Here is a 72,089-nt window from a genome sequence, read left to right on the forward strand (position 1 = left end):
GTGTTCACACACATCACTACCACATGTATATGGTAACACAAGTGATCATTAGATTTACAATAATGGCAACACATCTTCTTTTTGCCCTTATCACCAGAATTTCCAGACGAAGTGCTGCCAGCAGAAGCATTGGGAACAGAAGTTTTTCCACTCGCAGCAGAACCATAAGAAGTGGCTACATTGTTGTTACCACCCTTTCTTTGAGAAGCAATAAAAGCCTGTTCAACTGCACGCTATCTAGTCCTGTTTTTCCTGGAAAGTGACTCTTGCAATAGCAATGTGCATAATGCATCAAACTTGACAACTTCTGGATTTCCTTGGGTCATAAGTCTCCAAGTACTAGCAAAAGTCTGGTAAGGCATCAAGAATAGTGCACAAGGGAACTGTTTGAAATGATTTCACCTGCAGAAATAAGTTGCTCATTGATATCCTTGACACCAGCAAGGAAAGAGTCCATATCACCTTCCTCATGCATAATCTTCGACTCCAGCTCATTACGCAGCAAAGCAATTTTAGCCTCATTGCGACTTGCATAAAGACATGCTAGAATATCCCAAGACTGTTTTGCAGATTTTGCTGAACGGATGTGAGGAACAATGGTGCGCTTCACAGACAACGCAATCAATGCATGTGCCTGCGCATCCTTTACATCCCAACGATCTTGTTCTGCTGTAGGCAAAACAACTCTAATAGCTGCAATCCTTGCAGCAAGACCTGCAACATCCTCAGAACCAGGACGACATCAATGCCCTGCACAATATTCTAGATGCCCTTTGACACAAGAACGTGTTGCATCATATAAGCCCACATAGGTAATTGTCCTCAGCAGCAAACATCTTGAACACATCTGTGTTGTTGTTATCAGCCATGGTAAATGATGCACTTGATGTGAAAACTGTCCGAAAGTAGGAGAAAAGGAGCGGGAACAACATGTGCTATATAGCACGAACTGTAGAAGACTATAAGGCACCTATTATGTGAGATTTGATAGTGGCAGTCCATCACCGTTCTCAACCCAACCTACAAAATCTTAGTAAAGGCTCTAAGTTTGAGAATTCAGCCGCTACTTGAGAGAATTTTACATGAGACCCAAACATGTTTTGTCAAGGATCACACTATCCTTGACAACATCTTCACCTTTTGGGAGGTGTCTACCCTCTCACTTCTCCAAGGAGAGGATCTTGTGATACTCCTTCTTGATTTTGAGAAGGCAACATGTGCAACCTATGCCCACCCATTGGAGACTCAGCGTCACTCTCTGTGGGATTGCCCCATGTCCGAGCAGGTTTGGCTTTAGATTCTTTTGTTGACGCTAGCAATTTCCATAGCCTATCAGTACACTTGGGGTGTTGCACCTGGTCCACACTCAAGGGCCCAACTGTCCAATTTCAGATGGCTTCCATCAACAGGATGATAGTGATTCAAGGGGGTTGGCCTACACTTCAGCCTACCACAGAGCTCACCTGCTAGGAGTGATGCAGTGATAGAGAGAGCTGTTGGGAGCTCATTTGTGGACTAACACTTTGGTTCATCTGGCGGACCCACTTCTTTCTCATATTCAAGGCTCGTCCTTTGAGGCTCATCTTGTCCCATCGAGATAGAGACTATTTGTGATATTTGGCTGAAGCTGATCCATACACTCAGGGGCTAGGTTGAGGGACTTTAGCTCAACTTTGATAGCACACAGAAGCACCACGAAGCTTTCTTGCCTGCAGAAAACGGCATTGACAGAAATTCTACACAAAATGACGAAATTGCATGTGCAAACCTGCCTATAGTGGAAACGGAGGCCGAAATGAGCCCGAATCAGAAATCGGAGAAAGCGAGCAGGCGTGTGTTGGAGCAGCTCAGTGCCAAAGCTCACTGAAATCAGAGAAAGTGAGCAGGCGTGTGCTGGAGCGGCTAGCGACTAAGCTCGGGAGGACGTAACCTGCTCTGATATCGATTGTTGGAATTAGGGTTGCAGAGAAACGCACACAGCTTGGAGAAGACGAAGGAAGCTCAAGACACACAATAGAGAGTGTGTTACTTAGTGTGCGATGGAAAGATAGATAGCCCTAGAGTGATGGGCATATATACAATGCTCGGGGGAAAAAACCTCCTAAAGAGGAAAAAAATGCCCCGGTGGTCCTAGTGTGTTCACACACATCACTACCACATGTATATGGTAACAAAGTCAGCCGTAGTTTCTACCCAGAGAGCAAAGTGCGTGAATTTTTGGATGAGGCACAACCCTTGCATGCGCAAGGCACCCGTACACACTTTGGAATTATAGCTTTTGTTGTTATACAGGGCCATGCTAGCACTTCAAAAGCTTATCTTTCCCAAGGTGATCTTGTTGTTGCAGATGGCCCAGCAACTGAGGATCGTGCCACTGTACAGCTTACTTACCTTCGCCCTTCTATAGTTGAGGATCGTGCCACTATACAGCTTACTTACCTTCTATAGATTTGCAGCTTTCTAATATTTTTCCTCTCTTGCCATCACAGCTTAGCTTCGTCAATGCACGCAAAGACGATTACCACGCTATATTTCGTGCTCTTGAGACCGATGTGCATCCTATGTTTGTTGCATGAAACATAGGTTCCTTCACAGGTCGGAGCAATACACTCTCAGTCGTCTTGGATATTACTATCTTAGCACATGTCAAAAGTTCTCGTCTCAAGTATCGTTTGGAGGAAGCATATAAGGCCCATATTCTTGATGTTGGTCACAATCAAGAAGTATTGATCTTGCTTTTCCTTTTTTCCCATAATAACTCAAGAAAGCTCTAACTCGTCAAGTACCTATACATAGGTGACTGGCACACTGCACTTTGTGAATGTGAACTCAATTTTGGTGGAACATTTTTGCAGTCAATGCAAATCTACTAAGATTCATCACCAACAAGAGGCAGACTTTTGCTCTATTTGTTCAAAATCTACAACTATTGTTTTGGTGCCTAAGCTTGAAGGAAAGATTTTGGCCAACAAAGCTTCCTCAATTGATGTTTCCTTAGCGGGTGACATAGTCGACAAAGTATTGCACCTTGACAAAAACTTTGTTGACTTATATGCTTATGATGTGTTGGATGCACGTGAGCTACTAGCCTCCCTTATCCGAACTGGCAAATTCACCGTCAACAAGTTAGGCCTCATCACATCTTTTGTCGAAGAGACAAAGTAGCGCTCCTCTACAACATTGAAGCTCCATCACCTCCACGCAGAAAAACACTCTTTGTATTATATTGCTTTCATCCATTTCTCATCTTGTAAATTCCCATCTGTGTGTGTGTGTGTGTGTGTGTGTGTGTGAGTGTTCCATTTACTTGTCTTCCTTCCACCCCATAACCCAAGGGGGGGGGGGGGGGGGGGGGGGAACTGCACGTACATGGGTTCCTCAACCAAAAATAATGCATCTTTTGAACAACTCATTCAAAATGATATTGATAGTGCTTTTCTTGCTAATCACCCACGGAATAATAATATTTTTCTTGTGCTCAATAAAATAATAAAGTCGCGCTCGTCATTACAAAAAATCACTAACATCATGATAGACGCAGTGAGAGTATCATTGGAGAAAACGCCAATGATCACACCTTCTCTAGCGCATTTGGCTTCCAGTAGACATGATTCCTCCATTTTGAACCAAGTATTAAATAGCCATACATCATCTATTGGTATTGCGCTTGATATTATCCATGTGTTCTCCTTTAGATTTAGTATTTCATGTGATGTCCATATTTACGGCGTGCCAATAACTTCACCCAAAAACACAACATTCAATAGTGGAGCCGATCCAATGACATTGCACAAAATCATCATTGTCGATAGAAGTGGTTACCTATTTTTTTACTTGGGGGAGAACCGATGCTCACATAAACGCAAGCCTCATACCTGGGATAAAAATGAGACGGAATCATTAAAAGCTTTGATTCTCGAGCAACCGAATGAACTCCCTGTCTCCATCGCGAGGCAATTTGCTTGCTTAGGTGATAGAACCATCCAAGAAATAGGTGCAATAATAGCAAAAATTAAAACTTTAAAGAAAAAAACAATCCACAGCTCCCTTCAACATAAACATTGAACAAGCCTCCCCACCAAAAAAAGCTATACAACAGTACATAGAAACAGTGAACGATGTTCCTATATATCGATGTTATAAATGTGGACGTTTAAGGTTTTTTTTGCAGTTAGCTCGAAAAGGGCGTAGGTCGGCACTTGGGAGGTCTAGAAACAATGAGATACACGAAAACTATGTTTGCACTTCATGCGGACGGAAAAGGCAAGAACATGGTGCACTGCTCACCCAATTGAATTCCACAGGATTTAACCTCCTCTTGGCTACAGTAGAGAAGCTAAATCATTTAGAAAGCCACCTTGTAAGTCCTAGGCTACCTTTCGCCAAAATTAGGGAGCTTACATACGATGGTCAATTTGGGTTGCTAGGTAGCATTGTTAATGTTTTGGCATCCTTGGGGAAAACACAACAAATATTGCCAAGGTTTATTCATGATGAACCCTCAATACTAGTGGGTATCAAGCGTCGTCTATAGTACAATCATTGCTACCTGTCCGGGGTTGTTCGGCCATTGCTTACAATGAAAGCTACTGCTCAACTATTGCAAACAACTTTATACAAGAACAAACAAATTACTCTAAACAACGAGTGGCTAAGCCATTTCCATAGTCTTCATTGTCCTTTGCCTGATGATCTTGCCGACAATAATCAACCATCAAAAAAAGATGATCTAGCTACAGATGTCATGCTCCATGGAATTGAGTCATCACAACAAGTAGTGGATCACAACGACAAAATCTTCTTTGTAGCTCCTGCCGAGGGAAATAGTCCTTTGAGTATTTTCAAAGATGAATACTATGAAGAACTTAGTTTCCCTACTATTTTCTATGGTCAGCCCCGTAAATACCATACACTTGCTAAGCATAAATATCAACATGTGGCTCAATGGGAGTTTATGCACAGTGATAGAAGGTTCTCACTAAATTTAGAGAATCTTTTTTTCAAAACAGTCAAAGTAATGACTCAAAAAATCATGGGATCCATTTGGATCCGTATGTGCAAAGGCAAGCTAAACCACAATACATTAGTGGCCGCACAAGTTATTGGAGATACTAACATTGAGAAGGTCTTGTCTTTCCAACTTGGATATCGTGACTTTGAGGCATTGCGAACATCTCTTGACTACAAGGAAACAATTTAAAAAAACGCCTTCTCTATGATTAGACAACTTGAACCACCAACATTATTCATCACATTTTCTACGGTTGAGAAACGTTGGAATCCTTTGATTAGAGCACTTGCTAAGCTCAACCCCATCATGCGTGCAAGCACACAAACAGAAGATATGAGATTTGGTCCGAGCCGACCCTGTAACAACAGCCCGTTTTTACTTGAACCGGTTTAACGGGATGAAAAAATTGCTAATCAAGGATATAACCATATTAGGAAAACTCAAAGATTACTTTTTTGTAACCGAGTTTCAGAGCCGAGATAGCCAGCATGATCATGGGCTACTATGGATAGAAAATGCTCTTATCTATGGAAAAGATCCCGACGAAGATGTTGTGGATTTCATTGATAAGACATAACAACTGACTCCATGCTTCTTCCTATAGATTTACAAGAAGTTCAAACACACAAGCATAGGAAGCCTTGCTTCAGAAAACACAAGGGATGCCGCTTCGACTTTCCTCGCTACCTGATGCCTTTCACTATGATTTTAGAACCCTGCCGTTCTCCACATAACAATATCCATTACAAAAGAAAGAAACACAAACAAATCAAAGATAATCTACTACTGCTAGATTATAAAGCAAATATTACATTCGAACAGTGGCTCCTATCTATGGACCTTCGATTTGAGGATTACATCAAAGCTATATCATCCACAATCTCATGCCCAACACTTTTGTTGAAAAGAAATATCAAAGATATTTATACAAATAATTTCAATCCAACCATTCAAAGCTATGGGATGCGAATTCAGATATACAATGCATTTTAAATGCACACGGAGCAGCTACCTATTGCACCTCATACATAACAAAATTTGATAACACACTCATCAAAGCAATCAAAGAACAATTTGACTCTTGCATTGAAATCAATGCAACTACATTTGATAGACTTTGAAAAATAGGAAACACAATACTAAACACACAACAAATAAGCTGACAACAAGCAGTATATATTGCACTTTCCCTACCTCTCTACAGCACAACTCGAGAATTTATGTTCATAAACACAAACCCTCCCCACGAGAAAACAATGCTTCTCAAGCGAAACACCTACTGCAAAACATAGACCCGATTAGCACAGAAATCTTTTACGAGACAAGCATACATAAATACTGTAAACGTCCTGCCCAGCTCAATGCCATATCATTGGCAAAATTTGCCTCCACATACAATACAACAAGCAACACATACAAAAAACGTACCAAACCAAAAATTATACGATATGTCAAATATAATGCAGCAAAGAATCCAGATAATTATTATAGAGAACAATGTCTTCTATTTCTACCATGGATAAATAATAAAACTCAACATCTAACAGATGGACTCGCATGGAAAGATGTCTACAATCAAAATAAACCTATCATTGACACAAATGAATCTAAATATAACAAAACCATTGAAAGACAACCTTAACACCAACTCATTAAGCACCAGTTCACCTTCAACATCTACAACACTATCTAATATTTTCTCCCATATTCGTGTTGACATCACACAAGACCTAAATATCCAACACCACCAACTGCATACACACACTATACCAACCATAAAAATACTGCTACAGCCAAACGATATCTATTACAAGAGCATTCTACTGCTTAACACCCAACAAAGGCTAATATTCGATGATATTATGCTAAAAAAACGTATATTTTCCACAGAACCAATCCAGATTTTCATGACTGGAGGCGCAGGCACATGAAAAACTTTCACCCTCTTTTTGATTGTCCAAAAACTTCTACGTTTCTATAACCACAGATCACATTCCAGCCCAACAACAACAAAAGCTTTGCTAATGGCATACACAGGCAAGGCTGCTTTCAACATTGGTGGACCACTATTCACTCGGCCCTCCACTTGCCACTGCTCGCATCATCTAACACTTCCCTATCACCTGAGAGGCTAAATGAGCTACAGCTACTTTATCGAGACCTACAGCTAGCCGTTTTTTATGAAGTCTCCTTGATTGGAACCAACATCTTCACTATGGCAGACTCTTGCCTGCATGCAATAAAAAACAACTACGACCTTCCATTCGGTGATGTAGATGTTGTCTTATGCAGCGATCTTTGCCAGGCGAGTCCTGTACGCAACTCCTGGATTTTCTCTAGAAAAACTCAGTTGCTCGAAGCTATCTCACCCTCTTTCTGGTATGACCGCATAAAGTGCTATGAGTTAACAACCACCATGAGACAAACTAACAAGACATTCATCGACATACTCAACAAGATACGCGTTTCGAAACACACCAACGAAGACATTTAGTACCTCAATACACATTAAATGCGCACAGTACCTCATCCAGCCATGGTCTCCCACCTTTATTATGCGAACAAAGATAAAGACCTACACAACCAACATATTTTCAACACTACCATAGGCACACCACTATTTATTGAAGCACAAGACACAAAGGCAAAAAATTGCAGCAAAACTATTCAAATACCGATATATCCAAAATTGACAGCAGGTCTTCACAAAAAACTTCACTTAAAACCGGGCCTAATTGTAGAACTTTGTGCTGGAAACATCGACATTCTAGATGGACTAGTCAATGGAGCCGACGATATATTCAAAGCAGTGACACAAAACTCCACGACACAAACCATTTGGAATCACTTTCAAACCATAAAGTAGGCCAAAAAACTAGATATGAAAACCAACAACTATACATTACATCAATAGATAGACAATGGACACCAATCCATAAAATAACACTTGACTTTCAAATAGGAAAAAACTTCCTAAATTACTAGAACACAATTCCCTATTCAACATGCAGCTGCTAGGACCATACACCGTGCACAAGGCTTAACACTAGACACCTTGGCTTTTGGATCCAACCAGTATTCGAAGTCACGGTCTTGTGTACACTGCCCTCTCCCGCATAAGAGACCCCAACAACCTTTACCTCCTAAAAGAATTAACTCCCATCCATATTAAAGTAGACCAAATAGTTCTAGATGAGCTACACCGCCTCAAAAAACATGCCACTTGGCAACATTCACAACTTGACCTCCACTCTTTGCCCGACAATCACTTGATAATACAATCTCTTAACGTTGTCTCCCTTAACAAACACTACAACAACTTTATTCATGATAATAACTTAATGGCTTCCCACATTCTATGTCTCCAAGAAACAAAGCTACAACATGCTAACACAATGGCCATCCCCGATTACACACACACTCAAACAACTGGCCCCATGGGAGTATCCCTCTCCACATCAAACAAAAACATACATCTACAACACCACAATATCATTTTCACGGATCAAATAGAATGTATTAAAGCACTCCTCAGTACACCACATGGTCCACCAATAATCCTCATATTATTATACCGCAGACCCTCAACTCCACTTCCCTTGCTCCTGCAAACATTGACCACACTCCTCGCACCTCGCCTCCAACACACCCCTATTATTTTACTCGATGACTTCATCGACACTAAATACCAAACCCTTGAATACTTTGTTATTTCTAACCTTCTCTCCACACACAACATGACACAACATATAACCCACAACACAACAATCTACAATTCAACTCTGGACCACATTTGGACTACAAATTCCTTCACTAACATAACAACAGGCACTAGCTTCTCATTTTGGTTAGATCACTCCATTATTTACTTATTGCTTCCACTAAACTCCAAAAACACATTCCAATACCCCCATGTTGTGGGGCCCCAGACCACTCCACCCTTCAATGAGGATGCATTCAGGGGACATCCAAACTTTTCCCTAAAAACCTTAGAGTCATCTGTGTGTGCGAGTCTACTGCTGCAACTATGCTCGTCCACTCATTTTTTTATTTTTGCTACTAAATTTTTATAGATGCACCCACACACACACACACACACACACAAACATACGCAAGGTGAAGCTTCACTTTAGCATTCTAAAAGAATAGACCTCAAGAAAAGCCATTTGAGGATGCGGACTGAAACATGAAATAAAAAGATCTATTTGATATACTTCAGAACAAATAACATTTAAAATAAGTCTCGATCAGCACAACATTGATAGTATGACCGACTAAACTATCCTCTAAGAATTCTTCCAGAAAGCCAACAAGTAATCCTTCCATTGGCAGGCCCTCGTGATCCCTCACCTTGTTTTGTGTTGTACATGTAGCTTCTCACTAGTAGCCATTGTTACTTGCACATTGCCCATGCATTTTGTTAGGTAGGAAATGTCTCAAGTTCAACATAGGATGCTCCTTGAAGATCCAAATTTTTTGAGTGATCAAAAGCACATTAAGTGTGTTCTTAAGGACAAGTGGATTGGTAGGCCAATAGCATGTTCAAAGCAGCAAGCGGGTTAGCACAACTTGTAGTGACTCTAGACCATATTGCTCACTTTATTGGCGATTCTTGTGGCAATATCTATTAGGCATGGAGTAGCTTAAATGCTCTTTTTACCTTATAGTATGTAGCTCATGGATCTTTCAGGGTCTTCCTAACAAGTTGATTCTTTCATACATGCCTCATCTTTAAGAAGTATGGTATTCTTGATGGATGCCAACCTTCCTATCTAGATGTAGTTCCTCCATAAGAGTTAAAAGTCTTCTTACTTAACAATGCTTATTGCTAAAATGCAATCAGTATATGTGTCTGCTGGTTGCAAGTTGTAAAGTCATAACATTCAAAGTAAAAATTATTGATTCAATTGCTTAATGCATTCTACTTCTTTGTTTTTGCCACTTATGTGCATTGAGTCTTTATAAGGAGAAATAATCAAGCTTGAACCAATGAGTAAGTTTGGTCTACTTATAGATTTAGGGCTTACTACTTCATGCATTCTATTTTTTTGTTTTAAGCTTTGACCACTGCGTTAGTTAGGTTGGTTTGGTCTCCATAAATCATATATTCTTCTAAAGCCTAGGTTCCCCTCACCTCATGGAAAAAAGAAGAAGCATTTATCTCGAGTTTTAGCTTTATCTCATGGTTGTGTATATTTTGAGAGCTGTATGCATTTATCTGGAATATCAATGAGACTTATTTCCAGTCAAATTTGTCAAGGAGTAGTGAATTATCTTCTCTATTTTTTGAAATACCTCATTGACATTCATAATCACGATTTTAATAATCGATAGATTAGTAAATAACAACATTCAATGCGGATTTGGACCTATAGCTTTTGTAGCTTTTGTAAGCATTTATTTAAGAGATGAACAAGATAATGTTTTGTACTATGAAGGATATTGATTGCACATATCCATGAAGTATCTTGATGCTATGTTATTTTATGATTGTTTTGATTTTTAAATTCAAAAAGGCACTTTAAGATTTATATCTATTTCTACTTTAATATGTGAAGTATGGATGTGTTTTACAATGTCTTAAATCCCATGTGGAAACCTATTGGGTAGGTTGCTGGCATTTTTGGGTTGAAAATATGCTCTCTATTTAGGGGAGTATCAATTTTTTTTCCAAAGAACGTTTTTTATGTTAGTAGTGAAGGAGCAACAATTTATGGATATGCAATTTCAATACATTGAGGCTTATATATGTTTGCAATGGGATTTTAAATTGTGACTAGTAGGTGACGTATATTTGTTGGCAAAATTTAGTAAGGGATTACTTATTTTTTGTACAACAACATAATAAGGTTAGGATACAAGGGCTTTTGGAAATCCTCAAAAACCTCTATGCAGGGTTTTACATAAGTTATACAATCTTTGTAGATAGGGGTTAGGTCAGTATGAGTCGTTCTGTATATAGGGGAGTTTTGGCTTCAAGGTTGCTCACAATTGACATCCCCTCATAAGTAATAGTGAATCCCCTGAGATTGGGATCTACAACAACTCGAGGGCACAAACACTCCCATCAATCGGAAATGGTACTTTGCATCATCCTCGTGGTTGAGAGTAGCCCTTCCCCTCTTAGCAATGACCTCAATTTGGAGTCTTGCAAAACTAGGACTATAGAAAGGCCCCCCCCCCCCCCCCCCCCCCCCCCCGATGGCACGCCAAAAATTTAGGCCAATGCAAGATGGCCTTGTTAGTTTTGAATGTCTTGAGGATGCCAACAAGCCTACCGATTGTTATCCATGTCACTATGGTATCATCTAATATTTATTACTATCATAAGGGTTTCCATCGATTTTGCCTTTCTTTGTCCATTATGTTCATGAATATTATAGCTCGTATTGTCCAAGTATTGTCTTCCGTCATCTTAAATAAAATCTCTATTGTTATCAACTATCCTGGAGTGGCTAATCAATGCTCGAATAAAACCTAGGTTTAGTGCAATCCCATCTACAACATTTGAGATTTACCTCTAAATTTTAAATTTGAAGGGGTGAAAACATTCAAAATCTAGAGAAATTTAGCTTCAAATTTTATCAATTTACCTTTGGTATTTCTCATATGTAGGTTTGCCAAGTTTTTTTCAAGCATTGAGGCAATCCACAAACTAAGCTAAACCAACTCCTCTTGTTTTTAAGTATAGTTGTATACTCGTTCTTGCAAAGAAATGAAGATGTTTTGATTTAACATGGAGTCAAAGCACATAAGAGTAGCATTCTGACTTGGTATGTACCGCCCATATTATTAGTATATCCAAAACCAAAAAGCAACCACGGAACCACTCTGTTTTATAAACCCCTTTTGTATTGCAAAAGCTTTGCTAATTTTATACCACCCTCACCTCGAAGATTTTTCTAGTAGCACTTTTAACTTTTCATTTCTGCCTTGCTCACTTTCTTGTAGCACTCTCAACTTTTAATATGTACCTTGGTCACTTTCCTCAATAACCAGAGGGGACACTCATATGTCACATTAACAACTCCCTCTCTCTCTCTCTCTCTCTCTCTCCCGGATAAGAACACTATAGAAATGTACAATTGCAAGTTTTTTGTTGTAAAATGTCAGAAGGGGGGAACATTATCGAATGCAAAATCCTGAAGTTCATATTGACATGGCTGCACAGGGAGCGGGAGTTGAGAGTGCACGGGGCGTGCACAAAAGAATTAGGAAGTCCAGAATTGATACACAAAAGATGTACAGATCAAACATGGATCCAGCCTCATGGATCTGTCAAGATACATACATGATCTACAAACAGTAGCGGTTTTGCCCCGTGGATAAAATGGCAAGGGAGAAACAAATTAACTGGACCATCAAGTCCTTGAGGGCAAAATTCTATCTACTGACTCATGGAGGATGCGCAATCCGAAAACTTTTTGCTCGGAAGCGTCTCTTTCCAGCGTGTAGAGGTTAATGCCGCCGGAAGTTTCGAGTTAATGAACCTGGATTGTAGCTCCCTGTTTTTGATAGGGAAGCAATTATGTACAGCAATACTCTATTCTAACCTTCACCTTTATTCTATCACTGCCCCTCCCATCATTGCCTCGTCGGGTGGATGAATCTCACAGGTCTCTTGGGATCGTTCCTACGACATTAAAAGCTTCTCTTCTTCTTCTCTCTCTCTCTCTCTCTCTCTCTCTCTCTCTCTCTCTCTCTCTCTCTCTCAGTTCCATTTCCCTGCAGCAGCAGTCCCGCCTCTTTTGGTACTACAACTTAATTGCTGCTAACTAATGCCTTCATGCATGTGCTTCATCTTTGTGCTGTAGAAGTTCTTTCACACTCACAGCTACCAACTCCTTTAGATGTTTGGTGTACCTTTCGAAGATATTTTTGCTTATCTGATTTTGAAACAGAGTGCTCTTATGCCATGCCACACCTACGAAGACCTTGCATGAGCTTGCCGGAGGAGAGGTGGAGATATCTACCATCTCTTTCCGCACCTGGATCTGCAAGTCATGGAAGAATCATTTACAAGCAGTTTTGACGCGCACAGCTTTCTTAGAAGTTATTGCCCAAGCACCTTAAAGTAATTTCACACAAATCTAAGCTCTATATGGATACATACATATGCACATACATAACGTATATATGTATATATACACATGTACATATAGATATACATATACACGCATATATATATACATAGATAATAATATGGCGGAAGGGGTAGCCCTTCACATGTGTCGAAATCTGTGACATGAAGGCTAAACTCCAAAACTGAGAGAAGCCCCTGTGCACGCGATAAAGAGGGGGGGAGAGAGAGAGAGAGAGAGAGAGAGAGGCCACCAAAGGCGGCTGGCCATACTAGGATATACATATATACAAGTATACATACATATATATGTGAGAGAGAGAAAGGAAAAGGGGGGGGGGGGGGGGATTTTAACGTCGTAGGTAACAATCCCAAGAAACCCTAAAGATCTACCTGACGAATCTTGTCAAAAGGGAACAGGGATAACCCCTCTACCACACACGAACGAGCGCGCGCGAGAGAGAGAGAGAGAGAGAGAGAGAGAGAGAGAGAGAGAGAGAGAGAGACCTGGAAGTTGTCTCCAAAAGGCACATCATGTAAGGTCAGGACCTCATCTAGGAACACGGCATGTCCATCTGCTTGCTTTGTTTTCTGCTGTATGCATGTAACATTGGTTCCAAACAAAGAGATCTGATTACTCAGCTTAAATGTCGCTCGTCTCTGCTGCACATTGTCATCAGCCATAGATTCCCAAGGTGTTGGAAAGTAATTTAAATGTCCCGTCTTTTCCGCTATCTTTTCATCCAACTTCTCCCTTTCGTAAATCAAAACCAAGGAGCTTACCTGCAAAATATACTCTCTCTCTCTCTCTCTCTCTCTCTCTCTCTCTCTCTCTCTCAAACAGGACTTAGACCCTCTGATATTACAAAAGGCAGTACTGCCAATTACAAAATACGGACAAAGCCAAATAACAAGATACAACCACAGGCCCTCAAAACCTCCATGAAGTACACAGCTGAGGGGAAAAACCAACTCATCAGTACAGGAACAAATATACATGTAGATATGGCATAATAGGAAGCCAAGAGGTTGATGATTTGAAAGCAACACCACACAAATACTCTGGGACAATCAATGGCCATGAAACGGTGCAACACTGCAAAGAGATCATTCTTGGAAAACTACCATTACCACTGACGCACACCACCAAGACAACACAGAGGCTGGAGCACCATCCACACTAATAAAATGGCCCATGCAGACACCTTGAACCCATATAACTAACCAAAGGAAAGAGCCAAGACTGGAACTTGCATAAATATCTTCAACATAGCAAGACAAGTAGCTAAAGAACCTTTCTTGCATATACATCTTGAAGCTTGTATGACAAGTGTCACAAAGTGATGACGTGGCATGACCTAAAGGCAAGACTCCGGACAAAGAGGGGTCAGAGCCCTACTGAAAGATGCAGAAGAAGTGTTACCAACTTGCAGAGCCTAGCCGAGAGGCTCAAAATTAAAGACCAAAGACTTTATAAGTTGTTCCAACCTACCAACTTATGGGACCCTTTTTGACAGGGCCTAAGGGAACACAAGAGGATAAAAACAAAGCTAGGACCCGAAATCGCGCGGAGATGCTGACGTGGCATTCTTGTACGGATGTTCCACGATTTGTGCCGTCTGCTGACGTGGCACCTATACGGATTCCCACGATTTGCATTGGCTGCCCTAGCGCCAACTTTTGGGACCCAGATGCTTTTAGACTTGAAGCTTTTCATGTACAATGCTTTTGGAAGGCCCATGGATTATAAATAAAGTGCCTCGGCCTCAATTTCAGGCAGATACGCTTGGAAGCATTGCTGAGACGAGAATCCTCGGACATTGTACTTTGTGAAGCAATAATAATAAGAAATACCGAAAGGGGCGCCAGTATTTGGGGCCAATCTCTCAAGGGACCGAACTACGCCATGACGCATCGTCTCTCTCTCTCAGTTTTGTTCACTTCTTTTAGTTTGCTCTCGTATGTTGTGGTAGATTTTCGATTTGGAGTGTCCAAGTCTCTTACAACAAGACTGCAGGAAACAAAGACCCTCCTCACTCCAAGACCACCCCAACCACCCAACAATTTCCAAACCCACAAACAAGGGAAAGAAACACACAACCGAACAACCCACAATGTTGCATGCAACCAAGCACTTTGGCGGGAGATGGACTAGTGATAGCCAGACCAATAGCCTGACCTTGTGCCTACCTGGAATACCAACCACAATAGTCTATACAATTCACCTCATCCTCTAGGAGATATTTTGGTTCTTGTATATATTGTCCATCTTATAAGGAGATATATCAGTTTTATGTCTCAATTCTACAAGGCCCTCGCTTTCATTCAACAGTTTGATATTGCGTACTCCAGAGGGCGCTATTCAGAGCATTCCAAAGACCGGAGGGCGACGCACGAGGTCATGGATCTCGTGGGTTGGGGGGAGAGGCTGAGATTGTTTTTGTTTAAACTTGACTTTATTGTGTCCAACAGCAAGGCGGTCGTGCTTGGTTGGTTAGCGCGCAGAGCTAGTCCTTGGAAGGCTACGAGTTCGATTCTCAGACAGTTCAGCCTCCAGTTTTGATGGTGCACCGTTTTTTTCTATTTCATCACTCAACCATTGAAGGCAAAAACTTTGAGCACTCAACTTGTCCCTTCTACTGATGGCTATTACTACTAAGCTCTACTGGCTCGTTTCGCATTTTATTGGGTGAAATCTTTGGAGATTCCTCCTTTAGTAAGTTGTGCACCAGCAAAACTGGAGGCTGAACTGTCTGAGCAGTGAGAATCGAACTCATAGCCTTCCAAGGACTAGCTCTACGCGCTAACCAACCAAGCACAACCGCCTTGCTGTTGGACACAATGAAGTCAAGTTTAAACAAAAACAATCTCAACCTCTCCCCCCATCCTTTTTCTCTCCCGCCTGCGCGATACTGCTTTGACCCCATCTCCACCCTTAAAAAAGGGGTACTTTCCTTTGGGTGGTGCATACACTAACGTACTCAGGGGAAAGTAGCAAATAGCAATGTAAAGATATCTGTCTGTCTTTGCTCTCAATCTCACCCACATATACCTAGCTTGCTCATCCCTGCGAGCTATATGTATCAATGATTGCAACTACTCCCTGAATAACATTGCCACTCCACCTGAGCCCCGACCTCTGTGCTCTGATCGTGTCTCTAGTCTACATGCGGTCTCCCATTTGTATCCACTAATGTGAGGCATAGACTGCCCAAGTGCCTGATGTGTCTCAGAGTAGAAGATGATATCTCTCCCACTAAAACTTTCCTCAAAAGCACCCACATCTAGACGCGTAGATCCATTACAATTCCAGGTAGCAACTTTGAGTGTGGTCCCATAGGTCTCACACCGTCATGTGGAGCGTGGCTCCAATATCACCACTCTTCCATCTCGGTAAAAAGCAATCTTACCTTTTTCCCTTGCCGCTCTAATCTCTGGCATTACCTCCTGCATATGAGCTATCTGTGAGAGGGTAAGGTCATCCCCGAGGAAGATGCCCATTTTCTTTAAGAGTTGGTCTCTTCTTCAAAAAGTCCTTCTTCGCTTTCATGGAGGGAAAACGAAGGATGAGTGCCCTTTCTTTCGAGGTTTCCCCCTTGCTCCCATTTTTCTTGTTGCCCACTCTCTAAGCTCTTGAGCGCATCGGCTCATGCACCCCCATCAAAGCCATGAGTTCTTTTACCTCTTCTTCCACATTACCTTTAGAGAGAGAGAGAGTGTGTGTGTGTGTGTGTAGTGCGTACTGTGGGCACCAAAACAACAGACTGTCTTGAAACCAAGAGCAGGTCGAAACCCAAAAACAGCAACAACAAAAAAAATCGAAACCCTAAAACAGCAATTTGAAACCCCAAAAAACAGCAGTTTGAAACCCTAAATCAGAGGGGTAGATTCGGCATAGTTCGAAACATCCTGCACAGTATACTCAAAAGAAGGAATCTCTAGATTTACAACAACGAAGGAAGGCCGAGCCACCTATCAGGGAATCACAACAGCTAGGTCCAGGAAACCTGGCAAAGTGGCTTGTCTTCTCAACTCCGCAACCCCCACAATCTGTTCTTGCTAAAGATAACCAGAAAATCTACACAGCATGGTCTGGCAATCACACACCACCAAGCAAATTGCAATAGAGTGAAAATCAATGCTAGCATGGTCAAAGGACAATCTGAGATCCTGGGAAAACTAAAAATCAAATCTCGATGATGAGCCAGCAATGGCATATCTGGCAGCAATCATCTCCAAATAGGTGTACCCCAATCCAGAATCTAAAGAAGAATTGTCCATGTCTATATGAAAGGGTGTTTTACAGTACTAAAACTTGAAATCAGGTGCTAAAAAGATTGGTAAATTGAAGTTTTTTTTGGGATGTTCCTGGTATCCTTGCATGGATGAAGTCTTTTCATAACACTAAGTGTCCATGTCTCTATAATAGCACACTTCTATATAGATGACAAAAGATTAAACAAGGATATCAAACAGAGCTTAGTATTAAACTAAAGCAAAACTGTTTTATAAACAACTCAGCTCAAAAGTTAAAATTGGGTGCTAAGATGATTGGGAGGTTAAGGTTTCTTCTCGTGTTGCTAGCATCCTTGCATGAATAAATCCTCTTTAAAGTCTAACCATGACATGCACACTTGATACAATAAACTAGAATGGTAGTGAACACGCAGGCCGCCCATGTAAATTGCCCATGCATTCTTGCATACATGCACATGGACAATCAAATAAATTCTTACAGAAAGAGGAAGCTCCGTAGAATAAACTTCTGTCTGCTTAGCTTCATCAAACCCTAGAAAAGTTTCAGAGTCATCCATCTGTCTGTCTGCACCTACAGAACTATCATCTCCTTGCTCAATATCCGCTATCATGTCCATTCTTTGTTCTGGACTGAGCGTCCGCTCATTCCATAACACCATCATTGTCCTGCAAGGGCAGGTTAGACTTTCAAGATACAGATCTAGAGGTAAAAAGCAAGGACTGATGTTCCCACCATGAACAAATGAATATGTTGATCTGCACAAGCAGTGTAACAAACCTCTGTACTCCCCCCTCTTTGGAGTTCAAACACTAATTTGGCCAGATTGGTCTTCCGAAACAAGGAGCAAGAAACAAAAAACATTGATATTGGCAGTAATCCGCAACAACAATTTCGAGCAATCAACCAATCTCCTTTAAAGTGCATTGCTAAATAACAAACCACCCCACCAAAAAAATGGCAAAAAACCGTGAATTTTGCTTTGTCCAACAAGAACTCTGTTTGCGTTTCAGCCCAGTAATAAAGCTTCCCTTAGCCTCTAAACTAACCTAAAACAATTACAGACATAGGAGCTGATAGCTTCCTGGTTCAAAAATTCTAGAAGAACAAGTATGTCGCACTTAACACAGACCCTCCTGTATCTTTGGGATTTTCATAGATATGTAACACCTCCCCAAAAAAAACAGGAGGGGATTTTTTCTTTATAGAACAAGAACTCTATTTGCGTTCCAGCCAGTCATAAAGCTGCCCTTCGTCTCTAAACTAACCAAAAACAATTACAAGACATAGCAGCTGATAGATTCCTAGTTTTGACAAGCAGTCTGAAGGCGTTGCATATCTTTGAAACTCTCAAAGATACCTACATACTTGATCTTCTAGAATTTTTGAACCACCAGGTGTGTACACATAGTTCATTGAGAAGAGGCTGCATTTTCCACACATGCAAAGGCAAAAAGTACGACAAAAGCCTCAACCAGACATGGCATAACAAGCGAGTTAATATTCTCACTCAAACAAGGCATTGCAGTTTCCCCTGCAGCCTATGGTAATTGGCGGTGTACGAAGAGTGTTCCCATGAATTCAGGAAGCGATATACAATAGCAGGCCCTTTGGATTGTAACTCATTGTAGGATGTAAAGCAACAAAGACAAAGATAATTCCACATTCTCTGAGCTTAAGATAGGTCTAATGCCAATAACTGCAAAGATTTCTCCTACAAGCTTAGGGGCGTTGTATTCTTTTCAAAGAATGTTGCTACACTCATGGGAACCTCTGGAACCTCGGCGAAAAAAATTCTTACTAATGGGAACCTCTGAAACCAGCCAATGGGACTATGAAAGGGCGTAAAACACAAAACTGAACCAATAATTTCTGCCTTGATTTCCATGTAGCTTTTCGACATCAAGCACGTGTGACCTGTCATCTCTGAATGGAATCCAACACGTCACCTGCAGTGTGAAAGAGAAAGAGGGAAAGAGAAACTGACACCAGATTGGTGCCCCCTTCGGTGTTTCTTTATTGTTTTACCTTTGGCGAACTACTATGAGGGAAAGAGAAACTGACACCAGATTGGTGCCCCCTTCGGTGTTTCTTTATTGTTTTACCTTTGGCGAACTACTATGAGGGAAGGCTGCTAAATTAGACGATGATTTTAGAGTTGTGCTGTACAGGGAGGCCACCACGTGCCAACTGAAAAGAACAGAATCGAACAGACTTTTAGCACTTCAAAACAATTGAACAAAGAGAGAGAGAGAGAGAGAGAGAGAGAGAGAGAGAGAGAGAGAGAGAGAGAGAGAGATGAAATGAAATGCTATATTAAATGTCTTCAAAAGGCCAAAAATGACCTATGAGACCAAACTAATACAATCTTGGTGGATCTAATACAATGTCTGGGTACAAAATAAAAATGAAGTAAAGTGAAAAACTAAAATCATCATCATCATCATCATCGATTTCCGAGGATGCTCGGCATTAAGCGTTGTCCGAGAAAGTAATGCATCGGTCGCTAAAGAGCATCGTCAATGTCCACCTTTGTAAATAGTCATATTGGGCGTCTCCCATGTCGTGCTAGAATAGTCATGACCTCTGACGAATCCTCCATCGATGTCGTGGTCGCCCTCATAGAGGTGTGCATCTAGCTCTCCCAAGCTCAATGGCTCTGTCAACTAATATACCTCTGGTATAGATGGTGGGCTCTGAAATATGTTGTGAAGCTTGCTCATCTGATTGTTGAGTCCCTGCTCTAAAGAAGTCAGTGAACTCCCCCTGTGAATGTCTCCCACTGCCTGATTGCATTGCCCCAGAAGCATATGCTTGCACATTAGCTTTAAAACCTATGGGGATTGCAGCCATAGCTTGGAAAACTAACCCACCACCAAAATAACCAGGATGTGAAGAAGGTAGAGAAATGGTTGGTGAATGATAACCATGTTCATTACTTCCCAGACCATTCAAAGCATTTTGGGTAACTTGTCCTGTTTGCACATTTGAAAGAGGACGATTTAGAGATACACCAAAGAGTTTGGTGGCAATCCCCTGTCACGTGCACATCTAACCCTATGTGTACGTGGACACGCTACTTCGTGACAAGGGTTCAATTCAGTTCAGTCAGCCTAGCTTAGGAAGTGTTCTGGCACTTTTGTGAGTCTGTTCGCAGACCGTGCATGCCCAGGCACTTAGATTAGATGCATATCCTCTGGTTGCACACAGCATGATCATCCGTTTTCATCAGAACCCATCAGGAGCATTTTTACAATGCATAGACCTATTTTCCCTATTTTTGACATTTTTCACTTATTATTTTTAAGTGACTTTTGTTAGGAACTAGGTAGGGCAATTTTACCAACCAAGTATACAAGAAACCCTAGCGCTAGCGCTTTTTGGCAGGAGAGGCAGCAGGAACCAAGGTTCAACTGGCACCTTCTCAGCAAGATTTCCCCCAAGCAAACCCTAGCGTTTTGCAACGCAGCAGACCTAGCGTTTTCCCATCAAGAACTCAGCCCTAGCGTTTTTGCATTGCAGAACCACCTAGCAACAACAGGACCTAGCGTTAGCAAATTTCCACCGTAGGTCAGTTTTCAGCCCTAGAGTTTTTGCATCGGCATAACCATCCAACGTTTTGCAGATTCACCGCGACGGAACACCAAGAAGCATCAGTGTTTTCAGTTTTCAGCAGTCAGGCATCGCAGTACAAGTCCCGAACCTTGCAGATCTCACCTTCCCGCAGCAGATCCTCGCCGCACGGTTAGATCCATCAAAGTTTGCAGTTTCAACCCAGAAAACGCAGATTTCAGCATCTGCGTTTTCAGCGCGTCGTCGTTGCATCGTCGTCATCGACATAGAGTTCAGCAGATAAAGATTTGCAGATTTCAGCGAGTAGCGTTTTCAGATTTCAGCCCGTCTCGTCGTCGTCCTCATCGTCCTCGGCAAGTCCAAGCATCGTAGAGATTTGTGCAATCAATAGTAGACCGCTCTCGTCATAGAGAGTGGGGCCTTCGCAGGAGGGTTTGACAACATTCTGGTGTTGTATTCTTCTCTCTCTATCTCTCAGTCTCATACCTTCATTCACAGTGTTCACCACTTTGTTTGTGTCCATTGCACTCTCTCACTAAAGGAACGGAAGGCTCTCCCTTCCGTAAGTAAAAGGAACCCTTGAGCACAGTTCAGAGCACTCATCTTGAGCAAAGTTCAACATTCACTTCCGTTGCACCTTACGTTGGTATCAGAGCTTTGGCAGTGTTCTGTATCACTCAAGGAAAGAACCACAGAATTTTTTTTGCTTGTTGCGGTCGCACGTAACCCAAGTCTTCTTGGGCATGTCGATTCCTAATCGTGTTTTTGAAGAGTGATAGGAAACCCAAGAAAGAAGGGCTTGTCCGGCCTCCCCTTGTTTCTCTTTTCACTCATTGAGAGCGGACCGTGCACTTAGCGGCCGGCCAATCGACGTGAGGTGGGAAAAAGCAACTTTGGTGTGAGCACAAGGCCGCCAAGGGGTGCGCTCGTGGGAAAGAGAAGACCTTGGGTAAAGAGAAGATCCTTCTCTAACACAGATTGCAAGCGAAAGAAGAACCTCAAGAACTCAAGGACTCAAGAACCCAAGACCCTCAAGAACCCACAAGAACCCAAGACCCTCAAGAACCCAAAACTTCAGTGGATGGTCATCACCCAAAGCGGAATGGATACTTCGCATGGAGGTGGTGAGCATGGGAGTGGTGACGAAGAGTTTTCCCCACCAAGGGGATTTTCTGACCCTCCCCCTTCCCCATCTACGCCAAGGATTGCACTAACTCTGGAGGTTTTCGACAAGATGATGATGGACAAGAAGTTAGAACGCGAAGCAAGACAAGCAGAAAGAAAGGCAGAACACAAAGAAAGAATGGCAGCCATAGAGTGTGAGCGCGAGCAAGCACGCTTGGCGGCCGCAGAATACGAGCAAAAATGGATCGCGAGCACCAAGAAAGAACAGCAGAATTGGCTCGCGAGCGCGCAGAAAGCCGGTTAGCCTTTGAGCGTGAGGACGAGCAAGCGCGAGCAAGCGCACTCGGCGGCCGAAAATATAAGGGTAGCCTTGGAGCGTGAGCGTGAGCATGAGCAAGCGCACTTTGCAACCAAACAGAGAAACCGACACATGCAAGAGTTGTTGCGACTCTTTTCTAATGTGCAGGCACAGATTGAACAGAATCAGGAGAAGAGACTCTCTCCGTCTCTTCTTTTTCAAAGTACGACAGACAGTAATTGCATGGTAATAATTAGCATGATGATTTGCATGATCAAGATGTGATTATTCACAAGCATGATGATTTGCAGGATAATGATGTGATCACAAGGATGATGGTTTAGTTGATACTTTTTCTAGTGAAGCTAACCTCCTTGCAAATTTGATCAATCACGAAGAACCAATCTTGGCTCTCGAGTCGAGGTCCCAAGAACCCCAACACAAGGTATTATGTGTTTAAATGATTAGTCAGCACGCATTGTTCGAGTGTTTCATTTGTGACGGTTTCCTGTATTTTAGTCACCGTCTTTACGTGATCCCTTTTCATAGGCATGCTATATTGTACGTTGAACACAATTCACTCATGAATGAGCACGGATGTATGCGGATTACTCATGGAAGAATGAAATATTTGCATTCAAGGAATTCACATTCCATGTCTCTTCCTTGGCATGACACGGTATCTGAAAGAGCACAAGAAGGATTGAGTATCAAGCATCGGCATTTCCATTGTGATTTGCCACAGTTGATAGATTTAGATCAGAAAGACAAGTTTCGATTCCATTGTTTGCGTATGTTTGATGAACGGTATGTTTGATGAACGGTTTGGCACTCCGTCCATATGTTCATCTACATTGCATGCACAGTCTTTAAAGACAGTCTTTAAAGAAGACTAGAATTTTTCCAGGCACATTACAAGGAATGGGTATATTCATGTTTTTGTGTTGGAAGTGGTTTCAGGAATTTTCAGCCTCGAAGATTCTTGAAGAAGGTAGACGCATGACTATAGGCGAAGTTGAAGCATTAGAGGAGCCACAAAAGACTTTGTGTCGCTTTCGGCGCGGCCCAAAGAAGCAAGCATTGCAGACCTTCATGAAGTTCAAGTATCGCATGACCCACACATCGGAGTGGGCCGACAAAGAGTCCTTTCCAGGATTCCAGAAGTTGTTGGCAATCTCCCTCGACGCCATACAGTTTGATACCAATACCTCACTTTGAAAAGGAGGGGATGTCACGTGCACATCTAACAGATAAAGATTTGCACATTTCAACCAGTAGCGTTTTCAGATTTCAGCCCGTCTCATCGTCGTCGACATCATCGGCAAGTCCAAGCATTGTAGAGATTTGTGCAATCAATAGTAGACTCCTCTCGCCATAGAGAGTGGGGCCTTTGGAGGAGGGTTTGACAACATTCTGGTGTCGTATTCTTCTCTCTCTATCTCTCAGTCTCAATACCTTCATTCACAGTGTTCACCACTTTGTTTGTGACCATTGCACTCTCTCAATAAAGGAACGGAAGGCTCTCCCTTCCAAGTAAAAGGAACCCTTGAGCACAGTTCGGAGCACTCATCTTGAGCAAAGTTCAACATTCACTTCCGCTGCACCTTACATCCCCTCATAGATTTGGCGAGTTGGCTCTCACCAGGCAACTCCTCATCACCCCTACAGAAGATTTCGTGGCCGGTATACACCTCCTCCTATCTCATCTCGGTTCATATCACCATACCTTAAAAACGCAGTAAAAAATCAGCCCCTAACTCGACCAATTTTCAGCAAAGAAATTATATGGGGATGTGTAGAACTTCCTGTAGCATCCCCTACAGTCTCATAAACTTTTGCGCGAGTTATGTGCAAAACAGTGCAACAGCCTTCTATTTTGCTGGGTCCACAGTGATTCATTTACATAAGCATCACCCCATTACTTTACATCACAAATACAAAAACCCATATAGACGGATGGGTATTACAAGCATAGTTGAAGGAATGTAAACTCCCTGTAAAAACTGAGGATGTTCTCCCCTTAAGGGTTCCTAGTTTCCAGCTGCTACAATGAGTAGCTACTGCCTGCACTTAAGAAATCTTCTACACTGTTGAAGGCAAGTAACTACCTGTAAAACCTGAGGATATTCTCCCCTTTAGGGTCCCTAGTTTCCAGCAGCTTAGTGATTGTTAACTTCTGTAAGCATCAGAATGAGTGCTTGCAGCGTTGGCTACATGTGGTGAGGCGGATTTGCAGTCATTGTTACATTAACATCAAGGTGGATGCTTGCAGCATTGGTAAGCCAGCTGCAAAGACAGAAGTGGTGGAAAGGTAATCCATATTATGTGAACTACTCCAATGTGAAGCCCGTTTGTTGATGATATCCACACAAACAAATTGCTTGAGAGTACTATGCATAGATTGATGCATTGGAATACATTGGACATTGACCTTGATTTGCCAGAACCTTTTGACCCACATGTGAATATTGTACGCTCAGGTTAGCTTCATAGAGATGACCGACACTAGGACTACTCTGTCATATCACAGGAGATGAGATCTAATCTAGGTCCGGGGGGGTGCTGGTGTGAAGACTGCCAACGTGGCAAAAAGGTCATAGATTTCATTTATGAGGCCCTACGTCTTCTAAAGTGTGGAGACCCTGCAAGGGTAGGACAGAATGAGGTCCCTTCAGGGGTACCTTCTTCATGCCAATCCAATCAGTTACTATTCTGTTTCTTCCACCATTTTTGGCTGTTTAAGCTCTTGCTATGAGATCATTACAATGAATAACTAAGGTGTAAATATGAAGGTCGTTCTGTCTTTATCAAGTACAATTTATGCAGCAGTACTAGTCTGTACACGGATAACAATGAAAGATGATTCACCTATAAGCAGGTTTGTATCGGATGAATGACTGAAACTGGAATTTTAATCGCCCCCTTGTATCAACACTTTTAGCTCCATGGTAAGCATCCATTGCTCTACCTTTCTTGGTGAACACCAAAATTGTTGGATTGAGCAGCATGCCCATAGAGCCTAAGGCAGGAGAGGCCTCCTTTATCTCTTCTATATCATCCCACAGAATCATAAACCTGGTTTTATGCCCGAAGATATTTGAATAGAACGCCAATACTCGTGGAGAAAGAAAGATCCTCCCCTGCAAAATAAAGAAAACAAGAATATTGACTAAGAACTTTAACAAAGTCTTATATCTAAAGGAAATAAACTTCAAAGTCTTTTACTGTTAATATTCATTTGAAAATACCTGCGTCCTAAAAATTACAAAGGCAAAAGACAAGCAATTAGATGTTCCTAGATACAGGCTAGGAACATAGTGAGAGGGGAGACTATACATGAGATATATGCTGAGAGCATATCCTTTAGCGTAAGAGTCAAATCAATTTATTTGTTTATTTGTCCATCAAACCCTGCGTAGGGTAATCAGATAATCATATCCACAACTTTGCTTGGGAATGAGCAAATACATCTCACAAAAATCATGCAAGGAACTCAGTGAAGATATCCTCTCACAAACCATATAGCATAAAAAGCTGATTGATAAATAAAATTGCGACCTAATAGCCTATCCCAATCGGCTTTATGTGAGCTTTCCCATTATCGAGCCGTCTATAGTATGATTCCACTACTATAATTTGCCAACCCATCTATATAGTGCATACAAATACTCTTACCACATGGCATCATGAATTTCTGATAGATCTAGCAAGCAAGTGTAAGGTGCAGCGGAATGAATGTTTGCACTTTGCTCAAGATGAATCCTCCGAACTGTGCTCAAGGTTCCTTTTGTTCTTATGGAAGGGAGAGCCTTTCGTTCTTAATGAGAGAATGCTATGATCACAAACAAAGTGAATGGACACTGTGCGTGCAAGTGTATGAGACTGAGAGATAGAGAGAGAAGAGAGATACGACACCAGAGACGTTGTAAAACCCTCCTCCGAAAGCCCCACTCTCGTCGGCGAGAGTGGTCTACTTATGATTGCACAAACTGGTACACTGGGAATGCATGTGACTGATGCTAGTCTAGGCTATTTCGGTATGACGACGGGGATGACGAGGCCGATACTAGGGCTGAAATCTACAATCTTTTATCTGCTGTCCAAAAATGCTATGGGCTGAAATCTATGGCTAATCCAAAAACGCTGATTTTGGGGCTGTTTTCTGATGATCGTTGTCGCTGAAAATCTGCAGGTCTTAGGCTGAAAACTGAGGCTTCTTGGGGCTGAATCTGCTACTTTTTAGGGCTGAATCTGCTATGACCAAAAACGCTAGGCATGAGGGTTTTGTTGCCGATGACAAGGACTGAAAACACTGATGTTTGCAGTTTTGCCGGTGATGAAACTTTGCAAAAAACGCTAGGCTTGGTGTCACCAGCATGTGACTACTATCTATCCTTTTTGTTGATTTCTTTCTTATTATCTATTTACTTTCACTTTTTGGAAACACCCCTCGGGAAATCTAACTGCCCTGCATTGCATAGCTAGTGTGGAACTGTCTAGAGGGAGTCCAGGCCTGAGGGCAAGAGAGCACTAAGGTTGGACAAGGACTATGGTTAGCCAAGTGGGGTCATTGACTAGCCAAAGTGGAATCCTTTGCTACAGAGGCTACATTTCAGTTCTGGATGTGGCCACAGTGTACAAAGAGGGTCGGATGACCTAGAAAGATACAATGGCAGCATCTCCTAAAATTTAGGGAACTGCTATTTTGGGACCTGAAAATGTCTTCGCGTCATTACGTGCAGTTTGACATGGGGATCATTTTGTTACTCTGTGGCCAAGTCAACAGAGGCTGCAGGTGAGATATTTTTAGACCCGAGGGTCTAAAGCGGGAAAATGCACAAATGAGTGACACTTGGCACTCTGAGGCCAGTTTACTACTTATAGAGAAGGCAAAAACGTGATTTATAGCTGGGAGGCTCATTTTGCAAGTCTCTGTCACAAGTTAAGAGCTATGGAGTGCTTGCTTTCCCTCCTATGTACAGTGCGGTGCCAGGAGTGATGCCCTGCATGCTACGCACTGCCCTCTCTCTCCCCTTTGGCAGTATGTTATGCCCCTCTAGTGGGCTCTTCATTTGACCAATGTACATTGTGTGGGTTCATGCGCGATTGCCGAGGCAAGAGCCTCTTGCACAGGTACTGGATTAGCTAGCGGCTAATCCCCCCGCAAGTACAGGTGAATTCGGAGAGGTTTCACGCCAGAAATCTCGTCCGATTCAAAGGGCAAGTAGCCCTACAGGTGCGGGAGCTCGAGGACTTGCTAAGGATGCGACAGGCACGCGAAACGGAGCCCGAAACAGTAAATTACAGCTTGCTGTGTATTTTTACAGGTTTAGGGTTTTGGCCCTAAACGGACCCTAATACCCCCAGGAGGTTCGGGGATGCAAGGGGACCGTTGTAGAGGTGATCTGGCGCATTTTCAGGGCTGAAAACAGAGAATTCAGCGTGCTGCAGATTCTCGCCAGGTTTTGCAAAGTGCCCGTATGCGTCGGGAAAGTCGGTCAATGCGTGGGAATACTGACTGTGAAAGGTTCTAGTACAGTTATGCTGCCGAAATCGCGCTGGAACAGTGGAAATTCAGCCGAGTTTGTGCGGGGCAGCTTGTAGGAACCACAGCGTTTATTCCCTCTTTTGAACAATAAAGAAATACCGAAAGGGGCACCTAAGTTAGGGGCCAATCTGGTGTCCGTCTACTCATACAGGTGCAATCTAGCAACCTGTATCCCTCTCCCCTTTGTTGTGTCTTGAAAGTATAGGTAAAATAGACGACTAATAATGGGTGAAAGCTAAATCAAGGTTTAAAGTAAAGTCTACCGCCCTTTTTGGATTGAACAGGCCGGTTTCATGGTTCCATCGACGGGATTAAATCACTTTTTCCCATAGAAGTGAGCCTTGGTCAGTTTTGGGCTTGAAGACACAGGGGATCATAGAACAGACACAGGGAATTGCAATTATGGCTGACAGACCAGATGATGTGACTGAAGAGGTTTCCTCTTCACAGGGTCAACAGACACATGAAGTGGGTGAGTCCTCAAGACCACCACAGACAGATGATGATATATTCAGGACCCAGTTGGCTACTGCTGTGGCTATGTTCACACAAGTGATGCAGAATCCGAGGTTTTTAGCCTTTCTGCAACCTCCTGTTCAGCCTGTTAAGGCTCGAGCACAGGTGATTCATACTGCACAGTCAATGGAAACACCTGTACACTTGACGGAGAACATGCAGTCTCCACAACCTATGTCTAAGGTGCAAGAACAGGTGGCTGAGATGCCAGTCTTTCAAGTTGTACCAATTCAGCCCGCCACCTTTCAGCAGCCTATAGCTGGTCCTAATGGGCAGGGAAGCAACCTACAGGCTATGCAACAGGTCTTCCCACCACCTTCAGTACACCCTGGCTATTTTGGAGGTGGATCCGTATTCCAGAGCATGGCTGGTCATGCACCTGGAAATCAGTTTTATACGCCAGGAACAGTGTTTGGGGGTGCTCAAACAATGATGCCTAACCCCATGTATGGTGTCACGGGTATGCTACCAGGGTTTCAGAGCACTCAGGGCCAATTTGGGATGCCACAAGCAAATTTTGGTATGGCTGGAATTACAAATCAGCAGCCAAATATGGCATTTCCAGGTCAAGTTAATAGCGGCCAAGGAACACAGATGAACCCTAATAGTGTTCCCATGTTTCAGTCACTTCCATATGACAATCTAACTCCGCTGGAGAGGCCAACTCCGTACAAAGAAGGTGGCAAAGGTGTGTCATTCACGACCTTTACAGGGTTTGATGACAGGAAGAAGGCTCTCTTATTCCTCCAGCAGTTTGACAAGGCCTATGCAGGGGGAAACTTTACAGAGGCTTCAAAGGTCCGCAAGGCAGCCACTTTCTTGACAGGGAATGCGGGACAATGGTGGACAACTTTATTGCTTCAAGGGCAAGCTCCGTTCACATGGATTTACTTCAAGCAGATTTTTGCAGCAGCATGGTTATCTGATGACTTTGAAGCAGATGTCATGACAGAATGGCACCAGCTTAATGCTGCCACCTGCAGAAATCTGGATGATTACAATCGAAAGTTTTGGAAAGCTCTACTTCCAGTAACTTCCTATAGGTTTGTGCCATTGACAGAACAGATTGAAAAATACTGTTGTGGCCTACCCAAAGGATTGAGAAAATACTGCACGAAGACAAAAGTCACTACTTTGACGCAGCTCATCGAGGTAGCAAACACTGGCAATGGTTTGCTTAAGGGAGAAGATTGTGAATTTAACACTGGCGTCAAGGCAGGATCAGGCAAGAAAAATTCAGCCAAGAAGCACGTTCCCAATGAGGCTCCTAAAGGGACCCAGGAGTCAGCCAACGCAGGGAAAGACAAAGCTACGGCTGAATCAAAAAAAGGACCAGCAAAGAAATGGAAAAGACGTTTTCCTCGCAAGTCAGAAGAGCAAAAGAAGGTCCTGAGGACAGAGAACAAATGCTTTATATGTGAGCAGCCTGGCCACATTGCTTACAACTGTCCTACAAAGAAAAGGCCAGCTGATTCTGAAGACAAGGAGGACAGGAAAGGAAAGAAGCCCATGGCTGGTCTAGTGCCAGATATGGTGGGCGATAAGCCAAATTCAGATGCAAGTGAGCTTTGCAGAGCATGGGGAAAGGTCAGGGATCAAACAGTGCTTATCTTCTTTGATCCAGGTGCCAAAGCCAACTTCATTTCCCCAGAATTGGCTTCAAAGTTGGGAATCAGACCTGAAGAGATGGGGTATACAGCAGAGGCAGGTTTGGCATGTCCTGGCCATACAGAGGCTGTGACACCCATCATTGGAAAGTTGCGTCTACATATCCAGTCCTATGTAGATGCTGAAGAATTTTACATCATGCCACTGGACCGATGTGATGTGTTGTTAGGTATTCCTTGGTTGTTTCGTGTACAGGGAATTATGGATGCCTACAACAAAAAGATCACTGTACAGAGCAAGGGAAAGACTCATATTCTCGATGTAAAGCTTAAAGGGGAGTCTATTCCTACTGTATCAGCTTCTGCTATTACTTCTGTAATGAAAAAGCATCTTTCTGCGTACTTGGTTTTTGCACGTGAAGTGTCAGATTGTGATGAATCAAATTTATCTGTGCTAGATAAAGAAAGGTCAGTGTTTTTACAACAGTACAGTGACTGTTTTTCCGATTCATTACCGTCTCAATTACCGCCAGAGAGACCCGAGGACCATGCGATAGATTTGGTGCCTGGCAGTAGCCCACCAAATAAGCCTCCGTACAGGGTTAGTGCGGCTCAGCAGAAAGAGATAATGGGCCAAGTACAGGAGCTGTTAGGAAAGGGGCTGATTCAGCCCAGTTCATCTCCATTCTGTTCTCCAGTGTTGTTGGTGCAGAAAAAGGATGGCTCATGGCGTATGTGCATCGACTACCGTGCACTGAACAAGAATACCATCAAGAATAGGTTTCCTATACCTAGAATTGATGATATTATGGACAAATTAGAAGGAGCAGCTATGTTTAGCAGGATAGATCTAAAGAGTGGGTACCATCAGATCCGCATTAGATCAGAGGATGTGCACAAGACTGCTTTTAGAACAACGTTTGGCCTTTACGAATTTTTAGTGATGCCCTTTGGTCTCACAAATGCTCCTACTACGTTCAATAGGATGATGGACAGAATTTTCCGTCCACACCAGCAGTTTGTTGGTACATTCTTTGATGACATGATAGTCTACTCAAAGAATGAAGAGGAGCATAGGCATCACTTGGCCATTGTGTTCAAAGAGCTACGCAGTCATAGGTTGCTTATCAATGCAAAGAAAAGTGAGTTTTTTCTGGAAGAGATTCACTTTCTGGGACACATTGTCTCAAAGGATGGTGTCAGAATGGATCCTGCAAAAGTTGAAGCGATCAAGTCATGGCCAAATTTGAAGACGGTGCATGATGTCCGAAGCTTTTTGGGACTATGCTCGTATTACAGAAGGTTTATCCGAAATTTCGCTGAGATTGCTTCACCTTTACATGCTCTTCAAAAGAAGGCACTCACCTTTAGATGGACACAAAAAGAGATTTCAGCTTTTAATCTCTTAAAGGAAAAGATGACTTCAGATCCAGTCATTGTGTTGCCAGATCTTAGGAAGTCATTTGTGGTCCAGTGTGACGCCTGCGGTAGTAGCATTGGTGCAGTGCTAATGCAAGATGGCAGGGTAGTAGCCTATGAGAGCAGAATTTTGCAAGGGCCAAAGATGACCATGCAGGTCTATGAGAAAGAGTTACTGGCTGTGATTCATGCGCTCTTAAGTTGGAAACACTACCTGCTAGGTGCAGATTTCGTTGTCCAAACGGATCATCAGACCTTGTGATACTTCTTGACACAGACAAAGTTATCTGAGAAGCATATGCGATGGGCAAATATCTTGTCCATGTTTCATTTTCAGATTGTGCATGTGGAAGGCAAGAAGAATGTTCTGGCTGATGCCTTGTCAAGGAAGCCACAAATTTCAGCTGTGTCGATTCCTTATCATCATGAACTTGATGATATGAGAGAACAATATGCAAATGATGAAGATTTTGCAAGGGCCTTCGAGCAACTAATGGATGCAAACGAGGACGTTTGAGATTTCAAGAGGGGGGTATGTCACCAGCATGTGACTACTATATATCCTTTTTGTTGATTTCTTTCTTATTATCTATTTACTTTCACTTTTTGGAAACACCCCTCGGGAAATCTAACTGCCCTGCATTGCATAGCTAGTGTGGAACTGTCTAGAGGGAGTTTAGGCCTGAGGGCAAGAGAGCACTAAGGTTGGACAAGGACTATGGTTAGCCAAGTGGGGTCATTGACTAGCCAAAGTGGAATCCTTTGCTACAGAGGCTACATTTCAGTTCTGGATGTGGCCACAGTGTACAAAGAGGGTCGGATGACCTAGAAAGATACAATGGCAACATCTCCTAAAATTTAGGGAACTGCTATTTTGGGACCTGAAAATGTCTTCGCGTCATTACGTGCAGTTTGACATGGGGATCATTTTGTTACTCTGTGGCCAAGTCAACAGAGGCTGCAGGTGAGATATTTTTAGACCCGAGGGTCTAAAGCGGGAAAATGCACAAATGAGTGACACTTGGCACTCTGAGGCCAGTTTACTACTTATAGAGAAGGCAAAAACATGATTTATAGCTGGGAGGCTCATTTTGCAAGTCTCTGTCACAAGTTAAGAGCTATGGAGTGCTTGCTTTCCCTCCTATGTACAGTGCGGTGCTAGGAGTGATGCCCTGCACGCTACACACTGCCCTCTCTCTCCCCTTTGGCAGTATGTTATGCCCCTCTAGTGGGCTCTTCATTTGACCAATGTACAGTTGTGCGGGTTCATGCGCGATTGCCGAGGCAAGAGCCTCTTGCACAGGTACTGGATTAGCTAGCGGCTAATCCCCCCGCAAGTACAAGTGAATTCGGAGAGGTTTCACGCCAGAAATCTCGTCCGATTCAAAGGGCAAGTAGCCCTACAGGTGCGGGAGCTCGAGGACTTGCTAAGGATGCGACCGGCACGCGAAACGGAGCCCGAAACAGTAAATTACAGCCTGCTGTGTATTTTTGCAGGTTTAGGGTTTTGGCCCTAAACGGACCCTAATACCCCCAGGAGGTTCGGGGATGCAAGGGGACCGTTGTAGGGGTGATCTGGCGCATTTTCAGGGCTGAAAACAGAGAATTCAGCGTGCTGCAGATTCTCGCCAGGTTTTGCAAAGTGCCCGTATGCGTCGGGAAAGTCGGTCAATGCGTGGGAATACTGACTGTGAAAGGTTCTAGTATAGTTATGCTGCCGAAATCGCGCTGGAACAGTGGAAATTCAGCCGAGTTTGTGCGGGGCAGCTTGTAGGAACCACAGCGTTTATTCCCTCTTTTGAACAATAAAGAAATACCGAAAGGGGCGCCTAAGTTAGGGGCCAATCTGGTGTCCGTCTACTCATACAGGTGCAATCTAGCAGCCTGTATCCCTCTCCCCTTTGTTGTGTCTTGAAAGTACAGGTAAAATAGACGACTAATAATGGGTGAAAGCTAAATCAAGGTTTAAAGTAAAGTCTACCGCCCTTTTTGGATTCAACAGGCCGGTTTCACTTGGGCTTGCTTGCGGTGAAGATTTGCTGATGCAAAAACGCTAAGGCAAGGGACTTGCTTGCGATGATGCAAATGCTTAAAACGCAAGGCTAATGCAGATGAAGAAAACGCTAGGTTGAGTCTTGCTTGGAGGGGAGAACCGCCAAGGTCTTGTTGGAGAAGTTGCCTGCTGAGCTTGGCTCCTGTTGCCTCTTCTGCCAATTAGTGCTAGTCTAGGTTTGCTTATATACAAGCTTACTCAATTTGCCCTACCTACTTTCCAACAGAAGTCACTTAAAAATAATAAGTGAAAAATGTCAAAAATAGGTAAAATAGGCTGAATGCACTGGAAAATTCCCTTAACTGATTTTGATGGATTCTGATGGGAATGCTTATTGCAACCAGAGGATATGCATCTACACTAAATGTCTGGGCATGCACGATCTACGAATAGACTCACAAAAGTGCCAGATCACTTCTAAATCTAAACTGATTGGATTGACTGAACCCTTGTCGTGCTGTAGCTTGTCCACGGATACATAGGGTCGGATGTGTCACGTGACATCCCCTCCTTTTCAAAGTGAGGTATTGGTACCGAACTGTATGGCGTCGAGGGAGATCGCCAATAGCATCCGGAATCCTGGAAGGGACTCTTCGCCGGCCCACTTGGATGTGTGGGTCGTGCGGTACTTGAACTTCATAAAGGTCTGCAACGCTTGCTGCTTTGGGCCATGCCGAAAGCGACACAAAGTCTTCTGTGGCTCCTTAATGCTTCAACTTCGTCGAGAGTCATGCTTCTTTCTTCTTCAAGAATCTCCATGGTTGAAAATTCCTGAAACCATTTCCAACACAAAACCATGAACATACCTATTCCATGTAAAGTGAGTGGAAAAAATATTGCCTTCCTCAAAGACTGTGGATACAATGTAGACGAACATAGAGACGGAGTGCCAAACCGTTCACCACACACACGCAAACAATGAGATCGAATCTTTCTCTTATGATCTAGAGCAATCAACTGTGGCAATTCACAACGGAAATGCCCATGCTTAGTGCTCATACTTTCCTGTGCTCGTTCTACAACTGTGTCGTGCCAAGGAAGAGACATGAAATGTGACTTCCTTGCACATACTTTTCAGCTTTTCATGAAAAATCCGCATACATTTGTGCTCATTCATGAGTGAAACGTGCTCAACGTACAATATGTCATGCCTAGGAAAAGGGATCACATAAAGACGTCGACTAAAATACAGGAAATGATCACCAATGAAACACTCGAGCAATGCGTGCGTACTGATCATGCGAACACATAATACTTCCTGTAAGGGTTCTTTGGACCTAAGCTTGAGAGCCAAGATTGGTTCTTCCTAAATGATCGAATCGTCCTGTGGGGGTTCTTTGGACCTCGACTCGAAAGCCAAGATTGGTTCTTCGTGATTGGTCGAATCTACAACGAGGTTAGCTTCGCTAGAAAAAGCATCCACTAACACATCATCCTTGTGAACAATCACATCATCTTCATGCAACTCATCATGCTTGTGAGAAATCACATCTTGATCGTGCAAATCATCATGCTCATGAGAAATCACATCTTGATCATGCAAATCATCATGCTCATCATTAACATCCAAATCATCATGCAAATCATTGTCGTTCAAAGCATCATGCAAATCATTGTCATTCGAATCATCATGCAAATCATTGTCATTCAAATCATCACGCTTCTCATAATCATGCAAATCCTGTGTGTCGTGCTTGGGAGAAGAAGAGACTGAGAGAGTCTGTGTCTCCTGAATCTCTTGCATCTGTGCCGGCACTTGAGAACAGAGTCGCAAGAACTCTTGCATGTGTCGGTCGCTCTGTTCTTGTCTTGCTTTGGCTACTGCCATTCTTTCTTGGTGTTTGCGTTCCAATTCTGCCTTTCTTTCTGCGTCTATGCGTTCCATTTCTGCCATTTTTTCTGCATGTCTTGCTTCGCGTTCTAACTTCCTTTCCATAAACATCTGATCCAAAGCCTCCAATAGGAGTTAGGGCAATCCTTGACGTAGATGGGGAAGGGGGAGGGTCAGAAAAACCTCTTGGTGGGGAAAATTCTTCTTCACCTCTCTCATGCTCATCACCTCCAAGCGAAGTATCCATTCCGCTTTGAGTGATGACCATCCTGAAGTCCTGGGTTCTTGTGGTCTTGGGTTCTTAAGCTCACGAGGAACTTGGGTTCTTGGGTTCTTGAGGGTCTTGAGGTTCTTGAGGTTTTCTTTCGCTTGCAATCTGTGTCTGAGAAGGATCTTCTCTTCACCCGAGTTCTTCTCTTTTCCGCGGGCGCACCCCTTGGCGGCCTTGCGCTCACACCAAGGTTGCTTTTTTTCACCTCACTTCGATTGGACGGCCGCTAAGTGCACGGTCCGCTCTCAATGAGTGAAAAGAGGCACAAGGGGAGGCTGGACAAGCCCTTCTTTCCTGAGATTCTTGTCACTCTTCAAAAACACGATTAGGAATCGACACGCCCAAGCGAACTTGGGTTCGTGCGACCTCAACAAGCAAAAAAAATTATGTGGTTCTTGTGGTTCTTGTGGTTCTTTTCTTGAGTGATACAGAACACTGCCAAAGCTTTGATACCAATGTTAGGTGCAGCGGAATGAATGTTTGCGCTTTGCTCAAGATGAATCCTCCGAACTGTGCTCAAGGTTCCTTTTGTTCTTATGGAAGGGAGAGCCTTTCGTTCTTAATGAGAGAATGCTATGATCACAAACAAAGTGAATGGACACTGTGCGTGCAAGTGTATGAGACTGAGAGATAGAGAGAGAAGAGAGATACGACACCAGAGACGTTGTAAAACCCTCCTCCGAAAGCCCCACTCTCGTCGGCGAGAGTGGTCTACTTATGATTGTACAAACTGGTACACTGGGAATGCACATGACTGATGCAAGTCTAGGATATGTCAGTGATGACGACGGGGATGACGAGGCCGACACTAGGGCTGAAATCTGCAATCTTTTATCTGCTGTCCAAAAATGCTATGGACTGAAATCTGCGACTAGTCCAAAAACGCTGATTTTGGGGCTGTTTTCTGATGATCTTTGTCGCTGAAAATCTGCAGGTCTTAGGCTGAAAACTGAGGCTTCTTGGGGCTGAATCTGCTACTCTTTAGGGACTGAATCTGCTATGACCAAAAACGCTAGGCATGAGGGTTCTGTTGCCGATGACAAGGGCAGAAAACGCTGATGTTTGCAGTTTTGCCGGTGATGGAACTTTGCAAAAAACGCTAGGCTTGGGCTTGCTTGCGATGAAGATTTGCTGATGCAAAAATGCTAAGGCAAGGGACTTGCTGGCGATGATGCAAATGCTGAAAACGCAAGGCTAATGCAGATGAAGAAAACGCTAAGTTGAGTCTTGCTTGGAGGGGAGAACCGCCAAGGTCTTGTTGGAGAAGTTGCCTGCTAAGCTTGGCTCCTATTGCCTCCTCTACCAATTAGTGCTAGTCTAGGTTTGCTTATATACAAACTTGCTCAATTTGCCCTACCTACTTTCCAACAAAAGTCACTTAAAAATAATAAGTGAAAAATGTCAAAAATAGGTAAAATAGGCTAAATGCATTGGAAAATTCCCTTAAGTGATTCTGATGGATTTTGATGGGGATGCCTATGATCATGCTGTGTGCAACCAGAGGATATGCATCTACACTAAGTGTCTGGGCATGCATGGTCTACGAATAGACTCACAAATGTGCCAAATCACCTCTAAATCTAGACTGACTGGACTGATTGAACCCTTGTCATGTTGTAGCTTGTCCACGGACACATAGGGTTGGATGTGTCACATGACAGCAAGCTTTCTCAAGGTGCTCGCACTTGTTGACTTGACATTGCCTGCACTTTTTCCCTAGCTCTTTCCATGCCTAGGTCAATAGAAATATCTTTCAGCCAATGCTAAAGTTCTTTATATGCCTAATTGCCCAGCATTAAGAACATTATGACTGTCGAACAAAATCTTTTGTCAAAGTTCAGGGATTTCGAGTGCATAGACTTTTCCATTCTAGACAATATTACTCATATATATGCTTCACCGCAAATGCCTACACGACCTGCATGTATGTGTTCATATTTATGCACATGCGTGTATATAAGAACCTGTGTGTGTGCGCGCATGTGTGTGTGTAATAGAGAGGGGAGCAGCAAGCAATTTCAAAAAACTGCAGCCTGCGCGAAACCCTGATCTGATGCCTGCATGAAACCTGTTTTGCAATCTGCATGATCTTGTATCTGCAGTCTGCGCTCGTGTGCGAACCCTAATCTGCTACCTGTGCGAAACCTGTTTTGCAGCATGTGTGAGCCTGTATCTGCAGCATGTGCTCGAGTCTCTCTGAGGGTGTGTGTGTGTGTGTGTGTGTGTGTGTGAGAGAGAGAGAGAGAGAGAGAGAGAGAGAGAGAGAGAGAGAGAGAGAGGGTTTAAGAGCAACCCGTCAGTTTCTTATTCGTTATAGGTTCACAGTTCTACTACAATTATAGTGATTTTGCAAGGACTAAGGGAGGTACACTCTGATGTAAGTCAGGTGTGGTTTCTTGTACATGGTTTTGTGGTCTCTATACAGAGTTGCAAGTTTTTAAATCTCTATAGCATTGAAGTGTGTCAGTGTTGCTAGGAGAGTGCTTTTGTCATCTGATGGATCTACCAGATCAATGCATTTACAAACGCGCCTTGGAAAATTCGGATATGGAGCTCTTGACCCTCATTAAAGAATGTTTACATGAAGATTTCGAAGATGCGCGTCAAGCCTAGGAAGGGCTTGCTCCTGCTATGAAAGTGCGTATTCCAGAGCAGGAGCTCATGGACCCTATTGCTCAATATGCCTTAAATACGGTGATTCATTTCTTCGCAGACAAAATGCCTACTCCTCAAGATGTAGGCGAATGGATTGATTTCCTGCTCAAGCGGCAAGCAATCCGGGGGGTTTACTTCGGCAGAGAGGATTTTATGAAGTCTTGTTAGCAGACATGGATGCTAGGGATGCTCTACTTGAAATGTATCCTCTCTTCTTCAATAGGTAGGATCCGGACATACGTATGGATCCATGCGGTACGGTACCGTACGGATCCGTACTGTACGGAATTTTTTTGGTTTTTAAAAAAAACTCCTACACAACCAGTTGAATGTTTTCGCCTATCTGGGTTTAGTCCGAGCGCCTTAGTTTTCTGGAGTTTCTCTGCAACAGTGACCTGCAACCTGCAAAGTCCATCTGCAGCACCTTTTCGCGCGTGTTTACCAGTAAGAAATCGTATCTTCCGTCTCTCCCTCTCATATTCCTTTGTGATTCCCTCGCAATAGCATATGCGTTTTTGTCACAATGTCGTGTTCCCATTGCCCAATGTGTAGGTCCACCATGCCTCACAAACCCAACCCAGTCTGGAGCACACACACCAATGTCATTGCGGTGGTAAATACAAGAGGGCAAGCAGGATCAAGAACACGCACTTGGACTTGCAAATAATATGGAAAGCAAAAGACAAGTACGGTGATGCGTGTGTTGAGGCACCTTACTGCCATCGGCACTACTGACCAACACGGAGGATGCAAGCTTGTTCTGCGAGAGATTAAGGATGCTTTGATTCTAGAGCACTTCCCGAGAGGGGGTTTTCCCTCGTCCAAGGGTAAGCAAGCAAATGAGGCAACGCAGGATGCCTTGCAAGATGCATAGTTTGCAGATTTTCCAAATGCACAAACACGGCAGGAAAGGGACGTTAGCAGGAAAAGGGCTCATTGTTCTCAGGATGAGGATACAGATCAAGGGACACGCATGTAAACACAGTCTACTTTGCCTTCACGTGTCCATGTACAGTCCTGAGTAAAAGAGAGGCAAAAAATTGCAGAAACAAGGATTGCTCGCACTCTCATAGAGTGCAACATTGCATTTAATGTCTCGCGGAAAGAGCAATGGAAGCGAATGGTCCGCGCCATTGCACAAGTCGGCGCCACAGATTCCTGAAGTGGCTTGGAGTATCAGAAGATGCGCACAAAAATGTTAGATGAGCAGCGAGAGATCATTGACAAAGCATTGGACTTAGTGAAAGCTGGGTGGCAGCAGTTTGGTTGTACTATCGTCTCTGATGGGTGGAGTGATATTCGCAGACGCCACATTATCAACATCCTTGTTTCCTCTTGCCTTGGTACATACTTCCTACGTGTTGTGGACAGGGGCAAGGCTAACGAGCGTATTTTGGCAGAGTTTATTTTTGGACACATTCCGCAGGCCATCAAGGAGGTCGGGAAGGATAATGTGGTACAAGTACTCTCATTCTCAAGAGTCGAATCTCTTCCGTTTTTTAGTTTATCGAATCTCTTGCGCTTTTTAGAAGCCATAGTTTGTAACTAACAAGATATTGGTCATATAATGGTCATTGGTTTTGCAAGTTGTCACGGACAATGCGTCCAACTACAAGGCAATCAGAGAGATGGTTGAGGCGGAGTTCCCTCGCATAGTTTGGACTCCATGTGCTGCACATTGCCTCGACTTGCTCATGGAGGATATTGGCAAGTTGACTTGGGTACAGCCTATTGTTTCTGAAGCGTCGAAAATGACTATTTTCTTCCGCAAGAAACATAGAGCACTTGCCATATTCAGGAGTCACATCACACTAGACATGGTGCGTCCCTCGAAGACTAGGTTTGCATACATGTACCTAGTACATCAGCGTTACAGGTTGAGGGATCCACTGTTGCAGACATTTGTGGACCCTAAGTGGCGGTTGATGGATGGACGTATATGAGTCGTCCTATTCATGGAATGGCTGTTGTACTCCATCCTCTCTACAAGACTCCATAGCTTTTTGCAGAGAGCGGTTTGCTCAACTTGCGATCAGAGTACCTAGACAGGATGTTCAGTGAGGATGAGCAACTGGACCTTGACAAGGAGATGAGCAGCTACATGAACAATCTAGGACCGTCTTTCTTGAGGAGTGTGTCTTTGAGGCAGGAAGCTACCAAGCTTCCCCTCACTTGGTGGCAAAACTATGGAAGAGCCGGGCTTCCAAATTTGTGCAATTTTGCACTATGTATTCTCTCACAGGTATATAAATTTCTCGCATAAACCAAGTACTGCGTACTACGCTCGGGTGTTTTCGTGGTTTTCATTTATTCTTTTATCTTGTGTATATGTCTATAGGATTGCTCAGCTGGTGCTTGTGAGCGCAATTAGAGCGCCTACTCTCTTATACACACCAAGATTCAAAACCGCTTGAGCACTATGCAAATTGGAAAAGTTGGTCTAATCTCGAGCGAACATGAAGCTCGTGCGTAGTTTTCATGCTTTGGGGTCACCCAAGCAGGTAAGTCTTAATAATAGATCATTGATACTTGAGTCTTGGTTATGAGAGACTCGATGTTAAAGCTAATGCTTGGCTACTTATACTTTTGAGCAAGTAGATCCAACTCAAGTGAAGATGGTTCCTGATCCTACTGCACAGGAGATAGATTGTCGGATCAAAGATGAGCAGGAGGAGATGAGAGCTTCATAGAGAGCTTGAGAGCGTGGATCGGCGGGTCACTAGATCACGAGCACGAGCCCTGGCCATCCCTCTTCGCCAGGAGGCTGCAGATCCAGAGAGAGCACGACGAGAGAGCATTCGCAGAGGCAAGCTGCCTGTGCGTATTAGTCGTGGTCGAGCGAATGAGGCAATGCGTCTCATTCTAACTGAGGAGGAGGATGACCCAGTTGAGCTGCTGGAGGCATGTGCTTCAGGAGATCCCACCATTGTTGAGCCAGAGTTTGATGAGGAGGGCAATGTCTTGACAGAAGGAGACATGGCCTCCTCATCTTCAGAGTCCGATAGGGATGTTTGAGTATCTTGATGCTTCCTAGTTTACTTTTTTATTGAGTCAGGACTCGTGCTTTGTTCCATCTTTGCTTATTATGGATCGTTAGATGTACTTTTTGTTTTATGGATTCTATCATTTTGGTATTTTTATGAGAATTGAGATTATGGTTTACCACTTATGAAGTATGTCATACAAGTACTTTAAACTTTTATGAATTGTATTGCCTTCCAAGTCTAGTCTGTCACATAGTGTGCAATCATGCAATGTGTAAATCAAGACCACTTTGAAGTTCTTTGAAGTTTGTTATTAGATTTCAAATTTTAGGGTATTTGTATCTGAGAGAGACTGAAGCTTTGGACTATATCTGTTCTTAAATGTTGCATGTCGAGCAAGTGGTTAATGTTCAGGACTCAGGAGTCATCCCTCGTCGATATTCGTGTGAAAGCCTCACATGTGTACTTATGGAAGCCTTGGAAGTTGGTTTGTACTATGTAGAGCACTGAACTAACATCCCTGGAGACTTTGGAGTGATACTTATGAATATACTATCAAGTACAGTGGTAAATTTGGTCAAATGCTATCTGAATGTTCGGAACCAAATTTGCAACCACCTCCTTCAGTTGTCCCTACCCTAAAATTCCCCCACCTCAAATATCTTATGCTGAGGTACAAAAAGAGGTACAAACTAAAGGTACTTCAACTTCCTCCCCAACAGCTGGGGCAAATAAAGACAAAGAGAAACAATTACTATTGTCTACACTTCCTGCTTCTCCAAATGTTAAAAGACAAAGGAAAGAACAGGCTTCACCTCTCAAGCTTGGATAGTGTCCAAGAAAACTGTTAAAGCCCGTATTCCGGTATCTCCTCGCAACTATGTGCCTCCTTTGAAGAATGTTACTCAGAAAAAACTCCCTTGTAATGGAAACACTTCTTTGGTTGAGGCCTCGGACAAGGTTGTTTGCTCCTACAAGGAAGTGGTTACAAGTGGAGCCTGTTCATCGCAAGGTGCCCTTATTTTCAGTCCTCCTAGTCCAGGTTTTGACTCATCTCCTCATGTACCTGTAGTTGGGGAAGATGTGTCGATGGGCACTGGTACTTGAGTCCCTTTTTCTTCGCCCACTGTATATACCATATAGAATGCATAGTTCTTTGAATTGCAGGTCTCCTATAATGTGCGTGGGTTATGTAATCACAACAAGTGGCCGCTTACCTGGCACTATGTACATACATGTAAAGCAGACATAGTGATTCTTCAAGAACATACCCAGCATCAAATTGCCGGGTAGACTTCTTACTTTGCAGGTTATTGAATAGCCTATGCAGGATCGGTTGGCTATTCTGGAGTGCTTATGCTTGTTCGACATCAGCTCTTCCCAACTTTGGTTTTCAATGACCCGGCTGGGAGATGGATGGTCATCCATCAATGTATTGTTAATGGGGAAATCTTCGACTTTGGCAGATTATATGCATACACAGCTTTTGGTGATAGGGCGCGGTTGTGGAGTGCCGTCTCCTCATATTGTTGGCACTCTAATGCATTTCTCTGTGGGGATTTTAATAATGCACCAACCTTGCGAATAATTCTACTGGCACTCTCACATGCTTCATATGGAACGACAATCTTGGGATCAGTTTATGCTTGCATGCAATGGGTTGGATTTGTGGCCCCTTCTGCATGTGGATGATCCAAGATTCACTTTTCTACATAATGCTCGATCTATGTATCGCGCTCGACTGGATCGCTGGTACCTTTTTCACAGGCAACAATACGATGACTTTGTATGTGAGATGAGGATTGACTATGCTATGTGTCTCTCGGATCAAATTCCCGCAAGCTTGAAACTCCATTTGGTCCTTTTTTATCAATGACTCCCTACCTAGGAAGAGACTCTTGCATGTCAATAATGCTTATCTCAAACATGAGCTTTTTTGCACTATGATTGTGGATATCATCTCGCCTTTGACATCTCCGATGCATGTTCATATGGACACAGCCTGTTCTTTTTTTTATGCGTGTTCAATGTGTTATCCAAGATTATGGCATGTATTATTTGTCACAATTAAGGGGAACACGTTAAACACGCAAAGGATACTTGTAGCAGATTAATGCACTTGGCTAACAATTCTACTCTTACTGAGACTCAAGATTCCGAAATGCTCTCTGCTTGCACTATGTTATGGCATAACGATGAGAGGAAATTGGCCAGATGGCAGACTCAAGCTCATCACCAGGCTTTTGCAAATAAAGGATGTGCTTCTAAACAATTCTTCCAACACCTCCATCACTCTTAGGCAGTCTCTAGCTATACGGAGAGTTGAATTATCGTCAGGGGAGTGGACCTCCTCCATACGGAAGCTCGCACAAGCCCTGCACTCTCATTACGGCAAGATCTTTGAGGCTCCTCCTCCTCCCACGCAAGAAGCTCGCCAAGCGCATCACTTGTTTCTATCACATGCTACTCCCATTCTTTTGATGCAACAAGCTCAAGACTTGGAAGTTGTTTTTATTGAGTCGGAATTGTATGCCATCTTGCTTGATTCGGGCCGGTGGAAAGCTTGTGGTTGGTCCAAACAAAGGGGAGGATAAAGCAGGGTCGTTGGAGGAGTCCCCCTTGGGTAAAAGAAAGGAAAAATGTTAGATCAATCGACAGAAGGCATCAAGTTTGAGGTAAAGACACTCGGGGCAGGGGAGCCTCAGGGCTCGATCTGAATGATTGTTAACAAGGTGGGTGCCGGTGCAGCATCCCTCAGACCATGCATCTCTTTTGCTAGCATTCTAAAGGGTCCTATCCCTCTGGACAGTGGTTCCATCAAAACCATTGAGGCAATTAGTGATGGAGGACAGGAAAAGTTGAAGAGTATCAAGGCTCCACTAGAACAGGAACTCAAAGAAGTGAACCAGCAAATAGAGACCGCCGGCCCCAACAGAAATGAAAGAACCAGCTCACAAGCAATGCAACATTTCGGATTTGGGCCTAGGCTATCCCGTCTCATATTTTTCTTGTATGCACACAACACTTATGCACGTTTATCCCGTCTCATATTTTTCTTGTATGCACACAACACTTATGCACGTTTGTTGGATGGATCTCTTACAAAATCTTGGCCTTTGGGACGCTCAGTAAGACAAGGATGCCCTCTCAGTGCTTTGCTTTATGCGATCGCTACACACCCCTTACTTACGAATTTGGATTTTTTGACCTCCACTAGTAGATTGCATAGCCCGACATTGCCTTCTGGACATCATTTTATCAGTCAAGCCTATGCAGATGACTATTTATGCCTCGCAATCACTATGATGATGTGCAACAAATTATGCATACTCTCACTTTGTTTGGATTGGCGGCAAGCCTCAGAGTTAATTTTTGTAAATCCAAGCTATTACCTTTAAAAGATGTGATTGGCAATGAAACGGGCCCGTAGGGCAGTAGACGTAGGCTTTCACCCGAAACTTTACTTTAGACTTAAGGACACAGAGAAACTTTGCAAATAAAAACCTGTAAAGGAATTGACACTTCAGACACACACGGCTTGGAAGCTAGAGCCCTACCAAGCAGACGCCGACACCTGTTGGCCCCAAAGACTGGCGCCCCTTTCAATATTTCTTTATTCTTACTGCGAATAAACGACCTGAACACTTTCACCTATCTCCACCAAGCTGTCCAAACCTGTCCATGGCTGTAATTTCAGGTTTTTGACCCAATTTCGCTAGCATAACAGCACAAAACCCTCTGTAGGTCAAAAGTACACGTCACGTCAAGGACACTTTCCCTTGCGGCTAGGAAGCTTTCCATTGAGCTGCAGGTCAATTTCAGCGTGCTGTAATTCCCTGTTTTGTCATTGCCAGTGCCCAAAGCCCTATTTACGCATCCCAAGGCTTTCCCGAGGCTCCCTTGGCATTGCCCTGCAGTTTAGGTGCAAAACCCTAAACCTGCAGAAAACACAGCAGGCTGTAATTCTCTGTTTTGGATCATTTTGGGTAGAGTAAGCACGCCTACGAGTGTCTCAGGTGCTCCCGCACGCAATGGGACAGTTCCCCTTTGAATGAACGGGTTTCACGCGAGAAAACTCTCCGTTTTCGCAATCCTTCGTGATGGGACTGTGCGTACTTGTGGGGGATTAGCAATTAGCTAATCCGGTTCCTGTTCAGAAGGCTCTTGCCTTGGCAAACGCGCATAGACCCTCAGAACTGTACATGATGAACTGAGTAGCCCATCTAGTGGGGCATTACCATATGTGCCAAGGGGGGGGGAGAGATGCGCGAGAGAAAATCGTCACGCTACATGGAGCAAGGGAGAAGGCAAGCTTTCCATTAAAGCAATGATCATCTGCACCTACTACTCACACACACACTGTAGTCACTTGGGGAGTAAAAATCAATCCCCTCTCTTGAAATGGGCGCCCCCTCTAGCTGATGCTTCTGGCAAATGCTACAGAGCCGCCATGTGTCCAGTTTGCCTCTTTAGAGTTGATTCCTACTACCCACCGACTTATAAGCATAAGCAAATATTTCTCCTACTTGCCCTTATTATCCGACACACAACATTTCAGTAAATCCAAGACAGTAGAATTAGCCTCTTCTGACTGTCCATTAGTTTGTGGATGAAATGAGGATGAAAACTTGAGCACGGTGCCCATGTTTTCAAACAATCCTCTCCAAAACAAACTCGTCATGCGAGGATCACGATCACTGACAATCGATTGTGGCATATCATGGTACTTACACACCTTGTACATGAACAACCGTGTCATCTGGTTAGATTTTATCTTCTTCCTGACAGAAATAAAATAGATCTGCTTGCTGAACCTGCAAATAATGGTCCATATACCATCATTCCCTGTCGGCATTCTTGGAAGATCAAAGATAAAATCCATAGCAATGCTTTCCCATGGCTTATCCGGAATCAGCAGTGGTTGTAATAACCCTCGTGTCTTTTGCCTGTCAAACTTGACCTTTTGGCAAATCACGCATGCTCACACAAAGGCATCCACATCTCTCCTCAAAGTAGGCCAATAAAAGAATGTCTCTACCACTTTCACTGTCGCATCAATTCCACGATGCCCTGTATACGGTGGGACATGACTTTCTACCATGACCTTATGTCGCAATGGCCTAGTATAAAACCGTCTCTGAGGGGGTAGTGCTCATGACATTGCCCATCTTGCAACTATTCAAAGATCCTCGCAAAATCCTCATCAGTAGCATATTGTACCTTCATGTCATCAAATTCATGATGATAAGGAATGACATAGCTGAAATTTGTGGCTTCCTTGATAACGCATCAGCCACAACATTCTTCTTGCCTTCCACATGCATAATCTAGAAGTGGAACATAGAAAGAATGTTTGCCAACCGCATATGCTTTTTGGATAGCTTTGACTGTGTCAAGAAGTATCGCAAGGTCTAATATCTGTCTAGACAACAAAATCAGCACCTAACAGGTAGTGCTTCCTGCTAGAGAGCGCATGAATGACGGCCAATGGCTTTCTCATAGATTTGCAGTGTCTTTTCTAGCCCTTGCAAGATTCTACTCTCACATCTTGCGTTACCACTGCTCCGATGCTATTGCCACACGCGTCACACTGGACCACAAATGACTTCCTGAGATCTGGTAAAACAATCACAGGATCTGAAGTCAACTTTTCCTTTAAGAGACTAAAAGCTGAAATCTCTTTTTGGGTTCATCTGAAAGTGACCTCTTTCTTTGGCAAAGCGTGAAGAGGTGAAGCTATCTCTGCAAAATTCCTGATAAACCTTCTATAGTATGAGCACAATCCTATGTGGCCAAGAAAGTAGATCTCTTTCAGAAAGTATTCACTTTTCTTAGGATTGACGAGTAACATGTGACTGCGCAGCTCTTTGAACACAATGGTCAAGTAATGCCTATTCTACTCTTCATTCTTCGAATAGACTATCATGTCATCAAAGAATGTGCCAACAAATTTTTTATGCCAGCGGAAAATCCAGTCCATCATCCTATTGAACGTAGCGGGAGCATTTGTAAGACCAAATGGCATCACTAAAAACTCATAGAGACCAAACGTCCTAAACGCAGTCTTGTGTACATGCTCTGGCCTTACACGAATCTGATGGTACCCACTCTTAAGGTCTATCCTGCTGAAAATTGCAGCACCCTTTAAACGGTCAAGAATATCATCAATCCTTGGGACAGAAAACCTGTTCTTGATGGTATTCTTATTCAACGCACAGTACTCAATACACATGCACCAAGAGCCATCCTTCTTCTGCACTAGGAGCATTGGGGAGGGAGCAAGGTGAAGAACTAGGTTGAATCAGCCCCTTCTCTAAAAGCTCCTCGACCTGGCCCATAATCTCTTTTTGTTGAGCTGCACTAACCCTGTGAGCCTGTAGGGAGGTCTGTTTGGTGGGCTACACCCTGGCACCAAATCTATCGTACGGTCCTCAGGCCTCTCCAGTGGCAATTGTGACGGTAATGAATCAGAAAAAACAGTCCTTAAAATCTCGCAAAAATGCTGACCTTTCTTTATCTAACACAGATGAATTTGACTGACAACTATCTGAACATCACATGCAAAAATCAAGTACGCAAAAAGATGATTCTTAATTACAGAATTGATAGCCGAAGCAGATACAATAGGGACAGACCCCCCTTTGAGCTTTACATCCAAAACATGAGTTTTGCCTCTATGTTGAAGGGTGATCTTTTTGTCAAAGACATCCAGCACGCCATGTACTCTAAACATCCACGGGATTCCCAGTAGCGCATCACACCCTTCTAATGGCATGATATAAAACTCTTCAGTGTCCACATACGATTGAATATGCACATGCAGTTTTCCAATAATGGGAGTAACACACTCTGAGTGGACAAGATATGCCAACCCTACCTCTACCCTGTACCCCATCTCTTCAGCTTTGATGCCCAGCTTCAAAGCTAAGTCTGGTGAGATAAAGTTTGCTTTGGCATCTGGATCAAAAACGATGAGTGTCGTCAGATCTCTAACTTTACCCCATGCTCTGCATAACTCGTTGGCATCCATGCTTGGCCTGTCACACACCATGTCTGGCACTAAACCTACCGTAGGTTTAGGCTTCTTTCCTTTCTTGTCCTCTTTATCATCTGAGTCAGTTGGTCTTTTCCTTTGTGGACAATCTGTAGCAAAGTGACCAGGCTGCTCGCATATAAAGCATTTATTCTCAGCCATCAAGACCTTCTTTTACTCGAGCGACTTACGCACAAAAGGCTTCCTTTTTTGTTTCTTTGCCTACGCTCCAGAAGTCCCGGCTGAGTCCTTGTCCTTGTTGACCTTTTCTGACCCCTATGACGCTTCAGGAGCCGTTTTCACAAAGGGCTTCTTTGCTGAATTTTTCTTTTGGTGCCCCCCTTTCACGTTGCCCGGAAACCCACTATCCTCTCCCTTTCAACGAGGCAAGACCAATGTTGGCAACTTCCATAAGCTGAGTGAGGGTAGCCACTCTCTTCTTTGTACAGTAATCTCGAAGCCCTCTAGGCAATCCACAACAATACTTCTCAATTTGCTTTGTCAGTGGCACAAACCTACAGGAGGTTACTAAGAGCAATGCTTTACAAAACCTCCAATTGCACTCCTGTAGGCTCTTGCAAGTAGCCACAGTGAGTTGGTGCCAATTTGTCATGACATCGGCTTCGAATTCATTTGACAGCCACGCAGATGCAAACATTTGCTTGAAGTATACCCATGTGGCCGGTGCCTGTCCTTGCATCAACAATGTCGTCCACCATGTAAGCACGCTGTCTTTCAAGAAAGTGGCAGCTTTCCTGACCTTCGTGTAAAATTTCCTCTTGCATAAGCTGTATCAAACTTATGGAGGAAAGTAAGAGCCTTCGCCTTATCCTCAAAGCCGTTGAAAGTGCTAAACTTTACAGCTGCACAACCTTCTTTGTAAGCTTTTGGCTTTTCCAGTGCCCCCAAATTGTCATAGGGAATTTTCTGCAACATGGGCACTGTAGGAGGGGTCATCGGCATTCCTTGGCCATTGCCATTTTGCGTCGTAAGTGCCATATCTGGCTGCTATCTAGAAAAACCAGCCATGCCAAAATTGCCATGTGGCACCCCAAACTGGCTCTGATTGCTCTGAAAGCCTTGCTGCATGCCGATATTACCATACATGGGGTTTGGCATCATGCCTTGCATACCCCCAAACATTGTTCCTGTCATATACTGCTGGTTTCCGAGCACATAACCAACAATACTTTGGAACACAGATCCACCCCCGAAATACCCAGGATGTACCATGGGTGGTGGAAAAACCTGATGCATTGCCTAGAAATTGGTTCCCTCTCCATTTAGCGCAACATGCAGGGTTTGAAAGGTGGCGGGCTGAATTGACAAAACCTGTGGAATTGGCGTCCTAGCCACCTGTTCATGGACGAAAGGAACCTGCCTTGGAGCCCCTGACTCTGCAACGTGCGAGTGCTCCCTATCCTGTTGGGATGCATGAAGTACCTGGGCTTGAGCCTCATCGAGCTCTACTTGCTGTGTGAGTTGCCTTGTCTGTTGTGGCACTACTGGTGCTTGCAAAAACTCCATAAACCTTGGGTTCTGCACCAGTCGAGAAAACGCATCCACAGCGGCAACCAACCAAGTCCTAAACGCATCATCTTCAAGTTGCCCAGTCATAAAGCCCTACATTGGTGGAGCATTCACATCAACAAGAGGTATAGACAAACGTGGCCGTGAACCCTTGCAAACCTCAAACACTGTAGGATTGCCTGCCTGTAAAGAGGAGCCCTCTTCCATGATGCCTTTCCCTTTGTCAGCCATAGGGTAATCCCGGGTTCCTGTACTCTGTGTCTTCACCGCAAACCAACCGAGGCTCACCTTCTTGAGGGAAAAAAAATTGTCCCGACAACAGAACCATGAAACCGGCCCGTAGGGCAGTAGACGTAGGCTTTCACCCGAAACTTTACTTAAGACTTTAGGACACAGAGAAACTTTGCAAATAAAAACCTGCGGGAATACACACTTCAAACACACACGGCTTGGAAGCTAGAGCGCTACCAAGCAGACGCAATCAGCCCCCCCTCATGAAATGGACGCCCCCTCTAGCTGATGCTTCTAGAAAATTGCTGCAGAACCGCCATGTGTCCAGTTTGCCTCTTTAGAGTTAATTCCTAGTACCCACCCACTTATAAGTGTAGCGAGGGGGCCTAAATGACTTTGAACGGAGCCTAGACACCCTTTTACTACTCGGATTCCAGTGCCGACTGGCCCGACCATCTCGTGGTGGCAACCTCTCCTTCTCGATTGCGGGTAAAACTCTCAACCGTCGGCCATTTCACACTGGCCACGCAATGTCTGGCCATTTGGGGGTTCAAAAAGAGGATCCCAAAAATTAAATAAAAATCATCGGAAAGAAACCAACAACTAAGGTACTCATGACAATAATTAGGAGTTGCCACGTCCTCGTGCCAGGCATAAGATATTGTGGCATGGGGAGATTGTTCCTCCCCACGTTATTACTGCCAATTGGGTCATCCACTGGCTTGGGATGTATCAGCTACGCAGAAACTGGATTGGATGCTCCAACATCTATATTCCAAATTGACTTATTGGTAACTGTCCACGTGGCCATTGCATGTGCATCTCCAAGTTGTCCAGTGCATTCTCGTGTGGCTTATGTGCAGTTTTACTTGCCTTTGTTATCTTGTTCTCAGTCACGCTTATAGTCCCTTATGCCTAGTATTTCAGAGCATTTCTAGCAGACCTCGTCTAGCACGAAGGGTCTTCGGCTTTTATCTATGGACAAGCTGTGTTCTCCCAAGCAGCTTGGAGGGCTGGATATTTTGGACTTGCTACGTCATGTTCGGGCTCGATATGCTATTACCAGTCTTAATGTTATGAGCTCTCATGGTCTCGCATTTTTTTGTACGCATATTGTCACGCCATCTTTTGGTCATTGGCAGTCGACATATTGGGACACTATTTTTGGGAATCTTGAAGGACGCATTCCTGGTTGTCCCTTTACTTCTTCTCTCATTGTTGACCGGAAGGCTGTCACTTCGCATTTGGCATGACATGGTAGACAATCCTCTGTGGGTAACTCCCTTCGTTTGGAGAGTTTGCATTGGAGTAGGGCCTTCTCTTCCACTTTGGTTTAGCGGTCTCCTCGCTAAGCGTATTCTTTCCCAGAAAGAAATCTGCCAGGTGCGTCAGGTGGTGGATGACACGGGTCATGTTCTTTCGTTCTTGATGCGATGTCCCGTTTTCAGTTAGGTCTCCACTATTCTCCTTTCTAGCAGGAAATTCAAAAGATGCTTGCTGATCACTTGCCCATTCCTCCTTTGAATATGGACTCTCGCTTCTCTGATTGGAACCTTCCTACTACAGATTGGATTGCATTTCAGCTGGCAATGTCTATGCCCTCCTACAATCTGATGTGTGGATTGTGCATCATGGTAATCAGCTGTGATCAATCTCCGAGTCATCCTTTGGTGGCAACGAGCATTGTCCAGCCTTTGGCAGAGTCATCTACCTTTGAAGGAAGGTATTTTCTTGTGGCGTTGCTTAGTGGGAGCTCTACCTGTTGGCAATGTATTACATGCACAGCATATTGCGCCTTCTCACTACTTGAGATGCCTGGAGGCTGAGGAAATTGTGCCACACTTATTGTGGGGTTGTCATTGCTCCAGAGCCTTCTGCTCTTCGGTTGTGTTTTCCTTCCGGCATTTTTCACAGACGGTTTTGGCTTTTTGGGGTGCTCTAGTCTCCGCAGCCTCAGTTTGCGGTGTTCTTTGCTTGGGTCAAATTTTGGGTTCTGTGGGTCATCTAGCACCATAGGAATTCTTTGATGTTTCAAGGCACTGATATTGACCCCTTTCCCTATTTCAAATTGTTGCTTGGTCAAGCACTGCATTTCGCCCATGATGCTGGGAACATCACTCTTGATGCCTACAGAATCTTCTTTGGCTGTTTCTAGCCGTCGGAGTCTCATCGTGCTCCGCAATTTGTATCTCTTGTTTTTCGTGGGTTTTCCTCGCTTTGAGCTTTCCCACTTGTAAATTCTATCAACTTGATTTACCCCAAAAAAAAAAAAGAGTGTGTGTGTGAGAGCATGCACCAAGTGCATAAATTGTGTGAGTTGATCTAACAAGAAGTGGATATGTGAAGTAATGATCCCTTGTCATCTGCAAGCCTTCTATGGCCAGATTGTTTGCAGCCTTTAAACCAGTTTTTCTTAATAATGCTCTTTCTCTATTTAACAGGTGCCTCCCTTGTAAAAGAAGGAAGAGTAGCAAGTCATTTATTTCTCCATACCAGATAATACTGTCATTCTTCCATACCAGATAATACTGTCATTCTTGTGAAACTTGGAAATTCGAAAACTGTTAAAAAATGTGCTCAACAAATTTCTCGAGAAAAATCTGTACCTGAAGTAGAAACTTTCGCTTCATTGAACATGAAAAATCATTCACTAAGAACTCCTCTGAAGGTAGTGAAAAAAGCTTTTGAAATGAGGCATTCTTAACAAATGACCGCCTGGTAATCTGCATAAAACCAAGCACCTGTATCATTTAATGCCACAAGAAAGATTTGAAACACTTGGCACTTGCAAGTAAATATATCACAAACTTACCTTTCTACCAACTTCCTTTTCAACTTTCTCAATGTATTGCCCTGCACTGTCTGATTCTTTTGTGTTCATCAAGACAATGCGCAAATGAATTTTAGACCCTGCCGCAAGAGCATCTTTACCCTCCAGAGGGACCCACAAATCTGCTAGCTCCTCCGGAGTCTGCTTTAAAAAATTTATCTCAGCATGTCCAACTGATCCAGCTTCAGTGAATGGACCTTCAAAATTAAAAACTTCCACATTCATGGTTGATGGCGCTTCCTCTGTAGCATCGAACTCAAACTTTTCTGCAGAAATTACACAAAAAAGAAAAACTTATTGACGTAGCTATGCAGAAATTGCATAAAGCCACAATGATGCATAGTAATAGTAAACTTGTCATGTAACCTTCCCACTTAGGATTAAAGCTTTGCAGTTTAACGGAGCTTGTTCGTAATTTCCCAGTACAAGTAAAAACAACAAATGGATCTGGAGGTGCAGCCTCAACAGATGCTGGCAAATTCTTCGCACCAACGAGAGTAACAGCCAGCAACCACCCGTTACCCTTTGCTTTGACTCCATGATCGGACACTGATTGCATGGTTCCAATACAAATGTCACTATCTTTCAAGAAAAGCATATACAAAGACCAGTTTTGCAATGTATCCATAAAACTAAGCAAGCATACCTTTGTAAAACCTAGCCCCTACAAACTTTCTGGCAGTTGAAAAGATCCGTTCCATCTGAACTCCTAATATGGCTGAAGTTACAAATTCGCGCAATGTGTCTGGAAAGTCCAACTTCCACACCTCAAGTCCACTTTTTGGGCATGGCCTCGAGATGTATATATGCAGTAAAATAACCATAGTGCTTAAAATTACCAGAAATACTCTTAAATTGCAAAAATATTCTTTGGCTAGTTGCCAGTCACTTTTTGCAGCCGATTCATCCACATCCGCTCTGATTAACTGCATATTGCCCTGTGCTGCAGCAGGCCTAGCATACTTTGTAAGCACCTGCTCAAAGTCTTTGAAACTATCTTGCAAGCCTTGACGAGCTCCACTCTCAATAATCCCTTTCATCATGGTGCTGCTTAAGAAATGAATCCCCCAAGAAATCTCAAGAAAGGCAGTTTTCTCCAGTCTGGCAAAAATGCAGTACTGAATTTCGACACGGAATGTCTTTCCATAGGGAGCATCCGGAGTCGCTGCCACAGCATTAACAACAAAGCCCTTGTTATCTGCTCTAGAATACATCTGGTCTTCTGTTGCCTTAACAGATTTCACCAGCTTTGTGGCTGCTTTGACATAGCTGATCATGCGTTTTGGTTTATCTAGCTCTCCTCTTTTCCAAGGACCTTCATATAAATCTGCCGACTTTTGTACCTCGACGAGATCTTTCTGAAACTGGGAACCAGGCCTAAACAGGATTCCATTCAAAGACTTTGCACTCATAGCGTAAGTACCCATAAGTAAAATACCTCCTGCTAGAGGAGCAGGCAAATCTTCTTTTGAAGACGGCTCAAACACGCCATTATCTTCAAAAAAGGAGATTGGTACTAACTCTTCATCTTTATCAGGAGAGGTGATGGAGCTGTCGTGGCTTGCATGACTCTCCTCTACTACTTCCTTCTCCTGTGGTTTTGTGAAGAATGAAAGAATAGCACTGGGTAGCCATGCTGAAACATGGGGAAAATGAGACAAGGGTCCTATACTAAGACTGGAATCTCTGCTTTCATGGTCAAAATTGATAGCCTCCGGTACAGATGTTTGATCTTGTGGTGCATCGTCCATCGATTGAAAGGAATCAGAAGAGCTTGTCCGTGGAAGAGAGCTGTGTTCTGGGGTACTATTAACCGAGGAAGAATAGCTTACATCCAATGGCTGATTTAAAGTCCCTGAATAAGATGTTTTACCAGACAAAATAAATCCGGCACGAATTTCACCTGCCAGCTTTAAACCATTCTTAATCAGAAAAGAACCACGTCACCAATAGTTGGGAAATTGACACCAAACTTTCCTAACCTTTAACAACATTCAGGGAAAAAGTACTGACAGTGCAGCAAAATGCCCAATGCTTAGCATAGAAATGAGCATCAGCCTGACTGAATACATGATAAACAAATTTTAGCAATGGACTATTACACAAAAAGCAATTTGTATTCAGTTTCGCTGATTGTATCCTTGAGCTTACACCAGTGGCAGAATTGTAGACTCCAAGGCGTGTTCTCAACTAAAAGAGAAAAAAAGCTACACTTAAACCACAAATATGTTCTTTCCCAAGCCCCTTCTCTGCTCCTCCTTTTCCGGAGACCCCTCTTAAGCCTTGACATCTGCCCGCTTTTTCTGAATTCCCCTCTCAAGGCTTGAAACCACCCTACAGTTCTCTTTTTTCTGTCTGCTTGTGATTTTCTTGCAGATCCTATCTTTCTCTGCTCTACGTTTCATTCTGTCCCTTGTTTCTTGTTTACTTTTCTTCTTAAGCCTCTGAATTTTCTCTTGAGATTACCTATATATTTATTTCACATAGATGCAGGTTCTCAATTGTTGGTAATGCAACTCAGATTAGAGCTAGCGCTACTTTGTGACTTTCAAGCTGTGCAATAAACAAACATTTGAGCACATTACAACATAACTATATGCACAAGGCTAGATAAAATATGTACATTTATCCTGCTATGGGTTCTTTGAGAGATTTTAACCGTAACAAATACTCTTCAATTTTCATTAGGAGCAAATAAGACCTGCTGAATAGAGGTCTTCAACTTAACATTTGTCCCTTAAAAGCCTCAAGCCGAGGATTGCCTTGAATTTGGTGTTTTTAAATCTTGAGCTCCAAATGTGACCCTCGCATATCTATCTCAAGGTCAGTTCTCTCACAACACTGGATTCCTAATCTCACATGAAGAGATAAGGACCAAGTTGCGACTAGGAAAAGACTAACAGATGAACATGCCTGTGACAGGAGTTTTGGACCGCTTGCTGCGTTTCTGAAGTGGGTACCAAGAAGAAGCAATTGACAGCCTATCTGCATGCAGTACAACTGATACTGGCAATCGTAGGCACCCTAAACACACATCTGCAAAACGCTCCTGATGCCACACTGAAATTTGCAGCTCTGCCCCAAGATCGTCTACATTAAACACAAAATCTTCAAACCAGCAAGGGTCTGGCAATCCATTTGCGCAAACTGCACTTTGGCATTTTGTGCTGCCAAGCTTCAGACGGGCATAAGCATGGCAAGGCCGATCAGGGGCCCTCAAATTCCTTGCTTCAAATAGCTGGACGTGCAGCTTCATGGTTTCAGAAGAACTTTAAAAGAGGCGATTCAAGATGACTGTGGACATCTGTATTTAATGCCTGCGGAACGAGCGACCTGATATGCCAAAAGACCGCTTAAGGTAGTCCCATAGAGAGGTGGAAGATTGTACGACAATCTGAGCAAAAGTAAGATTAGAATGTGAGCTAAAGACAATTGCAAACTCTGATGGACGTGTGTGTGTGTGTGTGTGTGTGTGTGTGTGTGTGTGTGTGAGAGAGAGAGAGAGAGAGAGAGAGAGAGAGAGTACCTATACAAGAACGAAATGGGAAGAGAGCTATTACAGTAAATAGCAAATCTGAGCACCACGCGGACTCCAGAGGTTCACGAGAAGATCTTACGATGACAGCAGCTCCGGTAGAGGTAAAGGGCATAATGCAAATCGTACGCGACAGTAGACGGCCAGCATTTTGAGTAGAGACGAGCCCGATTCGGAAGAGAAGGGGGTAAAGGAAACAATTAAGAGCGGCGGAGAAAAATATGAACGGGGGAGAGGTTCGAATACACACTAGGCGAGGAAGGAGGAGAAACGCCAGGAGTGAAGCTCCAGAATCGTGCAAAAGAAGAGGAGGAGACGGTTCTCGCGAGATAGCGAGCGGAGGGTGGATCGGCAAGTGTCGAAGGTGGAATGGCGAGCTTCGAAGCAGAGCTGCGATGGCGAAGAAATGCGGCGGAGCAGCCGACGAGTTTTAGAAATGGCAAGCTTTTCGGCTTCCGAATTCCCGTGGCATGGCGACGGCCCGGCTTGCCACCTTGTTTGTGCCTACTTTCTGCCACGTCACCATCCTGCTGAACGTCATTTTTGCCACGTCCCCTGCTCTAGACTGCCGACGTGCAAACCTATCCACGTCATCGTCCAGATCAATCTTGGACGCCACGTCAGCAGTTTCTAGAACCTCAGCAGTAGTCTAGAACCTCTATCCCGTCAAACGTAGCCACGTCACACTTGAATATTTTATCTAAGCCGCCTTTTGACCTTATCTTAGTAGCAATTTAATCACAGCAAGGCCAAGGCTCAACAAGCCTACAGGTAACAGGCCCATTCAATGGGTGCTATTTATGAAATAGGTGCTCTAAATTTTGGACGCAACTTCTTTAATGAGAATCAACACGGATGCTTTTTGGGCTCTTGGGTAGATTGTTTTGCGCACACTAGGGGTGCAAGGCAGGCCATCACGAGCAAGGTAACACAACAACATGAGCTCTCATGTGCGCTTGTCTGCACGCATAGAATCTCTCTCTCGTTGTGGAGGCGCATAATCTCTCCCTCTATGTAGAGAGTGTTGGTGGCGATGGCTATAAGAGAGTAGGGGGGAAGGACGATGTCTCTCCAATACGAGGCCGGTAGGAGGATGTACTAAATAGCAACGAAGAAAGTGAACCACGTGCCCAGGGGGCGGGGCGCTCCAGAAAGAAGATCTTGGTGACAAAGGGCTTGCTATGAGCGGGATGCAAAGCGAACCACGGGCCCGCGGGGGGCGGGGGGCTCCAGAAAGAAGATCTTGGTGACAAAGGGCTTGCTGTGAGCGGGATGCGAAGCTACAAAAGAGCTAGTATGTACCTGCACGAGAACAGGCTAGGTCATACTTTTGCCAAGTTAATGAAATATAATCTCGACTACAAACTAATGAAAAAGTTCTAGAAATAGGTAGTATTATGTGGCCACATTTTCTAAAAAATCGTAAAAATTACGAATCTAGAAACGATGCGTTTTGAGAGAAGGATCCTCGCAACAAGCCTGGGGCAGGTGGTGTGGGGTCATAGGGCAGTAGACGTGCGCAAGCTTGCCATGTTGCTGGCTCGAGACTTGCTGCTAACTGTGCTCCGTCTCGAAGCTTCCTTCTTGTCTCTGTCTCTCTCTCGAACCTCACCTATACGCTCAGGAAGGCGGTTGTCCAAAAGGCGGTGGCCGACTATGAGGCCCTTCACATTGCTAGTGCCTCTGCTCGCTCTCTCTCTCTCTCTCTTCAAGCTTGGGGAGAATTCACATCCACCTACTAGTCGGGGTTGTTGGAGGCCTGTGGCAACGCAAGACCTCTCTCTCTCTCTCTCTCTCTCTCTCTCTCTCTCTCTCTATATATATATATATATATATATATATATATCTCTCTCTCTCTCTCTCTCTCTCTCTCTCTCTATATATATATATATATATATAGAGAGAGAGAGAGAGAGAGAGAGAGAGAGAGATATATATATATATATATATATATATATATATAGAGAGAGAGAGAGAGAGAGAGAGATATATATATATATATATATATATAGAGAGAGAGAGAGAGAGAGAGAGAGAGAGAGAGAGAGAGAGAGATCCTAGCCGCTACCCTGTGTCGCAGTCTTCATCGTCCTCTCCCCCCCAGCCTCCCTCAGGGCAAGGGGCTGCCCTATGGGGAGATGTTAATCCATAGCCCCACCCCCCAAAACAAGAATCTGCATGTTGCCATCTGGTGCAACAGTGTAATGGAAATGGCCTATGAACTTAGAGAATAGCGGAATTAAGAGAATTAAAGTGAGCAACTTTGAGAACATAGAGGGTGAACTTAATTGGTAGTAGCAACTCAATCATAACACTTAATTAACTAGGCATGAGCAATACTTTTGCAAGAGAGAGAGAGTTTAGAGAATATGACAACAATTGAGGACCGGATTTATGTGGAGCCGGTCCCCCCTCCAAAAGGCATTTGTATTATAGATTCTCTCAGTAAGAGAGACTTGGTACAACACAATCTTTGTGTTCCTTGAGACCTCTTTGGCATTATGGTGGAAGCTTCATATACCAAGCTTTTGCATAATATCAATAATCAATCTTAGCTTGAAAACAATCAAGAACTTGTGAACATCATTAGTCTTTGTGTTCCCTAAATCATTTGAGTGCATGAAGATGCATACTTTTATGCATCAACTTGTGCCTAAAGCAACAATTAATCTACCTTGCAATACAATTAATCTACCTTGCAATACAATTAATCTACTTGCATTAAGTAACTAATCTACTTGCAATAAACCATTAGCCTTCTTGCAATAAGCATAACATGCACTTTGTAGAAAGCATTAACTATCCCAAGCCTCAGTCCCAAGACCTCAAACACCTTCGAAGGTAGAGAGAGCTAGCAGGGAATGAGGGTAGGGAAGAGGAAGAAGAAGTATTCCATAGGAAAAAGAAATAATTCCTCACTTATCATCACTCTTCTTGCTTAGCATACATAATAGCATAGTAATGAAGATGGAGAAGATGGAAAGCTTAAGCATTGAAGCATAGCTCTTGGTTGGATTTGCATTCCATAGCCAAGAGTGTTGGTGTAGGCTCTCAACTTCTCAAGGAGCTTGGAGAAGGAGATGGAGCTCTTGCACCTTGCCTAGCACACCATGAGAGTGTTTTTGAGTGTGTGTGGGTGAGTATACCCCCTAAGCAACCCCCTAGATTGCTTGGGTCGACCCCCCCTTGTAGCTCATGCTTGAAGCTCATTGGACCCCTCCAGGCCTAGCCAATCATAAGCAGGAGGCATTACAAGCAGCAAGGGTAGCCTTGAGACAAGTGTCCCCCTTTCCCCTTTGAGAGAGAGGACTTGATAAATGCAAAATCAATTAATTAAATTCCCTAAATTATCATTGGACCCCTTGGGTGGCCAACCAATAGGCTTTAGGCACACCATGAGGGCAACATGAGGAGGAACTTGACAAGTGTCCCTTTTGCTATCTTTGTACCATGCATGCCTTGTGTAAGTGTGTGGGTGTTCTCTCTCATCCCCCCTCATGTAGGGCTCGCCCCCTCCTTGTAGGGATTGAATCTTTGACTTTTTGACACCTCAACCCCTCATGCATAGGCCCAGTTCCCACCACAAGCTTGGCCCTTAAGCACTTTAAGCTTGGGCTAGGTTCTCACCTCAAGTGCAACCCTAACATCTCAAGCATGTCAAGCACCTCAAGAATCTCAATCATTAAGCACCTCAAGCATCTCAAGCACCTTAGTCATCAAGCATGACAAGCACCTCGAGCTGGGTGGGGTTCCTGCGCCTCAAGCTCAGCCCTAGCTTACCTAAGGTCAAAGGACTTTTACACACATTATTGGAGGTCTTCAATGAAGCTAACCCTAAGGTCTTATGCTCCATTGGTTAGCCTTGCTCTTTGATAGACCATCTCTCATTTGGGCTCCTTTACCATTGGCCCCGTGTTGAGATAGATCTATAAGCACATGTCTATATCTTAACCCTTGTTCTCGTTTATTCTCCCACATTAAGTGATCAGTTTAATATGAGAAAATAATTTGTGTTGGTTAGATATTAGTTTTTATGACATTACCTCTCTCTTGAAATCATAGTCGTCCTCGACTATGAGGTAGAGATGGTAAAGTCTCACCCGTTACTCCATTGGTCTTAGCAGGTAGAGGATCCATTTTTACCCTACGACATCATTCCAGAGTGGATGACTAATCCACTTGGTGCTTAAGAGACATTGTCTATCGCAAGCATGTCTGCTCTTTTTAGTCTATATCATACTTCCAAAGTAGAGTGAAAAGTTCTACTTGGTGTTTGGGAGACGTAGTCACCACAAACATTATCCTAAGTATGCATACTTCTTAAAATTTGTGCACAAAACATAAAAAGAGAGTCTTATAAGAAAAACATGGATCATTTAAAATGCATTTCTTTTACATTTGCTTACTCTTCTGTGTCATTGTAAGCATCATTAACAAGGTTCATATTATCCTTAAGCTATGTTCTTTGCATGCATTTAGCATCTTTGAAAGGATAATTCTTAATTTAAATAAGATACTGTCATTAATCTTACCATTTCTTAATACCTTGTGTTCATGTCGAAGGGTGAACTTGGGTTGGAGCTCGTTTGCTTCATCGTCGATCTCTGGTGGGTCTTTATTTATAGCCTCTATTGGTGGATCTCCTTAATAAGGCTCGAATAGGCTCTCATGAAAAATGATATATATGAGCCAGTAGTTGGACAACTTTAATTGATAAGCCATCTGATGAATGGGCTTGAAATTTTAGAAGGGGCCATAGTATCTTTGTGCTGAAGTAGCATAATACTTTTAATGGCCGTAGGATTCTTGTGTATTATTTTCCTTAGATGAGCCTTGGGAAAGTTTATTAAGACCCATCGTTTTTTCTTTTTCTTTAAAGGATAAGGCTATTTTGTGCCTAATGGCAGGAGCCTCTTTTGCCTAGCTAATAGATGGATATAGCCTGTTTAATCTTCTAAAAAGATTCGTTTTGATCTCGGCTATACTCCTTTGCAATGAAGATCTTCCTAGGTACCTTAAGCTACAAGGGACTTTTGGATCTTCCGTCTTTAGCCTCGAAAGGTACTTTCCCCTTAGAAGTATGTTCATGCTATTAGAGACATACTGTTGTTAGGGTAAGTACTTCTCCCATTTTGAGCATTGATCTACTTCGAATCACAAGCTTTTAGTAGATCAAGGATCATTAGTTTTGTGATTTTCCTTGGCCATCCATTGGAATAGTAGGCCGACATAAGAGGGTTACTCTAGTTCTGATAGAGACTCTATCAGAAATTAGTGGTCATGGTAGGATTTCTATCCGACATAATTAGATGTTGGCAAGCCATGGTCCTTCTATCATACTTCATCTTTTGGTATACCATACATTTTGAAACATACTCTTATATGTTCTTGTTTCTTGGTAAGCCAATACAAGTATGATTTTATTACTAAAAGAATAAATTCGAATTCCTCTTTGCCCCGCATATGGGAGGAGCATGGGAAGTGAGGAAGATATAGCCTATTGAGGTATGGAAGATAACCATCCTCTAACGTGAGTGGTTCTTTTTCTTCCATTTGTGAAGGCTATTATCATATCCCTAAAGCCTGGTTTAGAAGCATATTTAACTATCATAAAACATAGCTCATTGTAAGTTGCTATTGATACTCTATCTACCCTTGGTCATCGGGAAAGTGCATCGGCTACATGATTGTGCTTGCCAGCAATGTGAGCAATGTAAAATTTAAATTGCAAAAAGAAATTCGCCCACCTCATTTGATTGTCGAAGAGCTTGGTTTGTATCATGGATGGAGTCCGCAAGAAGTATTTCCATGTGTCAAACAGCTCGTAGTTCCTTTTGTATATGTCCAGCATTCGCTCATTAAATTTGAGTCTTTGAATCTTGTATTCTATGGTATTCCCTTCTTGAAGCAAATTTTTGCTTGAAGGCATGGATCCAGGCATTACATTGGACCTCAAATAGCTTTGAGAGATCCCGTAGTGTAAGCATAAGTTGAGAGATAAGTTTCTCTTTGAACTTTTCAAAAGTATTTCTCTCTCTTTGTAGTCCATGTACACTTAACGTTCTTTTTTGTTAAGTCGTGTATTGGACCTGCTATAAGCATGAATTTTTCCTATGAAGCATCTCTAGTATGCACTCATACCTTTAGAGCTTCGCAACTCATGTAGACTCCTTGGATTAGGCCATCTTTTTATTACCTCTACCTTTTGTGGTTCCATACAAATACCACCTTTAGAGATAATGTGAACTAATTATTGAATCTCTTTAAAAAAAATCCACTTTTCTTTTGGTTAGAGGAAAGCCTAATCTCTCTCAAAACTTACCAATTCATGCTATTGCCTTTTGAACTCCTCTTGTGGAGCTTATAAAGCTCAATAAGGAGGCTTATTAGGCAGTGAGCTTCGTGGTAAAAGCTCCATTGCATGGTCATTGTCCCCTCATTGTGGAGATAGTTCATAGGGGTATCATCAATAAAAACATTTTGGAATCCATTTAGGAATGTAGACAATTATAATTCCTCTTGATTCCCGTCTTTTTTATTGTTATTGGTTGAAACATTGAATTCATTTACAGACTTTTCAACAAAAATCATGTATATGAATATATAGATTTTCATTAACTTATGAAAAGCATGCATATTTACATGGTATAGGATGCTGCCCGACTCAAAAACATGTATGTACATATCTCCTAGCTTAGGAAAAGCAAAACCCTTTTGCTATGAGCATCTTCTTTTGGAGTTTCCAGCATAGAAACTCAAGGCGGCTCGTTGCGTGCATTTCTTTGGGGACAAGCACGATAGACATGCCCTTGTTGTCCACACGTGTAGCATTTGCTATCCTTACGATAACACTCTAGCTCTGTTGGAGAGAGTCTATTCTTACCTTTGTAGACTCCTTTCTCCTTAGCTTTGTTATCGATGTTGCTAGAGTTTCCTTTGGAGGAAGTTTGAGCATTATTCCTCCCTCTAGGCTCATTTTGATCCTTCACTTCCATGGGCTTAGAGTTTCTCTTAACCCCTTGTTGGAAATTGATTTGAGAGGCGACCATAGTATGGTGTATGACCGCCGATATGGCATTAGGCCTTTGTGAGTCAATATACTCGGTCATCTCTTCAAAAAGACCCGTACAAAATTGTTGCTTTTGCTCCTCAAAGCCTATCTCTTTGTAGACACTGGCTTTGAGAAGTAAATCCCAAAACTTATATACATACTTCTGGATAGACTCATAGGGAGAGAGTTTCAAGCTTTGCCATTCTGTGAGGACATTGTCTTTAGTGTTGCTTACCAGAAATTGTTTCATGATGGAGGCTCTTAAAGCCTTCCATGTCCTTGGAGCTTTCCTTTGGGCTTGTAGGCTAGCCCACCATTGACGAGCGGAGCTCTAAAAATGCATAGATACCTGACGCAGTTTAGAGGACTCCATGAAGTCCTCCTCACCAAAGGCCACATCAAACTATTGGATGAAGGCCAAGATCTTGTCCGTAGCACCAAAGGTGACATCATAGGTAAGAAAAGTGGTGTCCTTTCCTCCCTCCTTGAACTTCTTCAGCTTCTTGGACCTTCTCCATACAGGATAGGACTTGCGATGGCCTTTCCTTTTGGGCTCTTTGAGAAAAGAGCCGCTACCTTCATTCCTTTTGGGCTCTTTGAGAGAAGAGCCGCTACCTTCATTGGAATATGAGGAAGGTGATGAAGATGAAGAAGAGGGTGACCTCTTTCTCTCCTTTTCCTTCTTTTTGGTACCTCTCTTCCTTTTTGTGATAACGAGGAGGAGGACTTTTCGGCAATCTTTCCCTCTTGGGGGGAGTTGGAGATCGTTGAGGCTGCCGTCTTCTTGGAGCCACATCTTCAGAAGTATTGGGAGACTCGCTTCTTTCTCCTTCTCTTGGTGAAGGCTCTATAGTAGATACTTCACCTCTCTTCTTGGATGGAGGTAAGCCCGCTAGTAATCGTTTAAGCGCTTCATATGGGTTCTCCTCTTTTCTCACCGTAGAGAGCCCTCTCTTGGAAATATCTTGAAGAGACTTCTCAGGTGCTCTCTCTTTTGGGGGAGTTTGGAGAATCCCATAACTATGAAGTTGTTGGAAAACTTCACCTTGTAGGGCTGGGTTCCCCATAGCTTGTTGCAGCTTAGAAACAAGACACTTGATAAACATGGGAGCATCATCCTTAGCACCTTCATCTGCAAAATCAAAGTTATCAATGTTCATTCTACTCTCTTGATTATTGTTAGCCATGTTAACAAAATTTATGTATGTTCTTAGTGTATGATTTGGCAATTCAAAACCTTAGTTGCCACTCCTCTTAGCCTTTGAAAATCGGCTCTTAAGTATCTACACCACGGCTCGAAGTGGTTAATTATAGAGTGTCATAATAATCAATATCTAATTCTCCTAAATGATTTTCTCATATTAAACTGATCATTTAATGTAGGGAAGGCCAGGGGAGAAAAAGCTAGAATATTGGTTAAGCTAGCAGACCGGCCACAGTAGGGATCCAAAGGAGGGAAAATAGGGATCCAAAGGGGGGGCCATCTGCAAAAGAGCCATGTGCAACAATGGGCTAAAAAGACCCTAAGGTTCAGCCCATTAAGACTTCCAAAATGCTAAGGTTCCAAAATTCAAAGGTTGTGTCCAAAGGTCAACCCTAGGGAAAATTGGATGCTTTGTGTGTGCCCTAAAAGTCTTTGCACATCCCTACATGCGAGGGGGCGAGCCCTAAAGGTAGGGGATGAGAGAGAAAGCCACACACACACACACACACACAGGCTCCCTTTACACAAAGGGAATGAGGGACACATGTCAGCTCCCTAGGCCAGATGCCCACAAGGTGTGCCCAATTTCTATTGGATGACCCTTGAAGTGGACCAATGAAAATTAAGCTAGAGTAAATCTAGTTTAATTAATTTAAAAACATTTAATAAAAGAAACCAATGAGAATTAAGTCTCCTAGAAGACTATTGGGCAGTCTCCCAAGGGGTCCAATGAGCATTCAGGAGCCCCATGGCTTGCCTGATTCCTATTGGCCAGGAGGCAAAGGGGTCCAATGAGAGTTTAGTTTAATTATTTAATTACCTAAAGCTCTCACAAAAGGGGAAAGGGGGACACATGTCAGAAGGCTATCACTTATGTTGCTTAATTGTAATTGGCTTGACTTGGGGAGGGCCAATGAGGCTTCAGGAAGAGCATTTAGCAAGAGGGCTCGCCCAAGAGAGAGAGGGGGCTGATTTTTGCAAGGCATTATCACACACACACTCACACAAGCTCATGTGTGAAGAAAGAGAAGACTATCTCTTCCCAAGCTTTAATGGAGAACTCATCACCTACTCCAAGCTTGTGAGATAGAAGCCTACATCAACACTCTCTTAGCATGTGGATGCAAATCTAACCAAGAGCCAAGCTTCAATGCATGCTCATCTCCTCTACCAAGCTAATTACTAAGCTAAGCTATGCTACATATGAGTGATTATGTGAGGAGATGTACATCTTTCTCGTAACATACTCCTTCTTCCTCTCAATCTACTCTCATACCCTGCTAGCTCTCACCATCTTCGAAGGTGTGTGAGGTCTTGGGTCTGAGAACGGGGATAATTCAAGTTGTGTTTGTTAAGTGTTTTGCTTAGTGCATGAAGTTTCCATCTTCATTGCACTAGCTAGTCTTGAAGGAACACAAAGAATTGTATTGTACAATGTCTCTCTTGATGGGAGAAACCATAATACAAAGCCTTTTGGAGGGGGGACCGGCTCCATGAAAATCCGGTCCTCAACTGTTGTCAATAGCTTAATTGCTCTCTCTTTTGAAAGTATTGTCGATGCTATCTAACTAGGTGTTATGCTTTTTGTTGCTCTCTCCACCCAAGCACTCTTGTAATTCTCATTAGGAATCTACTCTAATGAAATGCCCACTATGTTCATGCTAATTTCCGCTACACATAAGTTATTAGGCCATTAAATGTTACATTGGTATCAGAGCTCAAGGTTTCTCTTTTCTTGCTCAAGAAGGGAGGTCCTCAAGCTAGCTACAAATGGTTGGTATTATTAATTGCCTGTGAGTAAGTAGAATAGGGATTTTTCAGCCTTGCAGTGCGCCTGCCTTCGTGCAATTAACGGGGCATCACCATCGAGAGCTATGGGCTTAATAGTGGAGTCCTACGGGGCTTGCCTACGGCTTAACCACTATTGAGCTATTAGAAGCTTGACAGGAGCCGGTGTTGTTTTGGTGTCGAAAGACCCGCTCTTCTATTCCTTGCAATTAATGGTATTCGAGCCGCGGGTACAATAGCTTGAGTGCTTTTTCTAAAAGGGTAAAGAGGAGTAGCAACTAGGGCTTGAAGTGCCAAAGTACACCTAAAAAGTTTACACCTAAAAGTTGTTAGAATGGCTGACAATAGTAAAGAGAGTGAAATTAATGTTGATAACTTTGATTTTGCTCATGAGCAAGCTACTAATGATGCTTCAATGCTTGTTAACTATCTTGTTTCTAGGCTTCAACAAGCCATGGGCAATCCATCTCTCCAAAGTGAAGTGCAACGGTAGCTCCGTGCTCACGGGATTCTCCAAGCTAATCACCATGATGAGAGAACACCTAGGAAGCCTCCTTGTGAGACTACCAAAAGAGGTCTCTCTCCGATTCGGGAAGAAGAAGAGAATCCTTATGAAGGGCTCAAGAATTTACTTCTTGATGATGTATCTCCTTCCCAAAGGAGAACTCAAGAGCCTCCACTGAAGGAACAAGAAAGAAGCGAGTCTCCCGCCACCTCGGCGGAGATGGCTCCACGAAGACGGCGGGCTAAACGCTCTCCATCACCACCAAAGCGGAGAAGACCATCATATTCTTCTCCCCACCACAATTTAAAGAGGGATGATAAAAAGCAAGAGAAGAAAAAGGCGAGAAAGAGGACACCCTCTTCTCCATCTTCTTCATCCTCTTCCTCTTATGAAAGCTATGGTGAAGATGACAAAGATCAAGACAAGAAAAAGGCGAGAAAGAGGTCACCCTCTTCTCCACCTTCTTCAAATTTTTCACCTTCTGAAGAAAGTGATGGTGCAACCTTTGAACCATCAAAAAGAAGAGGTCATAGGAAATCCTATGCCGCATGGAAGAGGTCGTCCAAGTTGAAGAAATTCAAAGAGGGAGGGAAGAGCATCTCTTTCCTTACCTATGATGGTACCTTTGGTGCTACGGACAAAGTCTTGGCCTTTATCCAACAATTCGATGCGGCGTTTGGAGATGAGGGCTTCATGGAGTCCTCTAAGCTACACCATGTAGCTATGCACTTTCAAAAGTCCGCCAGACAATGGTGGTCTAGCCTACGAGCCAATGGTGAAGCTCCACAAACATGGAAAGCTTTAAGAGCTTCCATTATGAAGCAGGTTTTGGCCACTGATGCCAAAGACAAAGTACTCACCGAATGGCGAAGCTTAAAGCTCTCTCCCAATGAATCTATCCACAAATATGTAGACAAGTTTTGGGACCTACAACTCAAAGCCACTGTCTTCAAAAATTTGGATTTTGGAGAGCAAAAGCAACAATTTTGTGCGGGCTTAACCGAAGAAATGGCGGAGAATGTCAACTCCCAAAGACCACGTACCATATCGGCGGTAATACACCACACTATGGTCGCCTCTCGAATCAATTTCCAAACAGGGGCAAAAAGAAATAATAAGCCCCCGGAAAATAAGGGTTCCAATGAGCCTAAGGGGAAGGACAATGTCCAAAAGTCTCCTAAGGGAAACTCCAACAAAGTTAAAGAGAAGGGAGTTTACAAAGGTAAGAATAAACTCTCTCCTGAGGAGCTTGAGCGTTATCGTAAGGATAACCGGTGTTTCAAGTGCGGTGAACATGAGCATGCGTACCGCGCTTGTCCCCAAAAGAACAACCGCCAAGATCCTCCTAGAGCTTCCTTGGTTGAAATCCAAGAGGAGGAGACTCACCAAACTCACCACAAAGGATCTCCTCTATGCCATGCTTGGGGAAAGGTAAGAGAACATGATGCTTTTATTCTCTTTGACCCTGGTTCTACTCACAATTTTATATCTATAGAGTTGGCCACCAAGCTAGGAATACAATCCTACGAGATGGGAGATGTCCTACTCGCAGACAGTGCCTTCAAGGGGCAAGAAGCTTCAGTCACTCCCTTAATTGGGAAATTGAGGCTTCATGTCCAAGGCTATGTGGACAAAGAGGACTTCTTTATCTCTCCTCTCAAGCATGAGGATGTAATCCTAGGGGCACCATGGCTTGACCGCCTGGCTGCCAATGTAAAAATTTCCTGAAAGGAGAATCTCCTTTAAGTTCAGGGAAAAAGACATGTATATAGATGCTAAGGAAATGGGTAACACCATCCCCATTGTACATACACCAGCTTTCAACAAGTCAATAAAGAGCTCTATTTTTGTGTACATGATTTTTGTTAAAGACTCTCAAAATGAACCTAATGCTTTAGCAAAAGAAAATAAAAGCAACCAAAAGGAATTAGAGTTATCCAATTTTCTCAAGGGGTTTCAAGATGTTTTTATTGACGACATCCCTTGTGAGCTACCTCCTAAACGAGGTAATGATGACCATGCAATTGAACTTCTTCCAAGAAGTTCACCGCCTAATAAACCTCCTTATAGAGTTTCTCAAGCTCAACAAGAGAAGATTATGCGGCAAGTGCATGAGTTAGTTGAGAAGGGTATGGTTAGGCCAAGCTCATCTCCATTTTGCTCACCTGTGCTATTAGTGCAAAAGAAAGACGGCACATATCGTATGTGTGTCGACTATAGAGCACTAAATAGGATCACTATCAAGAATAGGTTTCCCGTTCCACGGGTAGAAGACCTATTTGATAAGCTACAAGGATCGACCTACTTCAATAGGGTTGACCTAAAAAGTGGCTATCATCAAATAAGGATAGTTGATCAAGACATTGTAAAGACAGCATTTCGTACTACATTTGGTCTTTACGAATACATTGTCATGCCTTTTGGCTTGACCAATGCACCAGCCACATTCAACCGCTTGATGGAGAAGCTGTTCAGGCCTCATCGAACCTTCACTGGAGTGTTCTTTGATAATATTATCATCTACTCTAATTCATTGGAGGAACACAAGCAACACCTCCAGGTAATATTTCAAGTTTTAAGAGAGAATAAACTTTATGTTAATCGAAAGAAAAGTGATTTTTTCTTGCAAGAGATTCAGTATTTAGGTCACATTATCTCTCAAGATGGCATCCAAATGGATCCATCCAAGTTAGAGGTAATAAAAGGATGGCCTAAACCAAGGAATCTTCATGAACTAAGAAGCTTTATAGGTATGTGCGCATACTATAGACGTTTCATAGAAAAGTTCTCACAAATTGCGGGACCATTACATGACCTAACAAAGAAAAGCGTTAGGTATACATGGTCTGCTAAGGACAACAATGCTTTTGAAAAGCTTAAAGAAAAGCTTATCTCTCAACCTGTGCTTACCCTACCGGATCTCTCAAAACCATTTGAGGTCCAATGTGATGCTTGTGGTGATTGCCTTGGAGCTGTTTTGCTCCAAGAAGGGCACGCCATAGGCTTTGAGAGCCGAAGGCTCGACCCTGTTGAGCAAGCTCTAGGCATATACTAAAAGGAACTCCTTGCAGTTCTACATGCCTTAGACTCATGGAAGCACTATTTATTGGGGACTCCTTTCATTTTGCGAACGGATCACCAAAGTCTTAAGTACTTCATGACGCAGACCAAGCTCTCCGACGAACAAATGAGGTGGGCAAATTTCCTTTCCCAATTTCATTTTCATATTGCTCACATTGCTGGCAAGCATAATCAAGTAGCTAATGCACTCTCAAGACGGCCGAGAGTGAATGCGGTTTCCATAGCAACTCACAATGATCTATCTTCAATGATAGATGAGTATGCTATTGATCCCGATTTTAGAGATGTGATTTCAGCCCTTGCATTAGGGAAGAAAGAAGAACCATTTACTTTACAAGATGGTTATCTTCTCTATGGCAATAGACTATGCGTTACTAACTCACTACATGAGAAAGTAATGTATGAATCTCATGCTCCACCTTATGCGGGGCATAGAGGGATTCAGTCTACCTTAAAGGGAATTGAAACATATTTCTATTGGCCTACCATGAAGGTGAGCATACAAGAGTATGTTTCCAAATGTGTGGTATGCCAAAAGACAAAATTTGATAGAGGGAAGCAACTTGGATTGCTTCAACCCTTGCCAATCCCTAATTCACCATGGGAGAGCATATCCATGGATTTTATCTTTGGATTGCCTAAGTCTATCCATGGGAATACGGGAATATGGACGATAGTAGACAGGTTTAGTAAACAAGCTCATTTTATACCTGTCAAAAAGACTATCAAAGCCCATCAAATGGCAACCCTCTTTATTTCACAAATTTTCAAATACCATGGCTTGCCAATGTCCATAGTGTCGGATAGAGATCTTAGAATGACCAGTAATTTCAGGAAGGGTCTCTTTGAGAATTTAGGGACAAGGCTAAATTTCTCTTCGGCCTATCAGCCACAAACGGATGGCCAAAGTGAAATAGCTAACCTAACAATTATCGATCTACTAAAAGCCTATGTAACGGAAGTAGATCAAAGATCCCAATGGGAGAAGTACTTACCCTTAGTGGAGTATGCTTACAATAACACTGTACATACTTCCACAGAAAAAGCACCTTTCGAGGTAATTGAGGGAAGATCAAAAAGTCCCTTGCTACTTAAGGTACATGGGAAGATCTTCACTGCAGATGAGTACAGCCGAGACCTACAAGAATCTTTTCAAAAGATTAAAGATGCTATCTCTATCTCACAGCAAAGGCAAAAGGCTGTTGTTGACAAGCACAGAAGAGCCCAAGCCTTTAAAGAAAACGATTGGGTCTTGTTAAAGTTTCCCAAGGCTCGATTAAGGCACACGACAGGCAAGAATCCTACGGGCCACCAAAAGTACTATGCTAAACTAGCAAAAAGGTACTATGGTCCCTTCCAGATTCTTAGGCCAATCAATGACATGGCCTATCAACTTAAGTTGCCCAATCATTGGCTCATACACAATGCTTTTCATGTGAGCCTATTAAAGCCTTACAAAGGAGAGCCACCTCAAGAACCAACTATTGAAGACCCACCGGAGATCGAGGACCAAGAAGAGGTGCTGCAGCCCGAGTCCATTCTCCGACATGAAGACAAGGTACTAAGAGGCGGTAAGACTATCCGACGATATCTTATTAAGTTTAAGAATTATCCTTTTGAAGATGCTAGATGGATGCAAGGCATACAATTAAAGGATAACCTAAACCTTGTCAATGCTTACAACGCTTCCCAAGAGTAAGCAAATGTACAAAATGTTAAAAATGAACAAAATTTTTGTCTTATAAGACTCTCTTTTTCTTTATTTGTGCACAAAACTGAAGTAGTATGCATGCTTAGATCAAGTTTGTGGAGACGACGTCTCCCAAACACCAAGTAGAGCTTGTCACTATACTATGGAAGACTGATAGGACTGATGTGCAGACATGCTTGCGGCAGCCTCAGGCTCTCAAGCGCCAAATGGACTAGTCATCCATTATGGAATGATGTCGTAGGGTAACATAGGGATCCTCTACCCGCTAAGAAAAGGACTCATGAACATGCTTTATCTCCTCTACACCATAGTCGAGGACGACTATGATTTCAAGAGAGAGGTAATGTCATAATAATCAATATCT

The 72,089-nt window shown here is 43.2% G+C and overlaps 1 protein-coding gene across 3 annotated transcripts; it reads right to left on the bottom strand.

The window, feature by feature from the left end:
• Nucleotides 1-12,085: 12,085 nt before the first annotated feature.
• LOC147425169 (C2 and GRAM domain-containing protein At5g50170-like) lies at nt 12,086-56,861 on the bottom strand. 3 transcript variants are annotated; one of them, XM_086500720.1, is made up of 10 exons: nt 56,377-56,861; nt 55,764-56,244; nt 53,497-54,753; nt 53,217-53,399; nt 52,833-53,116; nt 52,627-52,743; nt 25,211-25,482; nt 17,828-18,014; nt 13,599-13,874; nt 12,086-13,005 (listed from the first exon to the last, which is right to left on the bottom strand). In XM_086500720.1, the coding sequence occupies exons 2-10, from the start codon at nt 56,104-56,106 to the stop codon at nt 12,796-12,798; spliced, it is 3,129 nt and encodes a 1,042-aa protein (XP_086356846.1). In that variant the 5' UTR covers nt 56,107-56,244; nt 56,377-56,861; the 3' UTR covers nt 12,086-12,795. The 3 variants fall into 3 exon arrangements, with proteins under 3 accessions (XP_086356846.1, XP_086356845.1, XP_086356844.1); XM_086500719.1 differs by lacking the exons at nt 55,764-56,244; nt 56,377-56,861 and adding an exon at nt 55,552-55,745 and having other exon boundaries at nt 12,086-12,644; nt 12,875-13,005; XM_086500718.1 differs by lacking the exons at nt 55,764-56,244; nt 56,377-56,861 and adding an exon at nt 55,552-55,745.
• Between the last annotated feature and the right edge of the window lie 15,228 nt (nt 56,862-72,089).

This window comes from Adiantum capillus-veneris, chromosome 25 (assembly GCF_014529385.1).
Source record: "Adiantum capillus-veneris isolate H3 chromosome 25, ASM1452938v2, whole genome shotgun sequence".
NCBI classification, from domain to species: Eukaryota; Viridiplantae; Streptophyta; class Polypodiopsida; order Polypodiales; family Pteridaceae; genus Adiantum; species Adiantum capillus-veneris.

Coding starts and splice junctions, on each gene's coding strand:
- LOC147425169 (XM_086500720.1), bottom strand. CDS start 56,106: ATGAAGCTGCACGTCCAGCTATTTGAAGCAAGGAATTTGAGGGCCCCT. Junction 52,744..52,832: donor AAAAGGAAGTTGGTAGAAAG/GTAAGTTTGTGA, acceptor GGTTTTATGCAG/ATTACCAGGCGGTCATTTGT. Junction 18,015..25,210: donor CGATACAAACCTGCTTATAG/GTGAATCATCTT, acceptor CTGCCCTTGCAG/GACAATGATGGTGTTATGGA.